At 42.4% G+C, this 72,089-nt stretch overlaps 2 protein-coding genes across 2 annotated transcripts; one reads left to right on the forward strand and one right to left on the reverse strand.

The window, feature by feature from the left end:
- Positions 1-25,865: 25,865 nt before the first annotated feature.
- Positions 25,866-32,397, forward strand: LOC308259158 (neuronal acetylcholine receptor subunit alpha-10-like; the record flags this gene model as incomplete). The annotated part of the gene is made up of 4 exons (XM_080689951.1): positions 25,866-25,887; positions 30,678-30,823; positions 31,218-31,356; positions 31,949-32,397. The coding sequence occupies 4 exons, from the start codon at positions 25,866-25,868 to the stop codon at positions 32,395-32,397; spliced, it is 756 nt and encodes a 251-aa protein (XP_080546077.1).
- Positions 32,398-32,552: 155 nt separating this feature from the next.
- On the reverse strand, positions 32,553-52,275 carry LOC308259163 (GPI-linked NAD(P)(+)--arginine ADP-ribosyltransferase 1-like; the record flags this gene model as incomplete). Its single annotated transcript, XM_080689966.1, is given in 6 exon segments — positions 32,553-32,619; positions 33,417-33,474; positions 34,863-35,280; positions 35,284-35,607; positions 35,874-35,978; positions 52,078-52,275. Coding segments are annotated over 6 exon segments (1,170 nt in total).
- Between the last annotated feature and the right edge of the window lie 19,814 nt (positions 52,276-72,089).

Here is a 72,089-nt window from a genome sequence, read left to right on the forward strand (position 1 = left end):
GAAGTATTGGGAAGAGGTTTTAAAATTTATTAATGTATCAGTATTGGGAAAGAAGTCCAATTTTAAAAATATATCTTTTATACTAAGAAAGCCAGAGCTAGCTAGCAGGGACTTGTAATTTACATTTTAAAAGAGAAAGAAGGCTGGAGCCAGAGATGGGAGGAAATCCCAGATCCTGGAGAAACAAGTTCACACATCTGGGGGGATGGAACAAAAGGTGGCTGGAGATGGGGCTGCCCCCCCTTCTGGGGCAGATCCTCCTGGAGACAGTAGAACCAGGACTGGAGATAAGGGGTAGCATTATTTCCAGATCAAAGGACCTGCCCCAGACTTGGTCGGGATAAAACACTTAGTAAACTGGAGTTCTATGGCATTTTCATTCGAATTGCCCCCCTGTGCCCCACTCCGGCACAGGGCTGTAACTATCTCTATATTTCTATCTTTTTAATAAACTTCTTTAAATCTTTAGCAGCTGTCCAAGCGACGAATACTTATTCTTAGCTTAGGACAAGAGTCCACGGTTTTTCTGTTTGTCTGTTTGTGTGGTGGTGGTGGGGGGATTATTTCTCCCCACACACACACCACGCACATTTCACCAGCAACAAAATTGACATAGGAGTCCTTAGCAAGTCATAATATCTGCGTGTCTCTGTTTCTGTTAGTTTCAGTTTCTATTTTAGTCTCTGGATCTGTCCTTGTAAATCTCTGTGTACCCCATTATTTCCCACCTGCTTTTTCACCTACTTGTCTCCTTCAGGCCAAGCGTCTGTCTTCAGGTTTCGCCAGAGAGAAGTACACTAGGAATAGGTTTTCTTCCAAAGCCTGTTCGGCTGCTGCTGCTGCTGCACAGTGCAGAGGACTGAACTTATCTCCAAAGCAGGGGACTTCCCATTTCTCCTTCCTGTTGGGGGAGGTTTTCTCTTATTCATTTATTTCAGTAACAGACAAAGTCCATTATGTAAATCAGTGACCAAGAATTTTAGATTCTTTTTTTTTTTTTTTTTTTTTTTGGTGGTATGGGGTTCCTGGAAACACTTCTACTTCTGGGCTACATTCCCAGACCTATTTTTATACTTTTGTATTTGGAAACAGGGTTTCTTAAGCCAGCGCGGCTGGCTTCGAACCTGCGTGATCCTCCTGTCTCTGCCTCCCAAGCGCGAGGATTAGAAGTGTGCGCCACCATGCCCAGCAAATTTTAGATTCTTAAATAAGAAAATTTGCATATCTTATTTAGTTGGTTTGCTCAGGGTTTTAGAAAATAGTAATGGCTAGTTCAATGAATTGACACAAGAAAAACAGAATATGAGGTCACCACCTGTCGGTGTGTACCAATACAATCTTTCTCTCTTAGGTGAGAGGATACTTATTTTACAATACACAAGAATTGTATTTAGATGTGGTGGCTGATCCCTGTAATATCTGTTCTTAGCATTCTCAGAGAGGGGGATCACAAGTTCAAGAACAGCCACAGCCACATAGTGAGACTCTCAGCAACCTACTAAAACTTTCTTTCAAAAACAAAAAATAAAAAGGGTTGGGAGTATAGCTCAAAATTAGAATGACCCTGGGTTAAATCCCTAGTAACACACACACACACACACACACACACACACAAAATTAGAATGACCCTGGGTTAAATCCCTAGTAACACACACACACACACACACACACACACACAGTGTGAGCCAGAGGTAAGTTTAAGGTCCTAAGAGTTACTACTGAGGGAAATCTAAATATATTTCTTTAACATATTTTTATCCTTATTCACAGAAACGATAGCTCTCTGAGATTTTCTCTATGAATGTCACCATCTTAAAATTGTTCTATAGCTATCTCTTTGTAAAGAGAAATAAATGTCTCTCTATGTTGGTAAAGCAAACAGTGGATGCAGGTAAAATTTTTCTATCAGGTATCCCCTTTTTTACCTAAGAAATATTTTCCCCCACAGGAAGAAGAGATGGGGATCTGACACCGGGGCCAGAGGTTACCCTCGTTGGCTGCTCCCCAGATAGGTGACCCTGGCTCCAATGCATTTCCTCCCTGAGCCTTCCACAGCCTGTGCCACTTTCTTTTCCCCAGAATTCAGGGCCCTTAGCCTGAATGATTCCAGTGCTTATGCACATTAGTGAGTTTCTATGTATTTTCTCCCTATTAGCAAATATATGCTCATTTCATTTTATAGAATAGCAGGAGAGAGGCTCTCTCTAGCTGTGATATTCTAAATGTTTATCCTCTAAGATTTTGTCTATGAATGTCACCACCTTGAAATTGTTGGGGCTCAGGATAAAGACAAACCCTAAGACAGGGATGTAGAGGAAGAGGCTGTCTGACATTTCCTTATCTGCATTAACACCAGACAGCATAAGATAATACAATTGAATTCCATCTTCTCCCTAAAGTTCCAGTAGTTACCCCAGAAAAGAGGCCTAGGTAATGCATTAGCTCCCCTCATGAGATTCTGTCCCTGGAGCTCCTTAAATTTGATCTTCCATGACAATAGAGTATCAGGGAGAAAAGAATTCATCCTACACATGTGTTTGAGACCAATTGTTAGATGATATTAGCCTACATCATCTCCTATTATCCTTAGGACTATTATTGAGACAGATAATAAATAACACAGCCATGAACACACACTGTCACAGAGACCATTCTTTCACCTAATAATAATTTTTAAGCTCTTAAAATCATCTTAATGGCTCACCCTCCCCCAACAGTAGGATATCCTTATGCTGGTAAAGCACTTTCTTTCACAATTTGGCTGTGTAATGCAGGCTTGGGAGACTTTTAGTTTCATTTCCCAGCCTGGTCTCAATTCCCAGAAATGCTTGATTTTTATACGAGAGGGGAGGGGAACATTTGGTTAATTACAAAATGATCTTTGTAAACTCTTGTCTTTAGGCACTGTTGATCTTTTTTTCCTCTTTCTTACTTTAAGTGTCATTTGTTAGATTTTAGGAGAGTAGTAAATAAAGACTCATGAACTCAAAAGTAACTCAGCTAGGTACTCTACCTTTGCACAGAAGGGTGAATGCATACCACATTAATTGGGGAAAACAGATTTCTTTCTAAAAACAGTAACAAAACAAGAATGTCCATTATCACCACTCCTTCTCAATATAGTACTTGAGCCTCTAGCCAGAGCAATAATATAAGAGAAGGAAATCAAAGGAGTACAAGTAGAAAAAGAAAACTAAAACTATCTCTATTTGAAGATGGCATGATATCATACTTAGAAGATCCAACAAACTCAACCAAAAGGCTCATAGAACTGATCAACAATTTCAGCAGTGTGTGTACAAAATCAATCTTTAAAAATCAAAAGCTTTCCTGTATGCCAATCCCTAAATCTACTGGAAAAGAAATCCAGAAAAATCTTCCGCTTATGACATCACACACACACACACACACACACACACACCCCTTAGGAATAAACATAACCAAGGTATAAGACCTCTACAAGGAAAATTTCGAAGCATTGAAAAAAGAAATGAAGAAGACCATAGGAAGGTCTTCCATGCTCTTAGATCGAATAAATATCATCAAATTGGCCTTTTGACCAAAGGAATGAAGAGCTGATGCTAGCAAGTCTAAGAAACTCATCTCAAGACCATGCAGAATTGAATTATGTTTTTTGATAAATACCTGGAACTTTAAAAGAAAGAATTTTTTCCCCTTGGATTTGAGAAAACCAGCTTTTTAACCATTTGAACTCTCAATCCAAGCTTTCCTAATTTTCTAGCAAATTAAAAAATTTGTTTTTTTTTTACTTCTTCCTGAAGCCTTTTCCCAAGTATTTAATTGGGCAAATTGTGCTAAGTATTAAGTTTTTGGTTAAATTACTTCTAAGGAATTGTCCATAAATAAACAGTTCCCTTGCTAATCTAGAAGAAAATAAATGAATTTATATGGTGTTGTTTATAGAATAACTTGGGCACTTTCTATATATTGTTTCTGTACAAAGCCCCTGGATTTTATTTTTCTAATCAGTAAAGTTCTTCACTACCTACTTAAAATGTCTCTTGAAATCTGGGTATGGTGACATATGCTTGTAATCCCAGAACATAGGAGGCTGAGACAGGATGATCTCAGATTTGTGGCCAGCCTCAGCAATTTAGGAAGGTCTTTACAACTGAGTGATACTCTTTTTCAAAATAAAATAAGGTGGAGGGGGGAAATGGCAACTGAGAGACGCAGCATATCTCACCGGCTGAAATAAATTAAGTTCAACTACTGAGAAGGCAACGTCATAATAAAAAAAATAAATATAGCTTATGACCCAAAACAGACCCAAGGATTATGATGGGAGAAATCCAGTAACTGAACTGTGAGACCCACTGCAACACTGTAAAAAAGCCCGAGCGAGTGATGGTCCTGTAATCCCAAGCATTTGGGAGGCTGACACAGGAGGATTGCAGTTAAAGAGATAGCCTCAACTACTTAGTGAGACCCTCTGCAACTCAGTGAGACCCTGTTTCAAAATAAAGAATAAAAAATAGGGTTGAGGGTGTAGCTCAGTAGAATGCCCCTGGGTTCCATCCCCAGTACTGAAAAAAAAAAAAAAGGAAACCAGGCATGTGACACCACTCCTGGCTCCCCAGTTTCTTTCTATGCTGTTGTACTGTAGGTTCAAAGTGCCCTCTTAGAAGTTTTATTTGCCCTTCTAATTACAAAGAAATAAATAACCTAGCATTTTGGAAGATGACAATAGCTATGTATAATAAGTTGTAAATACTAGAGAGTATTAGTGGGACTGTTTTCCCACCTTGACACAGCAGGAGCATGAGTCCCAAAAGAATCCATTTGGCTTGCTTCATGTAAGAAAAGACAGATCAAGTGGAGGAATTAACAGGTAACGGAGTAGAAAGTAGCTTGAAGTACCTCGAGCTTGACTGAGTGACTTGCAAGCACAGAGTTGAGGAGTTGCAGCTCCGGGGCAAATCATGAGATGCTTTAGGCTCTTCTTCCCTTTCCTAGGTTGTATTAGATTTTAATTAGCCTTTTAGTGTCTGTCTCCCAGCCTACACATAATTATTATTTGGATTTGGAGCTGCTCTTTTAAAAATGTTGGATTAACAATATTAGGAACTCATCCTAAAATGGCATGCCCAGACATTTTCATAAGTTTTCTTCTAGGAATATTTTTGATGAAGAATTCATCTAGCTTTGATGGAGAGATGATGAAATGAATGCCTTTTCTGCCTTGGAGCCCTGATTTCCCTGGTCCTTCCCCTCCAGCTGAGCTACCTGATGGATATCTACTACTTCTTGGGCTTTGGTTTCCTCCATTTGCTCAGTAACTGTATGTCTTGAAATTTTCTTTCTCTCTCTTTGCAGTCCATCTTTCACAAGGAACTCTGCAAAAAGTATGTATAAGTCATTTACTTTCTTGTTTGTAAAAAAATTTTTTTTGCAATGTTGGGAATGGAACCCAGGTGTGTTTTACCTCTGAGCTACACCTTCAGCCCTATTTTTTATCCTTTATTTTGAAACAAGGTCTCACTGAGTTGCAAAGGGCCTGAGTGTTTGAGGCTGTCTGCAATCCTACCATCTCAGCCTCTCAAGTACTGGGATTACAAGTGTGCCACCATGCCTGGCTTCCCCAATCTTGTTTTTATGATCATAATACCAAGACTTTCTGGAAGGGATCAGTGTTCTGTAATTTTCTAGACTCAATCCCTCCCCTCCTGAAGGTGCAAAGTATCCTAAAATAAATACATGCTTAACCAGAGTCAGGGTGGGGCGTGTCAGTCACATGGCCTTGTGAAGTATAGTTTAAGCCCTTGTATATACCACATTCAGCTATTTATAAAATTTTGAAAACTTCATTTGTTTATGATACAATAAATCTATTCAGTCCTGGCATTCAACACACCTAGTAATGTGGCAAAAATCAACTTCTATAGTTTTTCTAATAATTATTCTTTTTCTTTCCTTAACAATCTCATTTAGTTCCTTCCCTTAGAAGCTGCACTCTGCCATCTTCCCTCCATGTCCCCCATGGCATAATGCTTTCTGACCCCCGAATTTTACATTAAAAGAGTCCTTCTTCATCTTCTTCCCTTGGTCCTCTATATGCCTGAATCAGTTAAAGTTTATTTTTCCTAGTGAAGCCCTCTATCAATCTTCCAGATCACTTAAGTAGCTCTCTTCTGTGCTTGTAATAGCAGAGAATAATATCACATCCGTCATACTAATAATGTTAACTTTATCATAGATTTTGCTCTTGGAAAGAGCTATGGTTAAGGAAATCTATCTATCCTTTCTGTTCTAAGAAAGGAATTACTGCAAAGAGGCAGTGTTCCCCATAAGATTTAAATGATATTCATGTCCTTGTTTTTTCTTATAACAGGTCAGACAGAGAACTTTTTCATTATTTGCCTAATAAAAGGTTTGCTGAGTTGTTTATTCTTACTAATCTGCAGAAACAAAATTTCTGTTGACCAAACATTAAGTTTCTCCTTCCTCTGGGCTCTTGAGCTGTACCCTTCCCTCCACCTGGTACAGCATTGACTTCCTCCTTGACCCCACCTTTGAATCTGCTGACCTTGGGAAAGACATTCCCAATTATCATCATCGCCTATGTAACTCTTTCCAGGCTTTTGACGCTTTCCTAGAAGTTAAACCTCTTCTGCCTGGATTTAGGGAAGCTAGCAACTCTAATGGTTAGATTATTATCCCTGTTGTAATAGTCTTTTCCCCTTGTTACAATAAACTTTTCAAATAAAATCTCATTTTCCCTATGTCTGGATCCATTTTTACTTGATAATCCAAATGACCAAATTATTTCTTGAATGTTTAGATTACATACCTCATCTTCTCCAAGATTTGTGGCTGTTTATTTCTAAACAATGAAAATTCCAAATTTGCTTTTATTTCTTTTAGCATATTTTAATCTCTCTCATTTTCTAACTGTCCCTATCAACTTTTCTATCAACTGTTTCTATCAACTGTTTCTATCAACTGTTTCTATCAACTTTTGTTTCCATCGTAGCCTCTTGGTGTGTCCTTGTATTTATTTACCCTGTTCCCCATCTGTTTTTTCACCTACTTGTCTTACTGAGGCCACGTTCCTTTCTTCAGGTTTCTGTAGAGAAACATGTATTGAGAGCAGGTTCCTTCTCCAAGGCTGGTCAGCTGCTAACTTGCAAATTCAGCTCAGACTTCGGCTTCTTGTGTGCGAGAAAGGATTGAATTTATTTTCTAAGCAGAAAGTGAAAAACTTGTTTTACTTTCATGAAAAGTTCTAAAGGTCTACATTTAAGTGTCATTATGATTCCTACAAGTAAATATTAACACGATTGTGACATAGATTCCTTAGCAAGAGCCTCCATAAATCTAGCTGATCAGAGTAAAACAATCTAAAATTCAGGCACTAAAGATTGCTTAACAGTATTTGAGTTGTTCAAAGTATTTGTTTAGGGCATGGTGGTGATTACAGAACATAGTTTCCTGTAAAATGGCCTGATTTAAAGAAGTATTCATTTTATTACTTAGTCTTATAATAGGACACATAGTATCCTAGAAGTCCACTAGAGGAAACATAAAGATTAGAACTGATTAACTAAGTTCACCATCAACCATGTAGTGTGCCAGCAAACCAACTCTTAGCTGTTCCCATTAAAAATATGTTCCCCTTCCCTGAGAATATCTTAAGTGTTTGGTGATAGTACCTAGAGAAATAGCATTAGCAGCTCCCTTTTAAATTAAGCTTCCTCTTAGGGTGAAGCTATCAGGGGGAAAGTGAGTGCAACATTCTGTTTGGTCAGCACTACACACAAGCCCCAACATGGCCAAAGAGGACTATAAAGCTGCTTAATGTTTCATTGAGTTTTTGTTGAACACAAATGTTCCCATCCACCATTCCAGAGACCTGCATCTACCCATGTGAACCCTGGAGGTTTGATTGTCTATGAAATCTAAAATTGTCTCCAGTTTACTTCAAACTCCATACAATCTGTACCCCACCAGTGGCGATTGCGAACCCCCAGGTACTCTTCCTCAGTGGATACTCACATATATTCATCTATTTTGACATTGGTAGTCATTTCAGTTCATGCATACCTTGGCCTCTAATTATGATGTATTACAGAAACTTTTATGGAAAGCAATTCAGAAAGCAGAAGTGATCCCGGACAAATGTATGATTCATATGAGTGAGGAAAAGAAACAGGTTGTGAAAATTTACCGTAGACCCAAATTAGGCCTCAAGGGCTGGAAAGAGTGACACTAAGTGGCATTTGAGCAGAGGTCAGTTAATTTTTTTCACTCTATGTAGCTTCTGAACAAAGTCTAGTTCCTTTATAGCATGCTGTGAAGGTGTACAACCATATTTAGCAGAAAAGGACATTTCCAGATTTAATCAAGTGGCATTATACAAGCAGTTATTTGCACCCACATAAGTAGTGCCCAGGTCTTGAGTATAGAATGCCTGGACTCACACTCATTTGTACTCTATTCTGCTCCATTACTTTTTTCTGGTTTTATGCCAATATCATGCTGTATCAATTACTACTGCTTTGTAGTTAATTTTGAAGTCACGCAGCATAATTCCTCCTTCTTTGTTCTTTTTAAGCAAAATGGATTTGTCTATTTTGAGTTTTTGTAGATTTGTACAAATTTTTATAGAATTTTTTGCTTATATAAATCATTTGGATGGTAAGGAAATTTCTACAACAATGATTCTCCTAATCTATGTACAAGAGAGGGCTTTCCCCTTTTTTGTCTTCTTTAATTTCTTTCATCAATGTTTTGTAATTTTCCATGTTGAGTTCTTTCTAGTCTTTGGTTTAATTAGTTCCTATTTTGTAGCTATTGGGCTCTTTCTTTATTTCTATTTCAGATAATTTACTATTTACTTGTAGTACATTGACTTTGGATTAAAAAACTGCCAAATTCATTTATCACTTCTAGTACTTTTTTAATCTTTCTTTCTTTCTTCCTTTTTTTTTTTTTTTCCCTTGGTGGTACTGGGGTTCCTGGAAACCCTTCTACTTCCGGGCTACACTCTCAGACCTATTTTATATATATATATATATTTTATTTTGAAACAGGGTCTTTTAAGCCAGCGAGGCTGGGTTCGAACCATCATGGTCCTCCTGTCTCCGCCTCCCAAGCGCGGGGATTACAAGCGTGCGCCACCATGCCTGGCTTTAATCTTTCTAATAGTCCTCTTGGTAGTGATTTCTATGTATAACATCATGTCATCTGGCAACAGTGAAAATTTGTCTTCTTTTCCAATGCGAATGTTCTTTATTTTTTTCTCTTGTCTAAAGGCTCTGACTGGGATTTCCAGTACTATATTGAATAAAAGTGATGAATGTGGACATCATGGTTTTATTCCAGATCTTAGGGCAATTTCAACTTTTTCCCAGTCATTATAAATATTAGATGTTGGCTTGTTATTATATATTGAGGTCTATTCTTTGCATAGACCTTTTTAAGTGTTTTTTTTTAATCATAAAAGAATGTTAAACTTTATTAAATGACTCCCTTGTCAATTGAGATGACCATATGGTTTATATCCTTTGTTCTGTTGATATGGTGCATTATGTTTATTGATTTGCATGTATTGAACGATTCTTAATCCCTGGGATAAATCTTACTTGATCATGGTGAAAAATACTTTGATATTTTCTTATATTCTGGTTTACTAGTATTTTAGTGTCTAAAATACTAGTAGTTTCTTTTATTGTTGTATCCTTATCTGGATTTGGTGTCAGTATAATGCTGGCAATACAGAATATTCTTAAAAAACTACTATTAAATTATTATAAATATATAATTATAAATTATTAACTATAGTGTTGGGGTTTCATTAAGTGTTTGGTAGAACTGAGCAGTGAAATTTCTACTATTATGAATGCAATCTTGTTACTTGTTATTGGTGTGTTTAGGTATTCTGCTTCTTTGATTCATTCTTGGTAAGGTGTATATGTTTAGGAATTCAGCCATTTCACTCAGATTATCAAATTTTGAGCAGACAGTTGTTTATTATAATCTCTAATGATCTTTTGCATTACTGTGGTGTTTTCAATTTTTCATCTCCAATTACATTTAATTAAGTGTGGTAGTCTTCTCACTACTTTTCATTGTCCAGCTAAGGGCTTGTCTGTCTTACCTTTCTGTGCAATGATCACTCTTTTCCATGATAGTTTGTAGTAGTTTTTCTTGATTTAATTTATTTCTGCTGTGTTCTTTATCATTTATTTTTCCCTAATTTTGTGTTTTTTCAAATGAGATGTTAGTTTGCTTATCTGAGACCTTTTAATCTTCTCTCTCTCTCTCTCTCTCTCTCTCTCTCTCTCTCTCTCTCTCTTTCTTTATATAGGGTTTTGCTGTTTCCTCCATGCTGGCACTGAATGTGTGATCCTCCACCTTGAGCCTTTCCAGTAATTGGGATCACAGGTATACAAAACCTCACCTAGTTTAAAAAAAATATTTTTTTGTGTGTGTGTGTGTGTGTGTGTGTGTGTGTGTGTGTGTGTGTGTGTTGGCATTGTTTGCTACAACTATACCTCTTAGTATTGCTTTTGCTATAAGTTTTTGTGCGCATTAATTCTTTTTCATTTGTTTCAGGAAAATTTTAAGGTAGAAATGAATGAAGACATTAGATCATACATAAAGAAAATCTAAATGTACCTATCAGAGGTAAATTATATTCTAGTTCAAGTGAACCTAACAGAACATTCTGCCTAACAGCAATCAAATACACATTTTTCTCATCAGCGCATGAAACTTCTCCAAAATATATTATATGATTGGCCACAGAACAAATCTTAATAAATATAACAAAATGGAAACCATACAAAGGCGACCACAGTGCAAATAAATCTAGAAATTAATAACAATATAAACTTTGGAAACTATGCAAATGCATGAAAATTAAAAATCTTATTTTTAATAACCAATGGATCAAGGAAGAGATTGTTCTGGGTTTCTTTTTTAGTGCATTAATGATTAAAACATAGAAAAAAGCTATTGATTTTTTAAGGTTGTTTTTATATCCCACTACTTTGCTGAATTTGTCAATCACCTCTGGCAGACTTTTGGTTGAGTTTTTTTTTTTTTTGTCTTCTAAATATAGGATCATGTCATCTACAAATAGAGGTAATTTTACTTCTTTTCCTTTTTGAATTGTTTTGATATGTTTCTCTTGTCTTACTTTTCATTTCAGTGTTCTTTCTTTACGACCTAGAGTCTATAACTGTTCTAGACAGAGCACAGGTTTTAATGTCAGGAATGTCCACATTTTTGAAATAAATATGAGAGAATTGGCAAAAATGAAGCTTACAATCAGTTCTGCTCACAGGATTTATGAAGCATATAAAAGGATAAGAGAATTGCAATTGGAATAGGTATATTTGATTTAGTTTGTCCATCTAGCACCACTTAGGTTACACATGGGAACTGTGTCCATGGTGGTGAAGATGGCTTCTGGTCAGAGCCAGTCCCTAGAGCTTTGAGAGTCGTAGGTTATAGTGAAGATATAGCCAAGTTGAAGAACTACATCACTCCTGAAAATTGCAGAGAAATGGCATCTATAGATCCCTATAACAAAGATAGAAATCTCTGAAGAACATAGTCTGCAAGTTCCTGAGGAACACAAGAAGAGCCTGTGAAAGATGGAGGCAAACAAGGCCAAGACCATAACTGTACCAGCAGAGATTATCAAGGATCTTGTAAATCCCAAGGAGGTTGAATCTGATATCCCCAAGAGTACCAGCTCCAAGTTCAATTGACTTGTCTACGTCGCCCACCCTAAGCTTAGGAAGCTTGCTGGCCAGCATTGAAAAAGTCTCAAACTCTACTGGCCAAAGGCTCAAACTCTCACCCAGATCCACATGACATCCCATATGGAGCTCTAGTTTCAGGTTAGGCTCCGCCTCAGTCTCCTAAAGGCAACAGGACCTCAGGAGGACTCCATAGTAAAGGCTTCTGTCTGTGCAATCTCTGGACCCCCTTGCTCATCATATTGGTGTATTTCTGTACTATTTGTACAAATAACTTGAGGCACGCACACACACACACACACACACACACAATTTGGTTAGTATAATTCAGGTGCTCTTCAGGGGAACGGGGTCACTGAGGAAGAGTGGGCAGGCAACTGTCTTTAAGATGAGTGAGGGCTACAGCTTGCTCAGGCATGTAGCACCAACGTATAGTTGTTTCATCATAGCTTACACAGAACAAATAACAGAGCACAAGCAGTGAAGCATAAGCCAAGAAATAATCAGTTCAAGCTTGAAATATCTTTAAACTTTCTGGTTACATTTCTAAGTAACTAAACAGAGCATGGGAACATAGCCTTTCACATGTCTCCTAAGCAGATAATCTTTCCTTATCCATCCTTGAGGAGGTTCTGCCTGTACTTAGAGCTGTTTGCAGCTCTTTTCTGTTCTGACTTGATCTGTGTGCAGATCATGCCAGGCCTCTTGGTAGAACATCCTCATTCTTCTTTGGTCATGCGGGGACATGGCCTCAACCCACAGTATAAAGTGCATTCAAAAAGCATATCCAAGTGTACTTTGTATTCAAGTGCTAAGTAACAACTGGCTTCAGACATTTCCTGAAACAACTTCCAGATAGAGGAAAGACAGTAATTCTGCCATACAATAAACCATAGCATTCAGGTTGAAATGGCTCTAAGTTTTGCTACCCCATATTTCTCTGATCTTTTCCTGTCAATTGCAACATATATAGTTTTATATCAACCCACTTGCATTTGTATTATTGGTGCTAGATATTAGATATTTTCTTTTTATGATCAATTTATGTCTAGTTAGGACCAATCTATGGGCTGTCACCTACCACTGCCTGGGATTACTTTGAAACTTTTTTTATGTAAAACATTTTAGAACATGAGATAGTGATGAGTTTGGGATGGAGTTTAGAAATGAGGAGAACTAAGTCTTTTATTTTAGTGACCAAATTGTCTTTCCTTGTGACATCTCTTTCACATCTCTCTCTCATCTCTTCCCCCCAGCCTCTCAGACTAGTCATATGAACAAGAAAGAAGAAAACATTGTAATTATACCCTCTCTAAAAACAAGGATGAATGTCAGGTTTGCACAAACCAACCTTCATTTTCTCTGAAGCAGTTCACTCCCTTTTACTCTTATCTGTGCCTGAACACTGACCATATTTTTATCTCTGAACCTTCAGACCTAGAGTGTGAAGATAACTGCTGTACTTTAATCTTCCTTACTCTAGAATCCATTTACTTGTTCCTTTTTGTTTGTCTCTCCAAAGGACACATTCACACCAATATCACAAGTAGATATATAACTACTTTTAAAGATTTCAGAAAAAAAACTATTGATAGAGAGACTCTAGATAATGAGTAGAAACCTCAGGGGAACCAGGGAGGAGATATAGGGTAGGGGTAGAGAAAAACTTAGGTTCATTAATATAAATACTACCATAGACTCTGTGTATACATGTGAATATATACCAATGTCAATCTGGGTACTTCGTTTTGGGAGAAAGAAAAATGAAGAGGGAAAGCATCTAAAGCTTGTACATGTATGTCATTATCAACATGATTTACATTATGATGTGAGGTTATAATGCACCAATAAAAGCACAAAAAATTTTATTGAATACAGGAAATAGATGAATAATAAACTGGATGTTGCCTAAGCAAACCATATTTTGAAGGAAGCAAGATGGGGTAATCAGATGTGCAAGTAAATAGTACAGTAAAAATGGCAAGTAGGAGAGTGGAGGAATGTACTCTATAATCAACTGAGGAAAGAGTAACCAACTTTACTTATCTAGTCCTTCCAAGGCCAGTTCAAAGGCACCCTTCCTATAAACCATCCTTTAATGATTGATTGTCTGTATTCTCTCTCTACTTTGACCAGTTTTATCATTTTATAACTTACACGTTGCTAGACACATTATATTGCCCTTTATCACTGGATCTTGAACTTCTTGAGAGTAAGATCCAAGTCTATTATATGTTTTATATTATATGTTTTGCAAGTCTATTATATGTTTTGTATGTAGTTTCCCTTACTTTTTAAATTAATTTTTTTGTGGTGCTGGGGATTGAACCCAGGGGCATCCTACCCCCAAGCTACACCCCAGCCCTATTTTTCATTCTTTATTTTGAAGTAGGGTTTCACTAAGTTGTGGAAGGCCTCACTAAGTAGCTGAGGCTGGTGGCATACCTGCAATCCTCCTGTCTCAGCTTCCCAAGTACTAGGATTACAAGTGTGTGTCACCACGCATGGCTTGTAGTTTCCCTCCCTACGGTGCCTTTTTCTACTTTTGGTATCTTTGAGGAAGGAGATTTTTTAAATTAAACTGGTTGCCTTCCTGCTTTTCTCTTTCTTCTCCAAAATAGTTTTGAGATAAGCATTTGTGAATGTAAAATATGATAAAGAACATTTAGAAAGAAGAAATCATGGTGCTAAGAGCAGGAGGTGGAATCTAAATTCCATTTAATGTCCCAATTTGTATCAGCACAAGACACATAAAAATACACACAGACTGGATGGGTTATAACAGAAACTTATTTCATTGTTTTGAAAGTTAGAAGCCTGAGATGAAGCTGCTGGCTGGTTTGGTTTCTGGTGAGCATTTTTCTCCTGACTTATAGACAGCTGTCCTCCTGGACTTTCTTCTGTGTGTGTGTGTGTGTGTGTGTGTGTGTGTGTGTGTGTGTGCACGTACACACACACACACACACACACACACACACACACACTTCTGTCTTTCCTTTACAAAAACACCAGACTTAATGGAAAGGGTGTCACACTTATATCTTCATACAACTCTAATTCTTAAAAGTTCAAACTCCAAATAGTCACATTGTGGCATTAGGATGTCTTCACATATGAATTTAGAAGGAGGGTAAAACTTAGTCCATACCACTAACCAGGAACATATGACTTGGGGATAATGGGAAGGATATGTTGAGCTTCTAAAAATTTTATAAGAAACCGTGTAAGCTCCTTCAGAGAGACAGATATTTTATAGGTGTGTTTAAAGTATATAGCATGTAGAATTTTACTGAGTGACACAATTAACCTTTTTTAAAATTTACCGAATATATGGAAATATTCATTACAGAATTTCTTATTCTATCAGGAAGTTGTCATTTTAGGAAGCTAAGCAGTTTTGATACGGGAAGATCTATTACTTCTGCACAAAGTCTTGAGATATAAAAGTACACATTTTACTCATATTACAAAATAGATTGTGAAGATGTAGGGCTAAAAAATTTATTCATTCCATTTCTGATAAATGGTTATGTAATGCTTTTATTCTAGAAGAAAACTAAGAACATTATTTTTTTTTCCTTTTTAGTACTGGGGATTAACCTACAGGAATTCTATCTCTGAGCTACATCCTCAAACCTTTTTATTTTTGAAACAGGTCCTCACTAGGTTTATGAGAGTCTTACTAAGTTTCTGAGGCTGGTCTTGAACCTGTGATCTTCCTTTCTCAGACTCCCAAATACTGGGATTACAAGCAGGCACCATCTTGCCCAACTTTAGGGGAAAACTAAGAACATCAATTCAAAATACTAATGCTTTTTTTTAAAAAAAAAGTATATACTAAGAGTTCTGGGAAGATGCTGACCGAGAAAACCAGCATTTACAAGTCCTGCTAACACTCAATCTCTATTGCCACAAAATCAGCGCTTTTCATAGCCAGAAAACACTATCAGCAGAGAAATAAAAAAATGTAAACACAAGGGACAGAAAAAGAAGACTAGAAGAACAACCAGAGACCAGAAAAGCAACCAGGCTGCATCGTGGCGGTGGATGCCGTGCCGGCGCCATCTTGCCTCACAGCACCAGACTCCAGAGAGAAAAGATAAACAAGGAGCTGCTGTGGATCATTCGGGTATAATTCAACAGTTCTTTCAGTGCAAAGAACGTCTAAAACTCCCAGTGGCCAAGCTCATCATTCCTTCCAGGGACTCAGAATGGAGCTCAAAACCAGAAAATAAATATGCCAGCCTCATGGCCGAGGGCGTGGCAGCAGCACCTTATTGCCAGCAGTGGTGGCAAGTTCACCATACCCACAACAGCTCCAGAACAGCATGCACAATAACTGTAAGTGAAATTGTTGCCCCTAAAAAAGAAATCCCAGCACTACACCCCCAGGGACTTGTGCAGCTTTGATAATCTCCCCGGGTCTGAGATTTTGTAGTCCAACCCAGTCAAGGAGTAGCAGTGGCAGAATTACAACACCCTAGTCACAGCTTCCTTGGGAAAATGCCCAGCCAGTCACCCCCATGGTCTCACACAGCCTCGATTAACTCCCTGGGTCTGAGACTTTGCAATAATACCTAGTAAAGGAGTAATGGCAGCTGAGATTACCATAAATGCGAGACCCAGAGCACCCTAAGTAAAGTCGTGGTGACCCAGGGAAGAACCCAGAGAAGGCACAAACTTCTGAAATCATGGGAAAGAGGAACAAAAATAGAGCAATGAACACCCACAACCCCATAGTAATAGAGCCTGATAACAAAGAAATTCATGGATCTCCAGAAGAACAAATATGGAATATAACTGTAGAAATAATACAGGCACTTCGAAAAGAATTTAGAGAGAGTTTAAAAGAAATAAAGGATGCAATCATTGAAATAAAGGCATCAATTCAAACTATAAACAATCGATTAGACCATATGGAGAATAGAATCTCGCTCCTAGAAGATGATCACTCCAAAAACGAATGCATAATTTATAACTTAAAAAAAATCAGACAGCAGGAATCTGACATTGAAGAAATATGGGCCCATTTTAAGAGAGCTAACCTAAGAATAAGTGGAATAGAGGAGGGAAAAGAAAGTGAAACCAAAGGGATCAATAATCTCTTCAAGGAAGTAATAGCAGAAAATTTTCCAAACATAGAGCAAGAGGTCAATACAGGTCCAGGAAACTTACAGAACTCCCTTTAGACAGGATTGGAGAAGAGGATCCCCACGCCACATAACTGTCAAAATGAGCAATGTAGAAGCCAAGGAGAGAATCTTAAAGCAACAAAAACAAAAGGCCAAGTGACATTCAGAGGCAAACCAATTAGAATCACTCCAGACTTCCCAAACCAAGTCATGAAAGCCAGAAGGGCTTGGAGTAACATATTCCAAACTCTGAAAGAAAACAACTTCCAGCCAAAAATTTCCTACCCAGCAAAACTATCTATCAAATTAGATGGGGAAAGAAGAAGCTTCCATGACAAACAGAAACTGAAGGAATTTATGTCTTCAAAACCAGCGCTAGAGAAAATACTCAAAGAGATTAACTACAAAGAAGAAATAGGTAATACATACCAGAACCAGACAAGCAAGATTTTCCATCCAGCAGACAACTAAGCAAAGAAGAATACACAGTATTTCAAACAGAAATAAAATCTTAACATGTTAGGAATTAAAGGTTATCTCTAAATAATCATACAATGTAAATGGCCTCAGTTCCCCAATACAAAGACATAAAGTGGCAAAATGGCTCGAAAACCAGAATCCATCTATCTGCTGCTTACAAGAAACACACCTTACAAGTAGAGATAGGAACAAACTCAAGGTAAAGGGCTGGAGCAAGGTAATTCATGTTAAGTAGCCATCCTAACAAATGTGAAGTAGTATTTCACTATAGCTTTTATTTGTATTTCCTTAATGATTAGTTATATTATGATAATGATGAGTGATATTCATGTGTTTATTGGTCATATAAAAATCTTTGGAGATTCATTATTTTAGTCTTTTACCTATTTTTAAATTGTATTGTTTGCTTTTATTGTTGCTAATTTTTAGGATTTCTAGTTGGAATATTAATATACCTTCAGATATAGCATTTGGAAATATTTTATCCCATTCTATCAGTAGCTTTTAATTCTGTTTACACTGTCTTTGGATGTACAATATTTTTATGAAGTTTGTTTGTTTATTCTTTTGTTGCCTGTGCCTTTGGAATCATATCCAAGAAATCACTGCCTATTTCAATGTTGTGAAGTGTTATGACCCAGGTTTTCTTCTAAAAGTTTATAGTCTTAAGATTTATATTTAGGTCTTTTATCTATTTTGAGTTAATATTTGTATATGGTATTAGGTAAGGGTCCAATTTTATTCTTTTTCATGTAATTATTATTTTTCAAGATTATTTAGTGAAAAGATTATTATTTCCTTCACCAAATGTTCTTGGAAACCTTGTCAAAAATAATTTGACCATATTCGGAAGTATTTATTTCTAGGCTTTTTATTTTCCTCCACTGGTTTATATATCTGCCTTTATAGCAGTACTATACTGTTTCGATTATTGTAGCTTCCTAAGGCTTGAAATCAGAAAATGTACATCTTCTAGCTGTGTTCTTTTTTGAGATCGTTTTGGGGTATTTAGAGTTCATACTTTATGTTAGGATAGATTTTTTTCTGGAAAAAAAAACAAAAACAAAAACAAAAAACTGTATGATAGTTTCACCTTAAAAAGTATCCTCTGGTAAGAAAGAAAACAAGAAAGAAATATTTAAATGTTATCTCTAAGTGATCAAAAATATTTAAATGTTATCTCTAAGTGATCAAAAGTTTGATATCAGATAAATGAATCTGTTATGTGAGATTATCATTGTTAATTTTGGATAAATTGCTATAATATTAAAAATAAAAAGGAAACAAAACAAAAATAAAATAAAAAGTTAATAAAAAATAAAAGTATATACTATGCATTCAAGATCACAAAAACAAAAATAATGTAATTATCACATCATTTGTCACAGAATCTGAAGGGCAGAAGTTAATATTATCAGTATAACATTATAGATGTCATCATTTTCTGTAGGATAACTATTTCTCTTCCTTCCTTCCTTTAATAGAATCTTGCAATATAGTCCAGGATAAAAACAAACTCACAATCTCCCAGGTCCAGCCTCCTGTGTGGCTGAGATTACAGGCATCTGCCATCTAATTTGTCTTGATAATTATTCTTTCTATAATAGTTTAATAACAGCACATACTGTGTGTCAAACCTTGTTTAAGACAATACTCAGTTTAATTAATTCAGTATTGACTCAAGTTTAAAAGTCTCTTATTGAGGTGAGTCAGAGTCATAGTTACCTTCCTTTTTCTTTGTTTTCCCTGCAATCTCTCAGGTCTTCATCAATAAAGATTCCTTGCTTGTGAGCAGTCTGAGAGCAGTCTCTGATAGCAGTGTCAGAGAGCTCTAGCCAATGTCTGATTGTGGTTGTGAGTTCCTCTGTAAATTCTGTCTCATTTCTATTTCTGATGCCAATTCTCACTCTTGTGCAAGAATTATTGGTCATGGATTTTTCTTTGTTATCAAGCAAGCAGATCAAAGGTCGTGATAACTAGCATAGGTCATTGCCAAGGTTTTGGTTTTCTTTGCTGTCATCAGCAGCTGACATGAGAATCACAATGAGGTAAAAGATCTACCTCGTACAGGAAGCTGAGCTGCTGCTCGTGAGCCTTTGCATCTCCATGAAGATTGGTGGAGGCCACACAGTTGTCAAATCTGTCCTTCTCCCCACACCCAGGTCAGAACCAGCAGATTTCCACCATGCCTCCCATCAGGAGACAGTCCTTGCTGCTTCCTCTGCAGTCAGTGCTGGTGAAAAAACACCTCATGTTTACTTCTACTGAGCAGACAGTATGATGATCTGGGATTTGGAAGCAGACAGACCATTTCCAACTCTAATGAAGGTCACAGTGTGGGTAGCAACACAAGTGCAGATTCTTGTGTTTTTCCCTTATGGTGATTTCCTTCCTTGCTCCAACTTCTAAAGTGTCTGAGGGACCAGAGAGAGAATTCAGTTTAAGAACTGCAGTGATTAGGCACCAGAAGCAAGAGGGAAAATTGACAGATAATTTTTTTTTCAAAATGTATTGTTTAGCAAGTTCATCTGCAAAGTGAAAAATTGCTATCTGAATGTGAGTCCTAGGCTTATGGATTAAATAACTAGTGAGAATGTCACTATCTCTGTGTGCATCAAAAGCCTCATTTCTCTACTGAGAAGCACTAGGATGGAACTGGTGTTCTATGTTCCCATCATCACTAAAAATAAGGAGTCCCAGCTTATAGTCCAACATCAGTTGGTTCTGCAGTAAAGTCTTTATTTGGCTGACAGCCTGCGAGGGTGGGGGAAACAGGGATGGGACAAATGGATGAGCCAGACCAGTAGGGAGTCCTTCAGGCAGGTCCATCCCCTATGCCTACCCAGCCCCAGCAGGTGACATATCTTAAATCCTCACCCTCATGATTCCCATTGGGAAGGGATAGCCTGTGCTCCAGCTCATGCTGTCCAAGCTGTTCCCTGAGCTACTGATTCCTCAGTGGGCCCCTCCTCTCATGGCCTCTAACTGGGCATTCACAACCCAGCGCCAGGTTATTTATAGGCAATCCCAGAGAAGAAATTGAGTACTGGGGCATCAGGTATTCTGAGGGTTTTGCCTAGTTAACTCCAAGCCCCGCCCACACTAAGCCCAGACCCGCCCCACCCAACTTGGACTGCAGCCAGGACCCTGACCTCTCTAGCAGCAGGAGTTAAGAGCCCTGGAGCCCATCGAGGCCGGGGCTCCATCGCTCCTCTCACAGGCATCTGGACCTAGTTCTCCTAAGACGCCCCAGGAATGGTGCTGCTGTTGGCGGCACTGCTGATCAGCCTCTGCTGCTGGGACCTCCACGCCCTCTGGCAGGTAACTCCCTTGGCCTGGAACCTTCCCTTGCCACCAAGAGGGAAGTTTGGGACTGCCCCTGAGGGGCTGGGCTGCAGGATGCCTCCTCCAGTCTCTCCCACAGACTCTTCCCTGGGATCCTCTGCCTTCAATTTTCTTCTTTTAGGAACTTCCAACCTTACAGGGAGCCCCAGTTCCCATTCCCTCTCCAAGAATCCCTGTCCACCTGCACACCTCCCTGTGAGGTCCTCCCTTCTTTCCTGCTACCCCTCCCTAGGAATTCCCTCCACCTTCCTCCACCACACTTCCCTTTCCCACCGTGGGCTCAGCGTCCCCAAAGCCCCTTCCCCCATCACGCGCCAAGTGTGGGACAAAGGCTTCTAAAGCAGGAGAGGACTCAGAAACCCAGAGCTGACAGAGATTTGGTGAGGTGCCTGAGCACCTGCAAGGGCTTCGGGAAGATGAGAGGGAGGAGTCTGAGGAGGTGGGGACAGGGTGAGGTACTGGACCTTGGTCGATCACCAGCATACCTACAGTCTTGAGCCAGGAAGTTCCTGGAGCCATCTAGCCCCCTCTCCCTTCCAGTGCACACCTTTCTAATAATGACAAAATGACCCCTTTTAGGCTGAGCACAAGTGACCTTTATGCTATCCTCACAACAACCCTGTGAGGCTGACAGCTCCTCAATTCATAGGTAGAGAATCTGACCCCAGAAAGGCTGCGACTGCCCAGGATCCCACAGCTGGCAGGTGGTGTTGGGACCCTTGTCTGACTCACTTTAGTGACACTGCCTCGGGCCCTTGGCAAACTGCACACACCAGATATTTGCGTTGTCCCCAAACTGACCCGCACCAGGACCCCTGTGCAGTGATCTGATCTGACACTCCCCTGTGGCTCCTTCTGTCCCTAGGCCTGTGCTCTTCCCATCCTGCCCCTGGGCCTGGCTCCAGACACCTTTGACGATGCCTATGTGGGCTGCAGGGAGGAGATGGAGGAGAAGGCAGCCTCCCTGCTGAAGGAGGAGATGGCCCGCCATGCCCTGCTAAGGGAGTCCTGGGAGGCTGCGCGGGGGGCCTGGGAGCAGCGGAGTCGGGGGCTCGCTCTGCCCTGGGGCTTCCAAGCCCAGCATGGCATAGCCGTCATGGTCTACACCAACTCATCCAACACCTTGTACTGGGAGCTGAACCAGGCCGTGCGGACAGGCGGTGGCTCCCGGGACCACTACATGAGGCTCTTCCCCTTCAAGGCCCTGCATTTCTACCTGACCCGGGCCCTGCAGCTGCTGAAGGGGGCTGGCTGCAGCGGGGCACCTGGGGAGGTGGTGTTCCGAGGCGTGGGCAGCCTCCACTTGGAACCCAGCAGGCTGGGGGACTCTGTTCGCTTGGGCCAGTTTGCCTCCTGCTCCCTGGATGAGGCGGTGGCCCGCAGCTTTGGTAACGCCACCTTCTTCTCTCTAAGGACTTGCTTTGGGGCCCCTATCCAGGCCCTGTCTGTCTTCCCTGAGGAGCGAGAGGTGCTCATTCCTCCCCACGAAGTCTTCCTGGTCACAGGCTTCTCCCAGGATGGAGCCCACAGCCTGGTGACCCTCAAGAGCTATAATCAGACCTGCAGCCACTTCAACTGCGCCTATTTGGGTGGTGAGCTGTGCACGGGGTTGCAGGACCGGCAGGCTGGGGGAATAGGCCCGATGTTACACAGTCCCAGAGCCCGCAGGAGGCCCACTCTGTGTCACTGCAGTGAACTTTGGAACCCGGAAGTCAGCTGGAGTTGCTGACTTCTGAGATTCAGGGTCGGCGGGGTCCTGTGCACAGTTAGAGATCTGTGAATATTCTCAGATGATCCACTGCGTTCTCAAGTGTTCCATCTGGGGCTGTGTGTAGTTTAGTAGTAGAGCACTTGCTAGTAAGTGTGAGGCATTGGGTTGATTCCTAGCAACACACACTCACACACACACACACACACACACACACACACACACACACACACACACAGTCTAATAGACCATAGGAGGATGTCACACAGAGGAAATAGACAGGAATAGTGCTTTAGCTCTCAGGAGGCCTCTGGCTAATGGGTTGGTTGACAGGACACAGTGCTGAGCAGGGACAGAATGGACTGACTGGGTGTGGGTGGGAGGAGGGATGAGGAGGCAATCTGAAAATATTTCCTTGGGGAGGGAGGACAAAGGGAAGTCAAGAGTTTCCCTTTAGAACCAGGCGTGGCAGTACACACCAGTAATCCCAGTACTTGGGAGACTGAGATAGGAGAATTACAGGTTCAAAGCCAGCCTCAGCAACTTAGTAAGATCCCATTAAAAAAAAAAATAGCTTTGGCTACTTAGTGAGGCCCTTTGCAATTTAGTGAGACCCTGTTTCAAAAATAAAAGAATAAAAAATAGGGATGGGGGTGTAGCTCAGAGGTAGAATTCCCCTGGGTTCCATCAGGGGTACTGCACAAATAAAATAAAATAAAATAAAAAGTGTTGGGTAGCTTGAATGTTGCAGGCTCCTGAGTTCAATCCCTAGTATCAAAAAAAGAGAAAAAATTTTTAAAAGTCTGCCTTTGACAAAGAGCCCGATGGGCTGAAGGGAGAACAGTTCTGCCAGGGCCCGGTGGGAAGGAGGCTTGGGGGGTGCGAGTCAGCCTCACGCGCGGTCTGTTGCAGGGGAGAAGAGGCCCGGCTGTGTGTCTGGAGCAGGTGAGTGGCCTCCTGCCTCCTCTGCTGCTTCAGCTCCTCCTGGCCCCCACTGACCCCTTCACTTTCTTTCCTTCTTTTTCCAACAGGGCAGCCAGAGCCACGCCCCCAGGGGGCCTTTTCTCTGCTTTCCTGGAAGACCCCACTCTTGGCTCCTGTAAGGTTCAGCCCTCTGGAGCGGGGCCCTGAAAGCCCAACACCTGCCACGTAGGAATCCTGGAAGCTGGTGACCTTCCTATGAAGAAAGGGGGCTTCCAAGGGCCCCAAGAAGCAAGAGCACGGTCCCCGCCCCAGCCCTGGCCCCGGCAGCCATCTCCCCAACGAGAGTGTGGAGAGACCTGAGGCCACAGCAGGTTGAGGGAGCCCCTCTGTGTGGCGGGGACTTCCTGGGCAATCAAGGGAGGACTGTGATGGCCACTAAATAAAAGGTATTGACTCCCGGAGCCATGGAGGTTTGTGATTGGTTCACTCTGTAAGTCTGGACCATCTGCCTCGCCAGCTCAGGGACTGAGGGACTCAAAATCTTAACTTCCCGATCCCCATGGGTCCCCTGTCACATGCTGTAACTTGCACACCCAGAAGCTTTACCAGGCAGAGGAGCCTCGTGACACAGGAAGGAGGGAGGAACAGGTGGGTCCTCAGCCCTGTTTGTCTGAGGAGGAATTCGAGTCCACGGAAGGACACAGCTTGCTCAAGGTTGGACAGTTAGAATCCAAGCCAAACCTCCTGCCTCCCAGGCCTCCTGCCTCCTGGTATAGAACTCTCTCCACTGAATTGGTGAGGAGGCCTAATGCAGGATCTAAGCTCAGGATACTGGAACCCCAGCGCAGTCATTTCTCTGACCTCTTTACACCTCACCCATTACCCCAAGAGGAGGAACCTGGCCTGATGCACTGGGTCCTTCAAGGGAGGAGAGCTGCAAGTAGAAAGGAACCTCTGGAACACAGGCATTTGCAGAGCTGGGAGCATAGGCCCTACCCACAAGCACAGGTTCCACCCACAGGCCCCAGCTCCTCACACCTAAGCCCTGGTCTTCCTGCATCCTGATCCCTGGTCCCTGGACTCTCCAGCCTGCTCCCATGGGCCTGCACCAAGCTCGGTGCCACTTTACAGAATTTGAATAATTTAGGTCCCAAAAGCCTGAGGTGTCAGGTTCAGTTGCTCTCTTCCCAAGGGCACAGGCATTCCAACCCTTGGATTAAGCTAATAAACAGGGCAGAGTTAGAGGGCCGCTGTTCTGGGGCTGCCAGTCCCAGCCCCTGTTTTGAGAGGTTGCCAGGCTCACCTAGAGCCCAGGCACAGAGGTGAAGCTGGGGAGCAGAGGACGGCACTCACGAGGCTGAAGAGAAGGTAGAGAAGGGGTGTAAGAGGAAGACCCGAGACACCCAGAAGGTTCCAAAGAAGATGACGGGAGGCAGTGAGAGGGAGGTGCAGGGGCTTAGAAGGGTCCAGAGGCTGAGACCAGAAGGCGAACGAGGAACGAGCAGCAGAGGAAACAGTGGACATCGCAGGGCAGGTAGGAGCAGGAAGGGTGGCCACCAAAAGGGCCCCAGACCCGGAGTAGAGGCAGACTCACCAGAGACCTCAGTCTTCCTCACCTCCAGGCTTGGTCTGTGTCACCGTGCCTGATGCTGTGCTAGGCCTGGACTAGCACCCGGCCCACTTCTGGCAGCTGGACGATCATGGGGCCCCCAAGCAGCCGCTTGTGCCCGGGCCTCCTGCTCCTGCTCCAGCTCCTGCTCCAGCTCCCTGCAGGTAGGAAGCCGGTGGGCCGCCCTGGCCGTCTCTGCTGTGATTCCCGTGCTCCCACACTGCTCCCCACATGGTCTGTCTCTCTTCAGTGGATGTGTGGGGACAAGCTCTCCATCTGGGGAGTGTGGAGAAGAGGGGTGCTGAGGGAGAGAGACTTGCCTGACTGGGGTGGGAAGCTTCCAGAGGTGGAGCTGGAAAAGTCAGGCCAATCATGAAGGGCCTTGGGTGCCAGGCCAAAGCTGTGTCCTGCAGCCATAGGGAGCCCTGAAAGGTCTGAGCAGGTACCGGCCTGGTCAGATTTGCAAGTTCAAAAGCTTGATGTACTGTAAATGTGGAGGGTGGCCGGCAAGGGTGGGCTGGAGGCAGGGGGCAGTGTGGAGGCCACTGGTGCTCTGGTTCAAGCCAGGGAGGAAGGCTGAGCTAGGAGGAGAGGGTGGATTCAGGATGTGTCAACAGGATTAGGAGACTGAGTGGATACAAGGGGAGGAGGAAGAATAAAGGAAAGAAGATTCACAGGTTTTCCTGAGGGTCCTAGGGTGCCATTTGCTGAGATAGAGAACACAGGATAATAAGGAGGTTTCAGAGGTGGGAGTGTAGCTTAGTGATAGGGCACATCCTGGGCTTGATAGGACACATGCATCAGGCCTGGGCTTGATTACCAGCACACACACAAAAAAAGCAAGTTTCAGGGTGGGCAGGAGGTAGTTTATATTTTGGACCTGTAGAGTTAAAGAGGTTCTGGAGAGGACAGGAGAACCATAGTGTTGCGGGAATATGTTGCACGGGGGCGGGGGAGGTGCGTGGTGTGTGTGTGGGGAGAAGTAATACCCCCCCCACCACCACACAGACAGACAAACAGAAAAACCGTGGATTCTTGTCCTAAGCTAAGAATAAGTATTCATCGCTTGGACAGCTGCTGAAGATTTAAAGAAGTTTATTAGAAAGATAGAAATACAGAAAATAGAAATACAGCCCCATGCTAAGATGGCATGAGGGGATGACTCGAATTAGTACACCAAAGGGCATACACGTGGACTCGGCCTTTTATACCCATGACCTCCATCTTGTTTGCGTGACTCTGTGAACTTCCCTGTAAGGTACCTCCCCTAGCAAGGTGTGGTGAGGTGTCTCCTTTCATAAAGGGCAAGGTCAAACCCTGCCCCAATCCCCCTAGATCATGTAGATCTGTCTTTAGAAAGAGGAAGCCCTAGCTCTCCTCTATTGACTTGTTAAGTACTTTGAGCTAGGTTGATTTACACTGGAATAGCTGCCTGTTTTTAGGCCAAAACCAAGTCCTTTCTTTATCCATGTCTGCCTCCATTTTGACACAACTATTTTGAAATATACCATTTATTTTCTTTTGAAATATATTAATAATCAGAGCTTTCCCAAATCTTCCTAGGTCATTCCCCATACTGGCACACATAGGTTCAAGACCAGCCTCAGCAATTTAGTGAGACCCTGTTTCAAAATGTAATAAAATAAGGCTGGGTGTGGTTCAGAGGTAGAATGCCCATGGGTTTAACTCTCAGTACCACAAGAAGAAAAAAAAAAGAAAGAAAAAAGAAAGAAAGAAAAGAAGTCAGGCATGGTACATACCTATAATCTCAGCACTTGAGAAGCCAAGATAGGAGGATTGCACATTTAAAGCCAGGCTCATCAATGTAGCAGGACCCTCAGCAAGTAAGCTAGACCTTGTATGACATTAAAAATAAATAAATAAATAAATAAATAAATAAATAAACAAATAAAAAGGGATACAGGTATAGCTCAGGTAGAATTCCCCTAGGTTCAATCCCAATACTCAAAATAAGTCCGGAACCGAGGGCAAAAACAACAATAAAAACAACAACAACGAAAACAAAAACAACAATAAAAAATGAGGAAGGACAAGATTCTTAGGTTGTTTAAGTCAAGGTCCAAGAAAATTGTTTGCCATAAAAACCTAGAGTAGAGCCAGGCATGGTGATACACATTTGTAATCCCAGTACTTGGGAAGCTGAGATAGGAGGCTCACAGGTTCAAGATCAGTCTCGGCTACTTAGTGAGGCCCTCCACAACTTAGTGAGATCTGTTTCAAAGTAAAGAAAAAAAAAATAGGGGTAGGGTGTATGTTGGAAGTAGAATGCCCCTGGGTTCAATCTCCAGTACCACAAAAATAAAAAATAAAAATATCCTAGAGTAGGCTGAGAATAGTGGTGTGCACCTGTAATCTCAGGACTTGGAGGCTGAGACAGGAGGATCTGAAGTTCAAGGCCAGCCTGGGCAACTTATGAGACCCTGTCTCAAATTTGAAAAAAAAATTGTGTGTGTCTGAGATTCCATCTAACCCCAGTCAGAGTGGCAAGCATAAAGAAATCAAACAACAACAAATGCTGGTGAGGATGTGGGGAAAGAGGAACTCTTTTACACTGTTGGCGGGAATGCAAACTAGTTCAACCACTATGGAGATCTGTGTGGAGATTCCTAAGAAAGGTGGGAATAGATCCACCATATGATCCAGCTCTACCACTCCTGGGTATCTTTCCAAAGGGGTTGAATTCAGAGAAACACAGCAACATATGCATACCTATGTTCATAGCAGCACAATTTGTAATAGCCAAAATATGGAACCAACCCAGACCACCATCAACAGATGAATGGGTAGCAAAACTGTGGGAAATACACACAATGGAATTCTATTCAGCCATAAAGAAGAACAAAATTATATCATTTGCAAGAAGATGGTGTAGGAATGCAGGAAGAAAAGTCTTCCCCAACCTGAGGTTTTAGTTAAGGAAACCCTTGCCAATATTAGAGTTAAGGGAATATTATATAAGGTTAGGATAAGAAGGTAGCAGTTTGTGTAAGCAATGAATTGAATAAATGGGCAAACTTCTTACTTCTGTTATAACCTGCTTAAGACCCTGGCTGAGGTACCAGAGATAAGTGTCAAAAGATAGCCGTTTGTCCAAGCAGAGGAGATAGCCATTTGTTTCAGACAGGGGTGATAAGGAAGGAATGTTGGAAGCCATAAAAGTTATCTGATGGGAAACATTTGCCAGCTAGGGGCTGCTCCTGAAGCAGGGGCGCACATCCCCCCATAGGGAAGACAAAGGAGACCCTTGGCGGGCAATGACGTAGGGAGGCAGCTCTGTGAAACCATTTGCTGTAATTCAAATGAATGTGTGATTGCTTTAAACTTAGTGGTTGTACCTGTTTACCAGTTTAATTGATTGGATGTATCTTTTGCGGGCTTCTCTTTGGCGGGCTCTGGTGTGTGTGCCCACCCCCTACTCCGGCTATAAAGTTAGAGGGAACCAGAGGCTAGGGGCCGCCGGACCACGACTGACTCCTCCTCCCCACGGGTGAGTGCCGTCGATTCGGGAAGGCCCCTTGCCGGTGAGGAACATGCTGCAGCAATAAACCCTGCTTGGAATTACATCCCTTGTGTATTCTCCGTTATTTGGGAAGGTGGGCAATCTCGAACTCTTCAATGGAAAGCCCTGGAAAACATTATGTTAAGTGAGATCAGCCAAGCACAGAAGGAGAAGGTACATATGTTTCCTCTAATATGCCCAAACTAGGAAACACAGAGGATACCAGTGGGATTCCAGATAATGGAGGGGAAATACCAGCAAAGTTTGAATGGAAAGATAGGAGAGGAGGAAGGCTGATCTTGATTAATGAGGGTCTACATCTGAATATGTGTAAAATTATGAATAAGACATGGTTAACCTAGACAACCATTGGTGGGAGGGGGGAAGGGAAAACGGGGGTGGGGGAGAGGGCACCAAATATAGTTTAAATGTATACTATTTATGTTCAATAAAAAATTGTTAAAAAAAATAAAAAGTAAAAATAAATTTAAAAAAATTGTGTGTGTGTGTGTGTGTGTGTGTGTGTGTGTGTGTGTGTGTGTGTGTCCTGGAGTATAGCTCAGTGGCAGGACACTTACCTAGCATGCAATATGTACCAGTACTGGGAAATGGCTTCAAAATGTACTAATGTGCCAGTATTGGTAAAGGGCTTTAAAAATGTATGAATGTACCGGTATTGGGAAATGATTTCAAAATGTATCAATAATGTAGGTATTAGAAAGCCAGAAGCTTCAGGGAAAAGGGCTGCAGAGTTTCAGTGCCAAGGGGGATTAGCAAGAGAATAGCGGAAGCCCAGGGTCTTTTACGTTTCTAAGAGAAGCAAACTCCCCTGAGGATGGGGAAGATGGTTCTTGAGGAAGCCCAGGGTCTTTTTACATTTTAAAGATAAATGAACTTCCCAAAGATGTGGGAGGATGCTATGAGCCTCCAAGAGATCCCAGACTCTGATAATCTACTGACACATTTTGGGGTGTAACAAAAGACATGGGGTCTGTGCTGGAGACAGGGCAGGTCTACAGGAAGGAATCACCACATCCAAAGACCTGTCCTGGAGAAAGGGTGGATCTAGTCTGGTCAGAAGACTTGGTAACCCTGGGTCCAGAAGCCTCCAGTGACTTCAAGTCACCCCCTATATTGCCTCTGGTATAGGGCTTTATTTACTCAGTCCTATCTTTCTGTCTTTGTAATAATAAAATTGTTTAAAGCTTCCATCAATAGTTCTGGCTAGTGTTTTTTTAATACATAGCTCAGAACAAGAACATGCGGCTATACATCTCACCGTAACAGTTTCGGAAGCCCATCAGGGCCCCCGGAACAGGTTCCCCACCGTTACACAATAGGTCTTTGGGATCACCCCCAGCAGCCTTCCAAAAAACACATACAAAGAAATCCTAAGTCAGGCCTGGTGGCATGTGGTTGTGTCCCAGTACTTGTGAGACTGAGACAGGTGGATCAAAGGTTTGAGGCCAGCCTGGGCTACTTAGACCCTGTTTCAAAATAAAATAGGGATGGGGGTGTAACTCAGTGGTAGGACCCTGGGTTCTATCCCCTGTATCAAAAAGAAAAATAAATAAATAAATCAATAAATAAATAAACAGATAAATAAAAGGAAAGAAAAGATGGAAGGAAAAAAACAAATACTAGTGTGTTTTTGGAAGAGAGAATACTGGGCACGGTGCACACACCTGTAGTCCCAGCTACTCAGGAGGCCAAGGCAGGAGGGTCACTGGAGCCCAGGAATTTGAGAACATGAGCAATACAGCGAGAGCCCTTCTGAAAGCAAACCAGCAAAGCAGCTGCAGAGGAGGGAACATGGCCTATATCAGAATATTTGGGGAAACCAACTTTCATGCAGATGGAGGAAAGGAAAGGTTCCAGAAACTGGAGGACGGGGTGATAGGCTTCACAATGCCTGGGTGAAAATTTGGACTCCTGGGGCCTATCTGGGTCCTTCCAGACTCTGGAGCAGAGAAGGCCGAATCCGGGACCTAAGGAAGGGACGGGTGGGGAAGAAGGCCGTATTGCCCAGGACACAGGCTGCGGCTTTCCCTCATTCATCCCTGGAGGCAGGCCAGGGAGGACCTAGAGCCACAGCGAGAGGGCAGAGGACACACATCAGGAGGCCGTTCCCCTGCTGGAGCAGGTGACAGGGCTCCAGCCGGGGTGGAGGATGGGGCAGAGGCCCCCCGACCAGTCATGGACGACAGCCCTGCTGGCTGCTCCTGAGCGTGCTTGGGAGCCGAGGGCAGGCTGGCTCACAAGCTGTTCCGGGACCTCTTCACCAACTACACCAGCGCCCTGAGACCCGTGGCGGACACAGACCAGGCTCTGAACGTGACGCTGGATGTGACGCTGTCCCAGATCATCGACATGGTGCGTTGTGTGGTGGGACATGTGGAGTGTGACCTGGAGCCCTGTCAAGGGAGGAAGGGGGAGAGACCGGGATTATTCTCTCCACAGTTCTTTTGCTTAAGTGTTTTATTAATGACAGCGACAGGCAGTAAGTACTGGGTGCCCACTGTGTGCCCCAAACTTTGCACACTTGAACTCATTGAATCCCTGCTAAGCAAGAATCCCTATGATTGCTGAGGAAAGTGTGGCCCAGACACGAGAAGCAGCAGCCGGGTGAGAGGGCACAGTCAGGCCCGGGAGGGGACTAGAGCGTATGGGCAAGTCCCATTCGTGGGTGCTGAGCAGAGCCCTGCAGGTGAGTGTGCAAAAATGGGGCAGGGTGTGCACATACAGCCGTCTACTCCCTGCCCCACAGGATGAACGGAACCAGGTGCTGACCCTGTACTTGCAGGAATGGACAGATCCCTACCTACGATGGGACCCTGAAGTCTATGGTGGCCTGGGTGCCATTCACATCCCCAGCAGTCTTGTGTGGTGGCCAGACAGGGTGCAGGGTAGGGCTGCGCATGCTTGGCCACCAGGGACAGAGTTTGTTTTTTGGAGAGGGAGCCCGCTTAGGAGGGAGAGAGGGGAGGGAGAGGAGAGGGCAGCTGGGGAGCAGGCCCTCACCTTGAGGTTGAAGGGAAAGGAGGCTTCCCTGGAGAACAGCCCTCGCGCTGGGGGCAGGGAAGTAGATCTTCCCTGAGGCCTTAATGGAAGAAGAGCTTCGCCTCCAGGGTCCTCAGGATAGGCCAGCTGTAGAGTGCCTGCTCATGCCGGGCTCTCTCCAATGCATGAGATCTTTAATGCCTCAGGAAAGCATCCCCGCAAACCTACAAGGTGGGTCCCTTGTATCCCAGGTGCACAACAGGACAGGCATCTTGCCCTGGTCATGCTGACAACCATTTGAGCCTCCAGCAGGGAGGATACCAGACAGGGAACAGGTACCCCAAGAGGACGCACTGGGAGGGAAGAGGGAGGAGGAGAACGGGGGTCTCCCCTCAGTGTCCCTTGGGCTAGAGGAGTCCGAGAGCTCAGTGGTGGGGTTCTTTGATCTGGGGGGAGGCAGCTGAGGGCCTCAGAATTCCCAAGTTCTTGCTCTAGCAGGGAAGTACTACATGGCCACTATGACCATGGTCATGTTCTCCACGGCACTCACCATCCTCATCATGAACCTGCATTACTGTGGTCCCAGTGCCCGCCCAGTGCCCGCCTGGGCTCGGGCCCTCCTGCTGGGACACCTGGCCAGGGGCCTGTGTGTGCAAGATCGAGGACAGCCCTGTGGGCAGTCCAGGCCACGGGAGTCAGCCCCCAGCCCCCAGCCCTCCGCTGGGCCCCCAGCAGGCCCGTGCCAGGAGCCCCGGTGTCTGTGCCGGCAGGAGGCCCTACTGCACCACGTCGCCACCATCACCAGCACCTTCCGCAGCCACCGGGCCGCCCAGCGCCGCCATGAGGACTGGAAGCGCCTGGCCCGGGTGATGGACCGCTTCTTCCTGGGCACCTTCTTCTCCATGGCCCTGGTTATGAGCCTCCTGGTGCTGGTGCAGGCCCTGTGAGGGCCGGGACTGGGTCCCTGGGAGCTGCTACACCACAGCACCCACAGGCAGGGCTGCAGGGCCGGCCGGCTGCTGGTTCTCACAGGCCCAGCCTGTCCCTGCTCACCGCTGTGCAGAGCCCCGGAAGCCCCCTCTGCAGGACCAGCACTACTCATTCACAGTTCCCGAGGAGCCTTGTGGCCCCCGTGTCCTGAGCAAGAGGGTCCAGAGGCCACCACTTCCCTAAACACAAAGAGGAGGAACTCTAAGAAGGAGCAGGATCAAGGTCCAGGCCAACTGACTGTCCCTGCTCAGAGCTACACCTCAGAGTGGGAGAGAGCAGGTCACTGGGTGAGAACCAGCTGCCAGCCAGGCACCGCGGCACATCCTGTAATCCCAGTACTTGGGACGCAGAGACAGGAGGATCTCTGGTTGAGGTCAGCATCAGCATCTTAGTGAGACCTTGCTTCAAAATAAAAAACAGAAAGGGCTGAGGGTGTGGCTTGGGGGTAGAATAAATGCCCCTGGCTCAATCCCCAGTACTTAGAGAAGAAGAGCAGAGAACAGGAGCAGCTGCTGCATTCCCTGTCTTCCTAAGCAGCTGCTGTTCCCAGACCTGGTCTTGCCTGACCCTGCCAGGGGCCTGGGGAGCAGGAGGCTGCGCAGACATTTACATCATAGACAAGTGCCTTGCACCTCCTTGTGTCCTGCTTCCCCTTGGGCCCACGCTGGTGTAGACAGGGATGGGGGTTCAGGTTTGTCTCTAGAGACAGGAGCCTCAGGACTCAAGGAGCAGCACAGAAATTGCATCTTCGCTGAGGAAAAAATGCCTGGGAGTGACAGGGAGCCTGGGAGAGAGAGGACCTAAAACGCTCTGCCTGGGTCCTGCTCTCTGGCCTCCGTTCCCACTCACTGCCCTGAGGAGAGCTGGGAAGTGTCCAGGGGAGGGGCCGTGCAAGGACCTGCCCATCACAGGGCTCCTTGTGGGTTTTCATGGACCATCTCTGCTGCAGACTCAGTCCCTGTCTAGGGAAGCTCACAGTGTGACGTGGGAAGCTTCTCGGGACCCATTGAGCAAGGAGTCAGGGCTTCTAACCCCTGAGTGGCAGAGATCAGAGAAGGTTTCATGAAGGAGTAAGTGGGGGCTTTCCAGGAGGTCTTGGGGGGCACTGGGGAGCACTGGCCAGGCCCCTGGCTAAGTGCTCTCCTCCCTATCAGCATCCGATGATTCAGTTTGGCTTCTGTCTGCCTGTCCTGAGTCTCCCACCTGGGGAAGGTTAATTCCCCAAATTTTCTACTGTGTCTCCACTGGCAGCTGTTGGGTGGGTCCTATAACCAAATCCCAGTGTCTCTGCCCATTTGCCGAATCAAATAATTGGGACAAGACTTTAGGAAGAAGGAAAATAAATTTATTGATTCTCTAGCAAAGCAGACAAAGCCTGTGAACTTAAGAGCTCAAAATCAAACTGGATTCTCCCCAAGCAAAGGAATTAAGTCCCCTTTAACAGTTAGCTTTTAACAGAATTGACAGGGTTCGTGTCTAAGTGGTCCTTAAGTTGGTTCCTTAAGTTGGTTCCTGGCACCAGATGTCCAGTCTTCACTCCCTTAGTCAGTAAACTGTTAAGAGACTGTTACTTGTACACAAGGGGAGGAGAAGAACAAGAGGAAAAATGTCAGCTTTGAAACAGGCCATCTGTTAGTTGCAAGGGTTGGAAGCTGGCTGTCATTCCAGTCCCAGAGTTTCCTACAGATGAGTTTGCCAGGGATCTTGGTCACAGGTGGTGCACAGAGGGGACCGATGTCCTCAGGTGGCCGAGGCGGCAGGGCAGCAGGAGAGGCTGTGCAGTGTGTGCTGGTCAGAGGAGGTCCACGCTCCCAGTGAGGGGCCCCACCACAAGGAAGCCGAGCAACATCGGGAGGGACCAGTCTGTGGAAAGGGAGCCCTGGCCTGAGGCTATTAAAAAAACAGGAGAGAGAGAGAGAGAGAGAGAGAGAGAGATTTAGGAGCAGAGTGTGACCAGGTGAGCTTCCCCCTCAAACAGCCCAAGACCGGGGACCTCTCTTCAGTCTTCCCACAGGCAAATGGCCAGCTTTGGCGTAGACACCTTCAAAAGCTTAAGTGTTTCATTAGATGGAACCATGGAGGAGCTGGTGTACATGACTGGTCCCCTCACTGCCTGTTTACTTCTTTTATTTTACTTTGCAGTAATGGAGATTGAATCCAGGACACTTTACCCTGAGACCTTTTTATTTTTTAGTTTGAGACAAGGTCTCTCTACATTGCTTGGCTAGTCTTAAACCTGCAATCCTCCTGTCTCAACCTCCTGACTAGGTGGGATTACAGGTGTGAGCCAGTAGGAGCAGTTTATTTTAATATTCCTGTATGTATCCCTTGGACATTGGATGGGGCTTGGGTTTGCCAAAGTCCCTTCTAAGGGGGAGAAGTCCCTCTGTGTGCAGGGCGCTGAGCCGCGCACGCTCCTCACCTCTGATATACTCGCAGTTGTATCTGCTATGGTTGCCCAGGGCCCGGAGGGTGAATTTGATGTGGCTCTGAGCTGGTCTCGTGGCACTGACCACCTGGAAGGTCTCAAAGGGGGGGATCAGCACTTCCTCCTCATGAGAGAAACAGGAGTAATTCCGGATGGGAGCCCCGAGGCAGGTCCAGATGTCAAAGAAGGTGTTCTCTCCAAAAGTTTCGGCTATGTTCTTCTTCAGGGATGAAGAGGCAAACCAGCCCAGCCTTACAGGGTCCTCAGGCCTCGCCAGCCATGAGCGCAGGACTTTCTCCCCTCGGTAAACCTGGTAGCACCGGGGTGACCCCTGACCCTTGCCGAGCACCTGCAGGGCCTCTGTAAGCAGGAAATGGAATGTTTTGAAGGAGAAATTTTGGAGGTAGTAGTCTCAGTTACTGCCCGCCTCATGCACAGCTGTATTGAACTCTGAGTACAGAGGGCTTTCTTCAGTGTAGGCCAGCAGGGCCACTGCATGCTCATCTCGGAAGCCTGCGGGTAGGCTTCGTCTCTGGGTTGGGCAATTGTACCACTCTTTGCTTGCCTTAGCCCAGCCATCTGCATATACTTGGTTGGTCTGGAACTCTGTGTGGTTGAGAGCTGGAAGGGCAGCCTTCATGGCTGCCACACAGCCAACGTACTGATCATCAAAGGAGTCCAGGGCCATGTCCAGGGTTCCTTTTTCAGTTTCTCCAAGTGCGATGGGGTAACTCTGGACCTGACAGGGAGGGAGCAGCAAGGAACCAGAGGGTGGGCCCCTTGGGGAATAGAGCACTGACATCCAGCTCTCCCCTCCAGGGAGAGGTACACCCAGGGCCCCAAAGGCACTTGGAGGGCAGGGGGCTTGGGAACTGCTGGCTTAGCCTCCCCCACCAGCATCTAGGCTGTCCCCTTGGGCAGAGCCATTCCCCAGGGAAGCAGTGGTATTCCCTCCTCCCTCTGGCCCTCCCTGCTGGGAGGATGGGACTTGGAGCATGACCACACCTGCAGTGTGCCCATGAGGCCCACAGACACAAGGAACAGCGACACTGTGGCAGGAGTCTGCATGGTGGAGGTGACCCGCGACACTTGCTGTCTCTTTCCCCTTCTCTGGAAATTGTAGCGTTAATCCCTACACATTAAAAAAACATTAATAGTAATCGCAGTACTTGGGAGGCTGAGACAGGAGGGTTGTGGGTTCAAAGACAGCTTTAGCAAGTAGTGAGACTCATCTACCTAGCAAGACCCTGTTTCAAAATAAAAAATATAAGAGGGCTGGTGGTGTAGATCAGAGGTAGAATGTCCCTGGGTTCAATCCACAGTACCTAAAATAAATATATGAATAAAATAAAATAAAAATAGAAAACATTAGTGACAGCTGGAGTGTGTCCTCTCAGTGCATGGCTCAGACCATTATAAGATACAACTGGAGCTGGGTGTGGGTGCACGCCTGCAATCTTAGTACTTGGGAGGCTGAGACTGGAGGACCACAGGTTCAAGGCCAGCCTCATCAACTTAGGCTCCCTTTATTTAGGGTGACTCTGTTTCCAAATAAACAATAAAAAAGCTGAGGGTGTGACTTGGAGGTAAAATGTCAGAGGGTTCAACCCCTAGTATCATAGAAAAGAATAAAAGAGGGAGGGAGGGAGGGAGAGGCACTGGTGCTGGAGGAAGAACTCTGAGGACTTAGAGTGAATGACATGTTTTCTAGTCTAGTCGAGCTTGCCAAGTGGGAAGTTGGGAAGACTATGGCAGGTAGTGAAGGGACCTGACTGCCCCAGGAAGAGGTCCTGGCCTCACCTCACCAGGGACCAGCACAGGGACAGTTCCAGGTGAGGTCAGTGGGTGGGGCGGGGCATACTCCAGGGACAGACTGGAGCAGGGCCTGGGGACCTCTGCTGTCTCTGCAGTCCTGTCCTGCCCTGAGCCCTCTTGTCCCAAGCCTCAGCTGCTTCCAGGGAGGGACAGAGAGAGACCCTGGGTGCCCGGGGGGTGGGTGCATACAGAGGGCACCTACTTCCCAGGGACTCGAAGGGCAGCCCAGCCTCCTGCACACTGAGCGTCTCTAAGAGGAGGGTGTACTGCATTGGGTCAGGATGGGGCAGACCGTATACCACCACCTCCCTCCTCCTCCTCCTCCTCCTCCTCCTCCTCCTCCTCCTCCTCCTCTTTCTTAGTTCTGTATATTTTATAAAGCAATGCATGCTCACTATAGGGGAAGTGAGTATATGACTCACAAAGTCTAATCTTCTTTTTTCTTTCTCTGCAAGTCCCAGCTCTCACACATACCTGCCAGTGGAGAGGAGCCACCAGGGATAATGGTGTCTTTCAGGACCTCTCTCAGAGAATATACAAATAATATTATATTTTAATATACAAGCCAAATGTAGTGGCATATGCTATAATCCCAGTACTTGGGATGCTGAGAGGAGAATGGCAAGTTTGAGTCCAGACTAGGCAATTTAGCAAGATCTTGTTCCAAAATAAAAGTGATCCCAGAGGCATGCTCATATCATATATATACCCTTTTCCCTCTCCAAGAAATAATATATGGTGAACTTCCTTCTGTAGCAGCACATGGTATCTACTTTGTTCATTATAATGGCAACATAATATACTTCATGGTATAGTTAAAACACATGATGGACACATAAATGTTTTCCTAATTTTAAAACATTATACATAATCTGAAGTGAACATTCATGTATACTTTACTGCATGTGTGCATTCTACTTGTGTGTGTGTGTGTGTGTGTGTGTGTGTGTGTGTGTGTGTGTGTGGTACTGGGATCCAGCTTTGGGGCAGTCCACCTCTAACCTACACCCCCAGCCCTTTTTCTGTTTTGTTTGGAAACAGGTTGCTGAGAGCCTGGCTGTATTGCTGAGGCTCGCCCTGTACTGGCAATGCTCATGTGTCAGTGTCCAAATACTGAGATTATAAGCAGGCACCACCACTCCCAGTTTGTGTGCATATTTTTATAGGAAAGATTTCTAAAAGCAGAGAGAAACTTAAAGGATATGAGTATTTTTTATTTTGATAGACATTGCCAAACTGCCATTCCAAAAGGTACCAGTTTGCTCCCCAATGATAAGACAAGTGCCCTTGTTTTCACATCTTGGATTCTTTCATTTTTCATACTGGAGGGATTTAACTCAGGGGCATTCTATCTCTGAGATAAACTCACAGATCTTATTCTTTTGAAACAGGCTCTTGCTAAATTGTTGAAGCTCCTGCTGAGTTGCTGAGGCTGGTCTTGAACTTGTGCTCATCCTGTCTCAACCTCCCAAGCAATATGATTGCAGACGTGTGCCACCATGCCTGGTTTATTCATCTATTTTAATTTTCATTTAACTGGTTTGGAAATATGTACATATTCATGTTACCATCATCACAATCAAAGTAGTAAAGGTGCCTATCACCTCAAAAAAGATTTTTGTGTCCCCTTTTTAAATTTTTATTTTATTCTAATGCTGGGCACAGTATGGGCCCCTTCTGGATGCTCCTTCCATAACTCACCCCCCAAGCCTGCCCTGCTCAGGTGTGCACCCGCCTCCTTGCAACCTCCCTGCCTCCTTGTGTATGTGTGTATGTGGGTACAATGGCATGGAGCCCAGGCAGGGGTGCTCTGACACTGAGCTATAGCCTCAGCCATATTTATATATTTCTATAAGTATTTTGAGGCAGGTTTTTGTCAAGTTGCTAAGGCTAGCATTTAATTTCTGCTTCTCCTGCCTCAGCCCCCAGAGCTGCTGGAATTATAGGTATGCCCTACTGCGCCCAGCTCCCCACCTCCTCTGTCTCCCCATTAGAGCACTCACCATGGAGCAGGAGAAGCAGTTTCTAAAGCACACCTCTTGTTATCTTCCTTACCTGCTTAAAAACTTTTTATGCCAAAACTGACTGAAAGAAATATCTCAAAATACAGATTAAAAGCTTGGCGCAGTGGCACACCCTTGTAATCCTAGGACTTTGGAGGCTAAGACAGAAGGATTGCAGATTCACCATCAGCCTCAGCAACCTAGTGAGGCCCTCCACAACTGAGAGCCTGTTTCAAAATAAAAATTAAAATAGAGCTGGGGTGTACCTTAGAGGCAGAATGCCCCTGGGTTCAACCCCAATACCCCAATAATAGTAGTAGTAATAACAATAATAATAATAATAATAATGATAATAAAGTAATAAAATGAAACATCCCCCAAACCACAGGGTAGAATCCAGCATCTTCATCCTGGCTTTTGGGCCCCTCTGTGACCTGCCTTCTGGGACCTGTCCGCCCCTTGCCCCACAGCCTCTGCTTGGCGTCCTTGATACAGTGTGGACAGCTGGCTATTTCTCCTCTACTTGGGACTCCCTTCTCCTGCCCTCCTCCTCAAGGAGTGGCTCAGGGCTTACTCCTTCAGGAAGTCCTCTGACTCTGCTGGGCTTCATAGCACCCTGCACTGCCTTCTGTCCCTGTCCTAATCACACCAGGATGCCTTATGTGACGTCTCCCCTCCCAGCCCATGAGTACTAGCAGACAGGAACAAGACATAACCCATTCCGTGTCCCCAGGCTCAGCCCAAGGCCAGGCAAGGCCTCCAGAAGGATCGCTGGAAGTCTGAGAAGCTTTCTGGATACCGCTGAGAAGATGGACCACTGCAAGGTGGGAGGCGGCTGACCCTGGTGACTAGTGTCAGGCCAGAGGGGAGGGGAGGACAGGTTCCTCCTTTATACTCTCAATACCCCACCCCACACCTCCCCACGCAGCTGCTCAGAAATGTGACACCCCCCATCCATTTCTAGATGTCACTCAAGGCTCAGAAACTCTCCCTGTACTCTGCTCCTGAGAGAGGGGATCCCTGAAGCCTGAAGGAAGGTGGGCTGAGAAGGGAGGTCCCTGTAGGATAGCTGTCTCCTCACTGGAGCCAGTTCCACACTCTAGATAAGGGGAAGAAGGAGGGGTGGCTATAGCCCCCCTAGGCTCAGGGGATCCTCTTGGAGTTTGTTGCTCTCTCATGAATATCCTGGCTTACCCAACATACAACGAAAGATTGGGAGTAAGGAGGCTGGGGTCTAGGTCCTAGCACCAGCTCTGACTTGCCATGTGTTCTGGGATAACTGGCAGCTTCAAGTTCCCTTAAGGCCCCTGTTTCATGACTGTGTGTCTCCAAAAATGGCCTAACTGCCTGCCTGATATGCACAACTGCATATCACCCAGTTTCCGAAACAGGTGTCACCCAGTTCCAAGAACTTTGATATAGACCATTGCTTAAGAAACAACAACCCACCTGCACAGAAAGCCCCCAACTCCCCGCTCTCCCCCATCCTCATAAACAAAACAAAACGAAAACAGCTCCATAAAAAGTTTCAACCTGCCTACCCTAGGTGCATGCTTCACTGGCCCCACCTTTGGACTGGTGAACCTAGCCCGGGAGTGTAGAATAAAGCACCTTTTGCTTTTTGACTTGGCCTGCTTGCCTCTTCCTCTCCATCACAACCTTACAGTATGCATCAAGAAATATCCATCCACAAAGATATTCACAGTGGCCCAATTCATAAAAGGAAAAAAACTGAAAACAACCCAAATGTTCAGACACAGCCAAATGAGCAAATAGATTGTGGAATATTTATAAAATAGAATATAGTGATGCGATGAAAAATATTCACAGCTACACATTACAAAATGATTTACTCTCCAAATATTAAGTTGCTTGAAAGAAGGACATTACAAAGGCAGAAAGAAGGGATAGGTTGATAAAGCCCTACACCAAAAACTGTTATGGTGCCAAAAGCTATAATGGTGGGAGAGGTAGCTACGGGTTCTTGTTCTTAGCTATCTTAGAAAATAGCCCAAACTCTTTTTTTGCTGTAAGCTTTATTATTATAAAGACAGAAAGATAGGACAGAGTTAATAAAGCCCTATACCAGATGGAGTAACTTGAAAATAAGTTACTGAAATTTTGGGATAAAGAACAGTTTTTATAAAGATACATTATCCTTTTTCTCAACCAATAATCTTCTGACCCGTCTAGATCTGCCCCTTCTCTGGGGCAAGTCTTTTGATGTGGGGATTCACTATCTTATATCCTTTCTGACCAAAAGTCTTTTTCCTATAGGTGTCATCTCAAATCTTTAAGACCCCAAAAGGTGTTACTTCGATAAGGATTATGGAAGTCAGGTAAAGAAGGGTAAAGAAGTGAAAAAAAAAATCACAATATTCCCAACATCTCAGAGTCTCAGGACCCAAAGAGTGTTATCCTTGACGTCTCTCTTTACTCCTCACAATCAGTCATCACTTATTTATAATTTTATAACTATTTACATACAGTTGTTGACGTCCTTTATAGGAATAAGAATTTATTTCCTCTTTGTCATTGGAGCAGAAGTGAAAGTTCTATGAGAAACCCTTGATCCTAGAATACAGCAGCATAGAGAAGAAGCCAGGAGTTCAAGAAAGAAGAGACACCAAATAAAGCATTATGTGAGGCTCTTCTCATTTGGGGAGTTCTTTCTTTCTCTCTTTCTTTCTTTCTTTCTTTCTTTCTTTCTTTCTTTCTTTCTTTCTTTCTTTCTTTCTTTCTTTCTTCTTTCTTTTGCTTTCTTGTGGTACTAGGGATCAAACTCAGAGGCATTCTACCTCCAGTTACACCCCTGGTACTATAACAGAGTGAGATGGAGAGTGCGGGTTCTTGTTCTTAGCTAATGTAGAAAAAATAGCCAGAACTATACTCCTACAAGCTTAAGCAATTTTTATTATTACAAAGGCAGAAAGAAGAGACAGAATTATAATAGCACTACATCAGAGAGACCATGCAGTGGAGGGCCTTGAAAATAAGACACTGAAATTTTCGAACATAGAACAGTTTTTATAGATTCATTATTTCCCATCTTTCTTAACCAATAGTCTTTCTATCTGCTCTTGACCCGATTAGGTGTGGGCCTGCCCATTATCTCCAGTGCAAGCCTTTTGATATAATTATGAGGATTCACTCTCTCTCTTCTTGTTTGACCAAAAGCATTTTTCCTGCCCTCATGCAGATGTGGGCCCACCCATTATCTCTGATGCAAGCCCAAGCCTTTGTTATGACCAAGATGTGTTACTTGGTTAATAGTCAGGGGTCACATGGTATCTGTGTAAGGCCTTAACAAGAGCCAGGCCAACATTGTTTAATGCTCATTTTTCAGAGAGTTAACAAAAGAAATGACAAAAGGAAATAACTCTGGAAATAACAAAGGAAACAACTCTGTGTGCAAAATATACATAGAAAGTCAGATGTCTTTTTGGCAAGGAAAGTCATAAGACATGAGATGTATTGTCTTTTACAGAAAAAGAAGTAATTTATGTATTAAGAGACTGAATTTTGTTCCAAAGTGAGAAAAAAAAGAGAAAGAAAAAAAAATCTTACAGGTATTTTTAAAAGGCTATAAAAGAGTGGAATAAAAAAATTGTTGTATTAGATAAATTTACAGGGTTCTCTTAAAATATTTTTAGTTAAAGATACTAAAATTGTATTTAAAAGAACATTCTGGTCAAACAGAATGAGAGAGAGTGAACTCTCATAATCATTGAATATTAAAATATTCAATGTTCAAAATTTGTATGGTATTTGTAGAAATCTGATATATTACAGTTTAAATGTACATCTGCTTTTTAATATATGATGGAGTTACATCTTAATAAACTCATTATAATTCTACCCTATGGTAAATGTAGCAAGCATAGACCAACATCCTCCAGCAGGAGCCCCACTCCAGACAAAGTTGCATTTTTGTCAGACAATAACAATGGGCCTCCCCCTATCCTCAGTGGCTTTCGCCTTTAGAAACCCCTGGTAGTTCATCTCTTGGTGGCAGTTCTGGACTGAGTGCTGGACTGCATCCCTAGCCTGGCTAGTCTGTTTTTTCCGCGATTAAATATACTCATCTTCCAAGTTCACTTGGTGCTCTTTCTCCATTCCTGCGACATCGGCCTGGGCACAACATCTGCCCCCTTTGACAAAGGCCTGTACTATCTTCCCACGTCCTTGGGGAATTTTAGCCTATCTGCTAGAAGTTATTTATTATGTAAACTTGTCTTTGAAATATGAAGGCCCTGGGCTACAACTCTTTTGTAGTTGGTAGTCACTTTTGGTAAGGGAAATTCTACATTATAACAAGCTGCTCCCCCTGCCCCTGAGTGCCTGCACAGCACCCAGGCCCTGACCACATTTTACATTTTGAAATTAATACCAAAGCAATTTTTCAATACTAGCACATTCACCATCAGTACTTTTTTATTTTTATTTTTATTATTTTTATTTTTGAAACAGGCTCTCACTGGTTTCCTGAGAGTCTCATTACATTGCTGAGGCTGTCTTCAAACCTATGATCCTTCCATCTCAGCCTCTCAAGTACTGGGGTTACAGGTATGTGCCATCATGACTGGCTAGGAACCTCATTTTCTAATTTTAGAAAATGTAGAATCTATCTGGTCAGAACTCATCTTCATACATTTTTACCTTCAAATTTAAGGTTACATCATGCATTCTTGTGCCCTTCCCTCTATTCCCTGGAAGAATTAAGGATGTGCTATCACAAAATAAGCTAAATAGGCACATGAAATAGACCAGTCACTGGAGGAAGAGTGAATTCAAAAAGGACCGCCTGATCTGTCTTTTCCTACATAAAACAAGCCATGTGGATTCTCTCGGGAGGCATGGCCCTGCCATGCCAAGGTGGGAATGATATGGTAGAACAGAAGAAATAAAATTTTAGGTAGAAAGGAGACTCATTGGGAAGGGATGGAAGATAGGGTTTTAAAATCTGAAGCCTTCAGTTTACAGAGGTTGGTTATTCTTAAGAAGGCAATTTTAAGTTAAAAAAGGATGGCTCAGGAAATTTCTGAGGTGATTAAAAGCTGAGAGCTTCACTCTTTGCCAAAGTTCCTTTCCCCTCCAGGGAAATTCTCAAAAGTCACACTTTTTGTTAACAGAGCCCCACACTACACTGCTCCTGTCCCAAAGGATTACCACTTATTGTGAACTGGAAAGCTTCAAAGAAGGAGCCTGCCATCTCACATGCTCCTGGCCATCCCCTCTCTAGTAGGCCCTATAAGAAAGCAGAGCTCTGAGAAGCTCTGGGCAGTTTGGCCATTTGGGGCCATTTGTGACTATTCTGGGGACATTCTAGGCCATTTGGGTCCATTTGGGGTAGCTTGTAGACACTCTGAACAATGTTTTGAGATCTTGGTCTCTCTCCCTATGGTTCTCTTTCTTGAGGTGGCCTGCATTTCCCCTGAACACGTATCCTTACTTTGCTTATATGAAAACCTCTGCCATTTTATCTGACTGGTATGTGTTGAAATTCTTTTTCCCATAGAAGCCAAAACCCTCAGAAGTTATCATGCTGTTCATGACAGGAAAACAGTCCTAAACACCAGAAACTATTTTTCTGGCTGTAACTAATATGGTAATAAAACTCTTGGCCCTTGTTTTCCACTAACCTTTACACTCTCCTCACACATCTCTTGGTGGCATCCTGGAATATGCTACATTAGTCCAGAGATTCATTTGTCCTGGCATTCCTCCACAAACTTATTGTTCCTTTAAAAAGAGTAAGAAAAAGCATCTCTCTTTGATCATTTGTTTGGACTTCACACTCTTTTTATATTTTCTTTCTTGCTAAATTTATCATGGTAGTAATAAAATTAGCATATTTGGCTCAGATATTTGCTGATGAAATATACTGAGGAATGTATCCCATCCATTCCACATTACTTAGTCTCATTTCTGATATCTTCTTCTAAAATTCTTGAGAAGCCTAAGATTCATTTTCAACTTAGCAAGTCATGATGCTTCTGTAACATTTTCATCCTCATTCTCCTAGGGAACCTTCTTTGTTGACTATCCTTCCTTTCTGGGACCCATTATGACAATGGGCTCCTGGAAAAGAGAAGGAAAAGATTAAGGAAATCCATCTAACCTTTCTGTTCTGAGAAAAGTCTTAGTGCAAAGACTCAACTCTTCCTCGCAAGATTTAAAAAAAATTTTTTTTGTGGTACTGGTGATGGAATCCAGGGATATTATACTTTCAAGCTACACCTCCAGCCCTATTTTTTTATTCTTTATTTGAAATAAGTGTAACAGTGCTGGAATTGTTCCAGGGACACTGTTGGGCTCCTGAAACTGTTCCAGTGAGAGATATGTAGCTGCGGGTTCTTGTTCTGAACTAGGTATGGAAAACTCTAGTCTGAACTCTGCAAGCTTAAGCCACTTTATTATTACAAAGATGGAAAGATAGAACAAAGTTTAATAAAGCCCTATACCAGAGATAGTACAGGGGGGTGACTTGAAAAGAAGTCACCCAAGGGCTCTGGAGCCAGAATCCAGACTAGATCTGCCCTTTCTCTGGAGCAGGTTTTTTAATGTGGGGTTTCCTTCCTGTAGACCTGCACTGTCTGATTATGGGAGTCTGGAATCTCTTAGAGGCTTATGGCACCTCCTACCTCCTTTTGTTTATCTTTAAAATGTAAATGACCCTGGGCTTCTGGGCTTCTTTTATTTTCTGGCTAATTACTCTTGGTGCCTGGGAATCTGCAGCCCTTTCCTTGAAGCTTCTAGCTTCCTAATACCGACAATTTTTTTCACATACATTTTGAAAATATTTTCCAATATTGGCACATTCATACATTTTGAAGCTTTTTCCCAGTACTGGTACAATAAGATCTGACTAACTTGCAGAGGGCCTCACTCAGTAGCTGAGGCTGGCCACAAACCTGCTATCCTCCTGTCTCAGCCTCCCAATTACTGGGATTACAAGCATGCACCACCATGCCAAGCTCCCCACAAGATTTAAAACAGATACATGGCTTTTTTTTTAACTTAGTGACAGGCCAGACACAGAATTTTAAATTTTTATTCTTTGTCTTATAAAAGATTAACTGAATTGTTTATGCTCACTGATTTCCATAAACAAAATGCTTCAACCAAACATTAGTTAAGTTTCCTCTTCTTCCCCACTCTTGAACTTTACACCTCCTTCCATCTGGACCAGCACAGACATCCTCCTTGACCCCTTTATGAATCTGCTGACCTCAGGGAAAGCAGTTCCCAATGATCACACACCCCTATGGGACTCCCTCCAGGCCTCTTGACTATTCTGCATGAAGCAAGATTTCTTTCTGCCTGGCTTTAGACCTGCTAGTAGCTCTTATGATTAGATATTCTCCCTGTTGAAATTGTCCTTTTCCCTTGTTGCAATAATTTTTTCAATTAAAACCTCTTTTCTCCTAAATCTGGACTTGTTTTTAGTATGATAATCCAAATCACCAAATTGTTTTTGAGTATTTATATTACATAGTTCATCTTTTTAAGCTTTGTAGCTTTTTCTTCTAAACAATTACAATTCCAAATTATGTTTGTGTTCTTAGCAAGTCTTAATCTTTCTATGTATCTGACTGTTCCAAATGTCTATTACCATTAACCTCTCTTTCTGTCTTAGTCTCTGTGTTTATCCTTGTATTTATTTACCTCATTTCCCACTTTCTTTTTTGTTATGGTGAAACATTTACGGTGGTACAACATTACAAAGGCAGAAAGAAGGGACAGAGTTAAAGCCCTATATCAGACAGAGTATAGGAGGGTGACTTGTAAATAAGTTATGGAGTTTTGGATACAGAACAGTTTTTATCACTATTTTATCCTGTATCCTTGCTTAACCAATCATCTTTTGGCCCGACCAGATCTACCCCTTCTCCAAACAAGTCTTTTGATTTGGGGGTTCACTATCTTACATCCTGTCTAACCAAAAGTCTTTTTCCTATAGGTGTAAACTCAACTTTTTAAGACCCCAAAAGTTGTTACTTCAATAAGAAATTATCAAAGTCAGGTATCTCTTGAAGGCTTGTGGCCCCTTTTCCCACATCCTAGTCTGTCTGCTAGATGTTATATATGTAAACTTGTCTTTAAAATGCAAAGGCCTGCCGGGGGTGGTGGAGCACGCTTGTAATCCCCTTGCTTGGGAGGCGGAGACAGGAGGATCGCGCAGGTTCGAAGCCAGCCGTGCTGGCGTAAGAGACCCTGTTTCCAAAAATAAAAAAATAGGTCTGGGAGTGTAGCCTGGAGGAAGAAGGGCTTCCAGGAACCCCAGTACCACCAAATAAAAATAAAAATAAAATAAAATAAAATAAAATGCAAAGGCCCTGGGCTCCCTCTATTTTCTTGCTAATCACCCTTGGTGCAGGGAACTCTGCAGGGTGCCTTCCCTGTCTGAGTGCCTGCCTGCACCCAAGCTCTGGCTTCCTAATACCAAAGCTATTTTCAAATACATTTTTGAAGCCCTTTCCCAATACCGGCACATTAATACCAAAGCTATTTTTTTTAAAAAACGTTTTGAAGCCCTTTCTCAAAACAGACACATTTTTCACCTACTTGTCTTCTTGAGGCCACGCTCCTGCCTTCAGGTTGCTCTACAGAAACATGCAGGGAGAGTTGGTTTCTTCTCCAAGGCTGAGTGGCTGTGGGCTCACAGCTTCTGCCCAGAGCTCAGTTTTGGCTCTCTGTTTGAGAGAAGGGACTGAATTTATTCACTGAGCAGGAAGTGAAAAACTTGTTTCACTTTCATGAAAAATCTAAAGGTCTATTTTTATGTGTCCTTGTTATTCCTGTTGGCAATTATTAATATAATTGTGACATGGAGTTTTTAACAAGAGCCCCTATAGCCTAGCTGATCAAACTCAGGCAATCCAAAATCTAGGCACTAAAGATTAATTTAAAATCTTAAGTCTTTAAATTGATTAAAAATCCAGTTGTTCAAAGTCTTTGTTTAGGGCATGGTAGTGATTATGGTGCATAGTTCCCCTATAAAATGTCCTGATTTAAAGAGATATCCATTTTATTAGTTAGTCTCATAACACAGCTCATAGTATCCTTGAGACCTACTATAAGAAACATAAAGATTAGTGTTACGGATTGGGAGAATATGGTTTTGGAGAAACTGTCCCCGGGGACCCCCGTTAGAGTCCCGGACACAATTCCCCTCAAACCACAACAAAACCAAAAAAACCCAAGTACAGAAAAACCGTGGGTTCTTGTCCTGAGCTAAGTGATAAGTATACATAGCTTGGACACTTGCTGGAGATTTAAAGAAGTTTATTCAAAAGATAGAAATACAGAAGACAGTTAAAGCCCCATGTCTTTCATAAATGGCATGGGGGGGGTGATTCGAGTGAATACACCAAAGGGATCACACGTGGACCTGACCTTTTTTATACCCATGACCTCCATCTTGTTCATGTATTTCTTTTTTCTTTTTTTTTTTGGTGGTACTGGGGGTGGAACCCAGAGGCTTTCTACCTTTGGGCTATACTCACAGACCTTTTTTTTTTAATATTTTATTGGAAACAGGGTCTCACTAAATTGCTGAAAGCCTCACTAAGTAGCTGAGGCTGGCTTCGAACCCATGCGATCCTCCTGTCTCAGCCTCCCAGGCGTGGGGATTATAAGCACGCCCAGCTTGTTCATGTAATTCTGACTTAGTAAGGTACCTCCCCCAGTCAGGTGTGGCAAGGTGTCTCCTTTCATGAAGGGTGAAGGTCAACCCCCTGTTCCATCCTCCCTAGATTATCATGTAGATCTGTCTTTAGAAAGAGTAAGCCGTAGCTCAACTGTCCTATTGACTTGCCAATTACCTTTAGCTAGGTTAATTTACATTGGTATTGCCTTTTTCTTTTGGCAGAAACCAAGTCCTTTCTTTACCCAGGTCTGCTGCCATTTTGACACAACTATTTTTGAAATATATCTATTAATAACCAGAGGTTTCTCAAATCTTCCTAGGCCATTCCCAATACTGGTACAATTAGAATTGTTAGATGACCTAAGTTCACTATCACCCATGTAGTGTGCCTGCAAACCAACTCACGAACATGTCATATGCTCCACTTCTCTGAGGGAAATTTCTTAAGTGTTTGGTGATAATGTTGTAGGGTCTGGATATTGTGCAAAAGAGACCACTGACTCAGAAGATGTAAAGTCAGAGATTTTATTCCATGGGGAGAAACACTGATGCACCAGTGCTATACTCGGGTCTGAACCTTCTGAATGCAGCCTTGAATTACCAAGGAGTACAAGTTTTATAGCCCAAAATGGCAGACCATCTGGAATGTTTACAAAGGCTCACTGGTGTTGGTGTGGCTTTGCACAAAACTTACACCCACAAAAAAAGCTTCAGCATGACAGGATGCAGACCCAGATAAGGTTATCTTACCCAAACCCATAAGATTATTACCCATCCGTGTCTTTCCCCAAACTCTATAATCATTAGCCCATGTCTTATGTTCCCCAAACCCTAAAATCATTAAGTCATGCCTTGTCTTCCAGGAGCCAGATTCACTTATGGGTCCCCCCCCCCTCCCGGGGCTGCAGAGGAGAGGAAAAAACTGCCAGTATTGTTACGGTTTTAGAGAATATGGCGTGGGGAAACTGTTCCCCGGGGACCCCTGCTAGGGTCCCAGACACACTTTCCCCCAACCCATAACAAAACCCAAAATGACAAAAAACAGAAAAAACCTGTGGGTTCTTGTCCTAAGCTAAGAATAAATATGCATAGCTTGGACAGATGCTGAAGATTTAAAGAAGTTTATTAAAAAGATAGAAATACAGAAAATAGGTACAGCTCCATATCAGATTGGCATGGAGGGGTGACTCGAATGAATACACCAAAGGGATCACACGTGGACTCGACCTTTTTATACCCATGACCTCCATCTTGTTTACGTAATTCTGACATAGTGAACGTTCCTGTAAGGTACCTCCCTTACCCTGTAAGGTACCTCCTCCAAAAAGGTGTGGCAAGGTGTCTCCTTTCATGAAGGTCAACCCCTCCTACCATCTTAGCTAGCTTATCCAATCATTGTAGATCTGGCCTAGTTCTGCGCTCATATTGACTTGCTAATTACATTTAACTAAGTCAATCTAAGTTTCAATAGCTGTTTGCTTTCTGACCAAAGCCAAGCCTTTCTCTCTCCAGGTCTGCCACCATTTTGACACAATTATTTTTGAAATATATTAATAATCATAGCTTTCTCAAATCTTCCTAGGCCATTCCCAATACTGGTACAAGTATATCTCTTTATACATACAGACTTGAACCAATTCTGTGTCCTATATCAATATTATCTAAGAAAATAGCTTTATTGATCTCCTTTTAAATTATATAAATTTCTAAGTAAGTGCAGTATTGTTTCATTCAGTACCACACAGAAGCCTCAACATGGCCAAAGAGGAATCTAAAGCCACTTTGTACCAGTACTGTGAATGGCCTAGGAAGATTTGAGAAAGCTATGATTATTAATATATTTCAAAAATTGGGTGAGGGGCAAATCTGTGCAAGGACTTGGTTTCTGCCTAAAAGCAGGCAACTATTCCAATGTAAATTAACCTAGCTAGGGCGACCCTCACCAGGCTCCTTGGCTGGGTGGGTCTGCTTGCTAGGCTGGCTGGGTCAGGGCCCGCCTGAGGGAAAGGCCGACCTCACCCAAATCTCCTCATTCTAGTCCCTTCCCCACCCTGTGGTGCTGGGATCCAGAGTGTCTAGGAGGGAAAGCAGCACCTTTGAGGTGGTGACTGCTGCTAAGCATGAGATGCTATAGGCTCTTCTTGTCATTTCTAGCTTGTATTAAATTTTAGCTTAGCTGGACATGGAAGCTCATGCTTGTAATGCCAGTACTTGGGAGGCTGAGACAGGAGGATCATGCCAGTTTGAAGCCAGCCTCAGCTACTAAATGAGGCTCTCAGCAACTTAGTGAGACCCTGAGTATAGCCTGAAGGTAGAAGGCCTGGGTTCCATCCCTAGTACCAAAGGAAAAAAAAAATTAGCTTGCTTCTTAGTCTTCGACTCATATCCTAGATATTTTTATTTCTTTGTAGAAGAGTTGCTCTTTGGACATTTTGGATTAACTTTCTAAATTTTTTTAATCTAATTCTATTAGAAAGTTATGAATTTCCACCTCTAGGTGTTTGCTGAAATCTTCTTCTAGGAAGTCTTTAGATGTAACTGTGTTCCCTCTTGGCTACCAATTACCTGTTGGGCATTAGTTAGCCCTATTTACTCAAAAATATAGAGGGATATTTCTGGAATCTTCTCTCTCTCTCTCTCTCTCTCTCTCTCTCTCTCTCTCTCTCTCTTGCAGTCCATCTTTACATTGCACCCTGAAAATCACATTTAAATCATTTAATCGTTTGCGGGGCATGGTGGCGCACGCTTGTAATCACCGCGCTTGGGAGACGGAGACAGGAGGATCGCATTGTTTGAAGCCAGCCACTGCGCGAGGGCTTAAGAGACCCTGTTTCCAAAAATAAAAAAAAGTATAAAATAGGTCTGGGAGTGTAGCCCGAAGGTAGAAGAGTTTCCAGGAACCCCAGTAACACACACACACACACACACACACACACACACACACACACACACTAAATAAAAAGAAGACAGGTATAACTACTTTTTAGTATAAAGCTATACTCTGCTGATAAGTAGCATTGTTATTTCCACTAACATAACTTTTGCTGTTCTTATTTCTACTAGTGTAACTTTAGCTGCTACTATTGAAAGGCTCCATTTAGAAGAAAAATCATAAGCCCCTAGCAGCTAGCTAATAGTTAAAACAGCCAGCTAATAGTTAAAAAGAAAAAGTATATTTTACTGCAGCTTACAGCTTAGGAATGTAAGATATGCAATAAGCCCACCCCATCTTATCTATACTGTCTGGGCCAGAGCGCCTTGACCCGGGAGCTTACTGACTGCACCTGGTATTGTATCTAACACTTGACTACAGAATGTACTTTTCAAATGATTCTGTAATTTTCTGTAAATGCATGCAATTTAGCCCAAACCCCCCCTAACTAGTGGTCTTTTCCCTATAAATACCCTCAGTTTCAGTGGCTCGGGGTCGAACTCCTATACGAGTCGGCCCCAGTGCACTGGCTCCTTAATAAACCTTTTTTGCTCATTGCATCAAGGACGTAGTCTCTCGTGGTACTTGACGTCGCTTATCCCGAGGTTGATTGAGGGTCTCCCCTCGGCGGGGGTCTTACATTTGGTGCATTGGCCGGGAAGCGCGACCACCCAAGTTCCACGAGACACCCCTTGGAGGTAAAACTTTTACCTGTTTGTCTCTGTTTGTCTTGTCTGTCTCCTGTTGCCGGCTGTGTTAATTTCTGTGATTTTTGGTTTGGTTTCTGGTAAAGTGGTGAGCAGCTGCCTTCTGGTGTTTCTGGTAGTTGGCAGCCGTCTGCGCCAGCGGTGCTCGCTGGCGCAGAACTCCTTGTCCGATCAATGGTGGGTTCGGGTCCCACACACAAGGAGGGTTACGACAGACGTGTCCGTGATAACCGACTGCCACCCTGGGAGACGTCCCAGGAAGTCGGGGGACCTCCGAGGACGCTCGGAAACGTCCCATCTGGGTCTGAGGATCGTGGGTTAGAGTCCCACTCTCAGCCATCTGGGTGCCAAGCGATTGTGGGTTCTAGTCCCACATGAAGGGTGCCGTCTAGGGTTTGGAAGGGCCACTTGCCAGAGGTGGTCAATTGTGTCTGGTCTTAGGAGTCTCTCGGAGAGAGGAGGGGCTCCATTTTGTGTGCTAATTGTGTTTCTTTTTCTGGTTTTGGGAGTTTTTTGGTGAGAGGTGAGGCTTTATTCTGAGTTTGGTTAAGGGCCAATTGTGTCTCTTTGTCTGGTTTGTTTAAGTGATATTTTTTGTGTGTTTAATCTTGACTGTTATGGCCATTGTGTTTTTTTATTAAAATGTGTGTACCAGCTGGGTTGTAAATAATTCTTTTCAGCCTAGTAATAGTATTATCAATAAGAGTAATTAATAATTTGTTAAATATTTGTTGTATAAACAGCTTTAATTTAGTAGGTTACAAAAAGCTTTAGTGTTAAAAAGTTGGTGTGCGTGTGGATTTGTTTGGTTTGTTTTCTCGTTTTCTCTTTTTTGTGTTTAATTTTGGCAATGAGGCAAGGAACCCCGGCTGTCCTTGGGGAAAGGTAAATATGATGTTCTGTGTTCTGTTTGAGATGGCATATTTTTGGTATGGTAAAAGTTTTATGATACTGTTTTGTCTTCTATGGTGCTTATAATGTTTTGCTTAAAGTGATAGTGTTGAAATAGTTACCCCATGGTAATAGAATGTAATGTTTGTTATTAGTTGTATGGTGGTTATAATATGCTGTTGAAGAAAGAAAAAAAAATGATGATGTGGGTAGGAGAAAGCTTCCGGCCTCTGTTCTGCATTAGATTGCATAGAAAAAGATTTTTCAGTACTGTGCATTTATTTTGTATGTTTAATTTGCTTTTTAATCAGACCTTGGACGGTGAACTGGAGGGAGGCTGAGCAAACTGCCCTGGGGGCGGCCGCTGGAAGATTTCTTCCAGCCCCAGAGAGAAGTTGTCAGCATCCCACTCCTCACTCGTCCAACGAAAAAGGGGGAAAGAACGGGTCGAAGCGAGTCCATCAGCCTTTCTCGCTAGTAGAATTGAAAGAAATTAAAAAGAACTTGGGAAGTTATACTACTGACCCTGACCATTACATCAAGGCATTCAAGTTACTCAGTTCGTTGTATGATCTTACTTAGAGAGATGTTAGATTACTTCTTGAACATACTAACTTCTATAGAAAGGGAGAGAATATATAAAGAGGCTAGAGCACTGGGAAATGAATATTTTGTGGCCTCCACAAGTGGTAAATTGGATGATAGATGGAATATTCCTATAGGGGAAACAGGCAGTGCCACTCGTAGACCCCAGATCCTTGCTAGAAAAAAATAAATTGCAAAATGCAAAAGTTCTTGAGCCTAGCCATGATAAAGTCAGGCATTCCAGGTGCAGCTTCAGCAGCCTGGGATCCGCAGGGTCTTAGTGCTGCCAGATTAGTTTCCAATTGGTTTTGCCTGCAAGCCTGGAGAAAAAAATTCACATGTAATTCATTAATAAGGATTAAATATAAGGCTATAACACCACCTCAAAAGAATAGATGCTGACATCATTAGTTAATTCTTTACCCAGTAGAGGGGAAGGCCATCCTCAGACAAACTAATACTTCAGGTGCCAATTTGGTCTGACAGAAACTTAAAAAGGGAAAGATAGATGAACAAAAGCCATTTAAGGATTCTGGCTGCTCGCAAAAGCCTAGGCTCAAGTCTATTTAAGGTGAAAAAGCAAGCGCAACTCTGGAGGAAATGCTCTCAACCAGGAGGCCATAAAGGCCCTCTGAGGCCTGGCTCACAGTGCAAAGGGGAACCATTAAATGGCTGAGCGCCCCCAGTTCCAGAGGGAATCGGGGTCCTCAGACCTATGTTTTCAGTGAGTCCTCCCAATTACCACCACCTGAGTAAAAGAGCCTTAGGCGATCACACAGTGAAATCTCGGAGGCCAGATCGGAGGCAGTGTCCTTCTTTCCCAGCCCAAGGACCAAAAGCTTAGCCAGGGTGGGGATTCTTTTCAGGCCAGCCCTGAGCCATCTGTTTACTCAGCCTGCAGAGGTGTTTAGAATGACCTTCCTTTCTACGTTCTTAGCCACACTAGAAAATTCAGCTCCTCTGATAACAAAATTTTTTTCTTTTGCTGGTTGCACTAAAGTTATTACTCAAAGATATTTTTATCTCAATTAGTCTTAGCTAAAATGGTTACTTCAAAAAATTTGTCCAATTAAACTCCTGTGAGAGGTGATTAAATAGAGTTATTTTCTTTGAAAAAAAAATCAATGTTTTAAAACACTAGGGATGTTTTTTATGATGTCATAAATTTCTGTGGTAATTTACAACAGTTTTTAAGGTGTGTGGTCAAATAAAATATACAGTGTTTTTAATATTGCTCCTTTTGCAAAATTAAGGTTTTAAAATGCTATTGATATTTATCTAATGTCTTAATTTTCCTTGTAATCTATAGTTCAATTAAGTTAAAAAATGCTAAAGGCAATGCTTTAAGATGCTCTTAACTTCATGAGGTTTAAAATAACACTTAAGTCTTTTAAATGGTTTTTTGATTGCTGGTATGTGAACAACATTAAATGGTATGCTCCTTTTTGGGTTTGTTGATAGATAACAACAAAAGGATAAACGTAGAAAGTCTATGGATATATTTCTTTATATGTTGGTTAATACAGAGAAAGAAGGTTTTGTGAAACTAAGAAAGCATATTATAAGGTTTGTCCTAAGGCTGTCCCTAAGGGAAGCAAAGGACCAGATAAAAAATTAAAGGGTTAAAGCAAAATATAAAGCATGGATAAAATTTGTTTGGTTGCAAGTTTTATCCCAAAATTGTCCCAAATGGAAAAAGTAAAAAACAGGATAAAACAAAAAGGTTAAAGCACGTTGCAAAAAGTGTGTAATAAGTTGCAAAACAATGTTTGTAATATATTTGCATATGTAATAGAAATAGATTATTAAAAAAGAAATAGGTTTCTAACAAGCCTACCACTTGTGTATTCCCAAAGAGAACATTGGGGAGAGATAATTCTTTAAAACTGGCTTCAAAATTATTTATCAGAGAGCAGTTATGGAAATCAATTTGCTTTTCTTTCCTTGTCATGTTGCTTTGTGGCCCTGTTTGCTAACTATTTTGTGAGTGTTATCTCCTGCATCAGATGGTGTTACAGACAAAACCTGACAGACATCTATCAAAGCCCTTTGGACTGCCATAGAGACATACTCACCCATCTGACTCCCTCACCACCCACCTGCATGCCTGTACCCTAAAGCCGGGCCCCCAACTTCGTCCCTGTTCAGCTCGAAGCAGTTTATGACTGAGTCAGCATCCTTATTCCTTTGCTAAGGGGTACAGGTATGTGGTAAAAATAAGAAAAAATTAATAAAAATTGGGCTCATGATTGTTAGCAACAATTATAAAAATCAAAATGTATTTTCTGTGTTTACCTTTGTCCTAACAGGTGTCAGGAAGTTACTAGACAGAGAGGAAAATGTACCAGTATTGAAAAAAGGCATCAAAATGTATTAATGTGGCAGTATTGAAAATATAGTCAGAGCCTAGGTGTTGTGGATACCAATACAAATAACACAGGGTACATGCCCACTTTGGAATTTGGAGCATGTACTGTCCACATGTGTCCTTAAAGAATTTTGGGTCATTTTTTATCTGTCTGCTAAAAATTGTTTATGAAAATTTCAAAATACAGAGATATATAGTCCTACAAGGTATAAAGGCTTTGAATTAAAATTCCTTTGTATAATTGATAATTAATATTGGATTAATACAGCTTGCTTTTTATAACAATTTATATAATAATTTTTCTAAATACAGGTATTTGTGTTTTAACACTTGGTGTTAACTAAATTGAGGGTTAGCTTTGGCTAACCAAGGTCAATGTTAATTATAACTCTAGCCTGATGGCTCAGAAACAAAGAAAAATATTTTTTGTCTGGCCTGCATATGAAGGCTTATTCTTGCTACTGACTCAATCCCCAGCAGCTTTTTGTTCTTAAAGGAAAAACTTTGTTAAATGTTTACTAAATGAGTAAATCAAACAATAATAAGAAGATACCTTGGTTCATATAGCTTAAATTGTTAAAAGTCTAAGGTCGTTACTGAAAGATTAACATACTTTGTTTTCTTCAGGCTGAGACAACTACCATCATATTGTCTTCCTGGTAATAGATATTTAAATCATAATGTCATTCTATATCTAGAGTTATCTAAATGTGCTAAAAAATTTCAAAAATCAGAAGTTAAAGGTTAAAAATATGTGAATTTTATATTTGTATGTGAACTAACCAATAAGATTTTGTCTTTTAATTCAGAGATTTAGCCTTAAGACCTGGGTTAAAAATCTGTTTATCCTGATTAAGTAAATGTTTTATTATTGATAATAACATATTTATTTTCATTGTTAATGTTGTCATTTAAAAGATAGAGCTATCTGATTTTTATCAATACTGTTAGCTCACATAGACTTATAGTTACCAATGTAGCCCAATATAAAATTAGGTCAATGAACTACTAGAGTGAGGCCAGTATAAATTTAAAATCTGGCTATTATGTTTAATATAACAAAAATGAGATGCATATCCTACTGTGTCTCTGGGATGAAGGCTCCCATTAATCAGCTTTTAAGTTTGACCTTTGGAGTGTCTCAACAACAGAAATAGGGTAAACAAAGTTAAGCATCAGAATGGACAGATGCAGACACAGACACAAGCCCATTTAACAGCCCTGCATTGGGTAATAAGTCTTTGCCCCCTCAGAGATACCAAAGGCTTCTTATACAGAGAGGGAAGGAGCTAAAGGCCTTATACCTGCCAGCATGGCAAAGGTGCCTGGGTGTCGTGTTGAAGACTGGCCAAAGAGTCTGTCGGCACCTGGGGGAAAAAGCATGTTGTCCTCACTTCTGAAGGGAAGTTAGGCCGGTTGTGCTCTCAAAGGCTGAAAACTAAGGATGCCCAAGGCTCGGCAAGGCCCCTCTGATCAGCCCTCTGACCAGCTGGAGGAAGTCTGGGTAGTTCTTGAGGTGACAGGCAAAATATTAAATTTCTTTAGATACAGTTCTTAGTCCTCTGCTCGCTCTGTCTCTCTTAGAGTTTTATTTAGTAGAAACTTATTTTGTACCTGGCGTTGATAACACTCCAAGGCCAAAGAAATTTATGATATCTTAAGCTTATAAGATAATTTAACCTAGATTTATATGCTAGCTGGTCTGATCCTGCTGATTTGCCTCTAACCCTAATATGAAGTGAGTGACCAAAAAAAAAAAAAAAAAAAAAAAACAGCCTCATGAGTAAAGAAACTCAGTGATCAGGTTATATTATTCAAGGTTGTTCAAAACATTGCTATTCTAGCCAGTTCTGATTAAAATTTAAGCATCAAGAAAACTAACTCTTTGGGATACAGGCTACTGTAAAACTTATATTGGTGATGTTACAGCATATTATTTAAACCCTTAAGATACAGACTCTGACTGAGAAATGCCAGCCTTATGCCTAGGTCCTTACAGGTTCTCCAAATGGTCAAAGAGCAAACCCACTACCTGGTGTGAAGCAGATCAACCCAACACCCCAGTTGCACAGCCAGGTGACCTGGTCTGAGTAGCACCCTGGCTGCAGTGAAGATAAAAGAAAACGCCACTGAATTCACCGCTCTCGAGTCAAGCAATAACTGGAGCAGATAACGAGGACATTTGAACCATAGACAGAACTGTTGATGGGATTGGACTTTGAAAGCACTTTCCCCCCCGTGCGAGAAGCACAGACCAAAGGAATGGAACTTAGACGACATCTTACCAACTCATTGAAGCTGCACCTCATTAGAAAGTCCTGTGATGGCAACAATGACTGCTTATCTACACCTTCTCCTACTAGGAGAAATGCTGTTTTTATGCTAACCATTCTGGGGTATTTCAGAAATCTATGGCAAGATTTAGAAAGCGGCTAGAAGATAAATAGTGGGAACGAGACCTGCAAAATGGATGGTTTAAAGGACAGTTCAATAAGGTCTCCTTGGATGATTGCATTAGTATCTGCTTTTATGGAGCCACTTTTGTTATTACTGCTTTTGCTTACCATAGGACCTTGTATAATAAATAGATTAATTGCCTTTGTTAAGGAACGAGTTAATACTGTTCAGGTTTTAATGCTACACCAGCAGTACCAAAGAGTTAAACCCGAAGTCCTTGAATATGTAGACTCAGAGACTTAGTTCTAAGATTAGAACTATTTCCTAAAAGGAGTGGGGAATGAAAGGCTCCATTTAGAAGAAAAATCATAAGCCCCTAGCAGCTAGCTAATAGTTAAAACAGCCAGCTAATAGTTAAAAAGAAAAAGTATATTTTACTGCAGCTTACAGCTTAGGAATGTAAGATATGCGATAAGCCCACCCCATCTTATCTATACTGTCTGGGCCAGAGCGCCTTGACCCGGGAGCTTACTGACTGCACCTGGTATTGTATCTAACACTTGACTACAGAATGTACTTTTCAAATGATTCTGTAATTTTCTGTAAACGCATGCAATTTAGCCCAAACCCCCCCTAACTAGTGGTCTTTTCCCTATAAATACCCTCAGTTTCAGTGGCTCGGGGTCGAACTCCTATACGAGTCGGCCCCAGTGCACTGGCTCCTTAATAAACCTTTTTTGCTCATTGCATCAAGGACTTAGTCTCTCGTGGTACTTGACGTCGCTTATCCCGAGGTTGATTGAGGGTCTCCCCTCGGCGGGGGTCTTACACTATGATGACCGAACATGAAAAAAGTACCATATTCAGGCAGGCATATCATTTCTCATCATCCTCACACCACTGTGAGATGCCAACACTTCAGAGATGAAGGAAATGAAGCAGAGATGGTTTGATTCATCTGAGATACATTTAAAATGCACCAATAAAACATTTTAAAGAATCCATGCATGATAGGGCATACTTGTAATCGCAATACTTGGGCAGTTGAGACAGGAAACTCACAGGTTCACAGCCAGCCTCTAAAACTTAGCAAGACCCTTAGCAACTTAGTGGAAACCTGCTTCAAGATAAAAAATGAAAGCCAGGCATGGTGACACACGCTTGTAATCTCAGCATTCAGGAGGATGAGACCAGAAGACCGCAGTTGGTAGACAGTCTCAGCTACTAAACAAGGCCCTTCGCAACTCAGTGAGACCCTGTTTCAAAAACTAACAATACTAAAAAGTAAGGTTGGGGGTGTAGCTCGAAAGTATAATACCCCTGGGTCCCATCCCCAGTACTGAAAAAAAAAAAAAAAGATAAAAAATGAAAAGGGCTTGGAGTATAGCTTGGAGGAAGAATGGCCCTGTGTTCAATCCTCAGTACAATAATTATTTTTTAAAAGAAAAGATAAGGAATAAGGAACTTAGGAGAAGCAGTATAACATAATAACTGAGTGCTTACTCTCTTATGTGTCACTTATCTGCAAGCTTTATATATAGCAATTCATTTATTCTTCCCTCAAATAGCATGAGAAACCCATTATAACTGTGTTAGGCATCAGAGCACACAGAGGTTAAATTACATGCCACATCTGTCACAGGCACTGTTTCTGCAATGATATAGCATGAGTAATCATTGTAACTGTCCTAGTGATAATATCACTCTGTCCTCCATGGCCTTATTCACTCATGCACACAGCAATGGCATAAATGGTTAAATAGCTTGTTCAGCCATCACCAAGGGGTTGGAAAGAAGAGAATTGCAATTCTGAGGAGAGGAAAAATGAAAAATTTATGGTTCATATTCCCTTCTCAATGGACCTAAGAAAAAGTGCCCCCAATATTAAGGGGCTCAATTTTTAGACATAACCCCAACTCTCTAGACTTTCTTATATTTATATTCTCTGTCTCTGATAAAATTAGAACTCCATAAAACTTCTTTGTGAAATTTCTCATTTTTTTGAAGCAACTCAGATTTTTATTTTTTATTTTATTTTAACTGGAAGTAACTGGATATAACCACGGGGTACAAAGTGTTGCTTTGATACATGAGCAAAATGGTCGAATAAATGTATTTATTAACTCATATCATTATCATTTTTGGAATGAGAGCATTGAAATTTACTTCTTAACAATTTTGAATGGTACAACACATTACAACTATAGTCACCCAAACCTGCCCCAATCCCACAGGCCCGTGACTTCTGTTCCATTCTACTTGGGATCTCTGTCTTAACTGACTAAACCTCTCTAGAGCTACAATTTTGTTATCCTCAATTCTTGTTTCTCTGTTTCACAATATAGTGACTGACTCATTCTACTGCTCATGAGAACATTAGCCCTAATAAACTTATATCTCTGTTCACCTCCAGTGTTGTGCCCTACACCTGGACCCAATGTCTGCTCATTGTGATAATGGGATCATCTCACCCCTACTCACTTCATTTTCATATCTCCAGTGATGCCAAATCCACTGGCACTGACATTCCCTCTACACTTAAGCGACATTTGTTAACTTTTATTAGTATCACAAAAAACCCATTCTTAGTCATTTTCTTTCCATCTTGATTTATTTCTCAATTGTTTTACTATTTATTTATTTACTGTGGTACTGGGGACTGAATCTATGGGTGTTCTACCTCAGGGCCACACTCCAGCTCCTTTTATGTTTATTTTTTCAAAAAAGGTCCTGCTAAATTGCCATGGCTGGCATTGAACTTCCGATTTTCCTTTCTCAGCCTCCCAAACACTGGGATTACAGGCATGATCTTCTATGTTTGGCTTTTTTTCTAAGTTTTGCGTTCTCCCAAACAGACTTTGCCTTTCATTTAATAATAATGCTCCTTGAATACTACATTACTGAAGATTTTTTCATGTCTATAAAATAATTTTGGCTTTAAATTTAGAAGTAACATGATATACTTCTTACTTGATGTTATTTATGGATCCATTAAACAAATGTAAAGAATATTTACCAAATGTTATTTGAAAGCTGAGCCATTTCCAAGGATGTACTGATAGGAGGGGAAAAACAGGATCCATACTGTGCTGTACTCTCTTTCCGTAACCACTTTTACTTGATCCTATTAGGAGAGCCTCTCATCTCTTACCAAGTTATTAATAAAGCAGAGAGGGACAACCGTATATTTCAAGAATACCCATGTCATTGTAATTTTTGTGTTCCAAGACTTCTGGAAACCCAAAACTGTGAATATTCCTAAAGTCATCTGAGGGACAAAAGAGATAGACTCACAGTTCCAGACTTTCTTCTCTGAAGGTACAAGATGTTTAACTACTATTTCTTGGACTTTCAGTTTTCTCAACCTGAGGAAATGTAGAGACTGTATCCCTCTAGTGTCAGTGGGTATCCTTATGTCCAATATGAAAAAATTTCTTGCTTTGCAACATGATTTTATTAGATCATCAGCTTTGAAAAGCCAACATAATGTGTTTGCAGAAGGTTGTATATGTGCATTGTGTAGGCACTGTGACTTTTTTGTTGAGATACGGAAGCTCGGAACATTTTTGTTTTCCACCTGATATTCTGCCCCAATTGCAATACAAAGAAGCAAGAGCTGTGTGTCCAGCTGCTGTGTTCTTTGTAGGTGATTAAAAAAGCAGCCAAGTACCGAGTTGACCTCATATGTATTCTTCCTTTGAACTTCTTCCACTGTTTCTGGGGTTGAGATTTTTACATTCACTTCCATGAGGTCATTCCGCTTTGTGTTTAAGATTTCAATGAACTTCAGTAATTGGGAGATGTTGGGTCATTCTTGAGTGGCTCATTCTTTGATATAATAGACATGAAGCTCCAGAAAACTGTACAACTGAGGTTTCATAAATGCAGTCTTACAAATCAAAATGGTTTTTTTTTTTTTTACAAAAGTTGTAAAAACTCTGTAGATCCCTATCAATGAGGCATGTGTTAATCCATGTATCATCAGCTTTTCTTTTTACTCAAGATCTTCATGAAATCTAACAGTATTTGAAGCTGCTCTTTGGGATCAGATACCTCTCAAGATTTTGCATCCTCCATGAAAATCCTAGCTTTCTTACCTCCTGAATCTGGGCAGTGAGGTCATTCAAAGCAGTGGATTGTGCTTGAAAAGATGTAAATAAAGAGCGAGAACTCCTTGGGGAGACACAGTAGCTGCTCTCTCTTCTACCTCAGGTCCCTGTGGTGGCAGGTTTTGTAAATTCCCTGCATGGCCAGCCCTCCAGATCCCCATCTCACCAGGTCTCTGTCTGGGAGGTTTTGCCTGTGGGCCAGTGTCTTCTCCATTAGGCTGAGCTGTCTCTGCATGCCTCCCATGACTTCCCTTAGGGGCTTTTCAGGCACTGGTCAGTACTTTTCTGGGATCACCATGGTTTGCCTCAGCTCTGCTTCCTTTCTCCTCACTGCCTCTTCCTGTCTGTGCCTGCCTTCTGACTGCAAGGCCCTCAGCTCCTGCAGTGTCTGTTCTGCCTGCTTCTGCATATTTCTCAGTGTCACCAGCATTGTGTCCTGTAACTCTGGAAAACTTTTTGTGTGTGACAAGTCGATCAAATTCTCCAGGACCCTTTTCTCCCATGGATGTGGTGCCTAGTATTTCAGCTTCTAGGAGTCTTTTCATTGTAAATATTTTAAGGCTGGGCATTGGCCACATCCAAATATTCCTGAAGCTTGGGCAACCAGCAATCAACTTCTAGTCCCACTTCTCTCAGCATCTCTTGGAAATCTTTCCTCCTCTGGACTCTGAGCAGAGACTCATCACTTGCGTTCTCTGCTGTGGACATGGCTGTGTGAGAAGCAGACAATTAGCCTGTTTCCTGACCTAATGAGCCACAGAGTCAAATGGATGAATATACCAATGATAGACATCTCCAAAGCATTTTTTCCATCTTTAGTTGTTTCAAGATTCATTTTTGTCAAAACCTTCATTTTGGTGTGCAAGACATCATAGTTCATGTTCCGAAAACAGACTGCTATTTTAGTTGCTATGATGAATTGCAAATTAAAAACCTAAGTTTGAGCTAGGTATGTTGATACATGCTTGTAATCCCAGTTCATGGGAGGCTGAGACAGGAGGACAGGAAGTTCAAGGTCACTTCCATAACTTAGTGAGACCTTTTTACAAAGTAAAATATAAAAGAGGCTGGGGTTGTAGCTCACATTTAGAATGTCTGTATGTTACATCCAAAGTTTCATAAAAAATCTCCCTCAAAAAAGGTAAAAAAAAGAAAGAAGACTATGTCAACTTTTGCTTTAGAGACTCGATCTGCATGGAATATAATGCAGAGGGATGGACTTTGAAAATAAAAAAGTCACAAAGTCCAATGTCTTCTCTGAGACTCAAAGTGTGCTCTTGGCTGTGAGTCACTATAAAAGGAAATAAAAATAATAAAAAAGCAAGTTACATGAATCCAATGTAAAATGGCACAGAGTACACATTTCCATTTGAAAAGGGAGGAACAGGACCTGTACAATGGCACAGAGTACACATTTCCATCCTAAAAGGTCAGAACAAGAACATAGAAGCAATGGAACTATAACAGGATCACAATACTGCAGAAAAGCATTTAATTCAGTGCCTGCATTTCTGGCATCTGGGGCAATTGGTGGCAACTGCAGTTTCCAAGGGACATGGTATCCCCACCCTGTACACTGATTGAAGGTAGAAGAATATGTACCCACTCATACAGCCTGGCTCCATGGCTTGCAGCTTGCAAACTTCCCTCCAATTCATTCAATCTTTTTGGAATTTCTAAATCGCAGAGATTTTTCTTGCAATGACCTTTGTTTCACCCTCACAGATACACAAATTGCCATATTTGGGGCTGCTTACAGAGATTTTTAATTTGCTACATATTGCCTGGCTTCCATGAGATCTTCTAAATTTTAAACATATATTAAGAATAATGGTTCAAAGGGTAAGGTAGGTTATTGTGGTTTTTGTTTTCTGATCCTAAGGATTTAACCTGGGGTGTTCGACCTTTGAGCAAAACCAAGAATACTTTTTACTTTGAAACAGTGTTTTGCAAGGTTAATGCACTGATTTTTTTTTTTTCCCGGTACTGGGGATGGAACCCAGAGGCCAATCTACCTCCGAGCTATGCCATGCCCCCAGCACTATATATTTTTTTTTCTTCATTTTGAAACAGGGTCTCACTCAGTTGTAAAGGGCCTCATTAAGTAGTAGCTGAGGCTGTTTGCGAACCACAATCCTCCTGTCTCAGCTTCCCAAATGCTGTGCTTACAAGCGTGTGCTACCATGCCTGGCTTAATGCATTGATCTTAAATGTGTTATTCTTTCATTGTCTCAAGTTCTGGGACACTAGCATGCCTGGAACTGAAACATAAAGTATGCATTTTACAGGTATGTACCAGCATGGATGGCACTAAAGTATAATGTATGTATTGAAAATGAATTTTATCCATAAGTGAGGTGTACACATATGATTCCAGGACTTGGGAGATTGAAATAGAAAGATTATGTTTTGAAAGCTAGCCTTAGAGATTTACCAAGGCCCTCATCAGCTTAGTGAGACCATATTTAACAATAAAAATAAAGAGGGTAGGGGTGGTATTTGGGTGTATAATGTTCTACGTTCAATACTTACTACCCCCATAAAAAGAAAACAGAAATAATAGCTTATAGCATGAACAAAGTATTTTTAAAATATTTTTTTATTTACCTTATGTTCATATTTTAGTAATTTTTTAAACCAGAAAAAATTGAGAGGAATGGAGTCCCCTTATAAGAAATGTCCAACTCTTGAAGTGTTAATTGATTAATTTTGACATATTTCATTCAAAAAGTTGAATATTTAAGGCTGCACTTATAAGGAGGATGTGTTTTAGGATTTTTTAGGTACTGTAGATTTTTTGTTAAAAAGTGGACTCTACTGAGGTCATTGAATATTATTATTATTTTAAATGATCCAGCCAAGTCTTCCTTGTGATTTTGGCCCAAACATCAGGTTTTTACTTTTATTTTCAATTTTTAAATAATTTTTTCTTCTGGTTTTAATCTGAAAGTATGATACAAACCATTTTCAATATGGCTGGGTGGATGAATCTGGGGTGATGTTCCATGTGGTATAATCCCCTCCTGCCTGACTATAGTTCTTATATGGAATTTCCCAGTCATCTCTTAATACAAACAAGCAATCATCTGCTATTAAACTACAAGAGCAATGTACTAACAATAATTATTAAAGTATCCTCTTCTTTTGGAGAGATGAGATGTGTTTCTCCAGGTTAGCTCTGTTTCCACTGAAGGCAGGGCAGGTGGCTTATGTGTCTCTAGCTGTTTTAGGGGCTATTTTCCATCATATGGTGGTAGATACAGCAGGAGTGATCCTGTGTCAGATAAAATCAGCAAAAGATGTGAAGGAGGCTTCACCTTGGGAGATCTTAAAACTCTTGAAGAAATCATCTTTCTTATTTTTTAGGTAGTTTACAGGATCATTAACTCTTTGGAATTCCGTGTGCATTTCCTTAAAATGCTTTAATGCACGTTGAAATAAATGCAAAGCTAATTCTATCTTGTATTCACTCGTAAATCTATATCTGTTGTTATTGTGTGCGGATGTCACTTCCTCTTCTATTATCCTCAGGATTTCATAGAAATCATTTTGATCATAATCACGCTGTTGACTCTGAATATTGCTCAGAGTCTTGTCAAATTTTTTAAAAATGCGTTCATTAGTCTCTCTAGCAGACAGTTTTTCTTCCGGCTGTAAATCTACTTCAGTTCGAAAAATAAAATGTATGTGCTTTGTCACATGTTTTCTATCACTGAATACAAAGACATTTTTAGAATTCCCCTTTAGAGTTTTTGTTATGGCCTTCTCCTTTTTAAAATATTCCAAAAAGATGCTTTCAGCATCCTTATGTATGTTAGGCTCTGAACCTTGAGGGTGAGTTGCAGATACGTCATGGATAAACTTTTCCCAAATTTGATTGAATTTCTCATATAATTCTTCCTCACTCAGTTTTTCATCATTTATTGTTAAAGCTAAGTTTTGGCTCATCTTGAATACTTCATTCTCATGAGCTCTCTTTTCCTTATCCAGACTTTTTCCCCCTATTTTTAGATGAATTAATTCATAGACCTTTCTTCTAGTATCTAAAATAAATGTGTCTTTAAGTATTAGTAGCTTTGCTTTAAACTTATTTTTCCATTGAACCAGTATTTCACTGTCTGGGTCTTCATTAAAATATTTTTCCAACTCTTGTTTGATGTTTTCATACTTCTCTCTAATGGAAGCTTCAGTTGTGCTTACTTTGAGTGTCGGAGTCTTTCCATTCTGAATCTGGTTGATCAGCTGGTTCTGCAAGTCCAGTACGTGATGCCTCAGCTCCCAGGTCCATTGGTTGTACTTGGTTTCCAGTTTGTTCATGGCCATGACCTCTTGGGTACTCTTAAAACTGAAAATAAAGTTCTCCCTCAACAGTGCCTCCCGACATTGGATCTGGGCAGTGAGGCCGGTCAGAGAAGTATAGTTGTCTGTCAGGCATTTAGCTACCCGAAGGGGATCCTTAAAAGCACCTCTGTGGCTGGAGAGAATTATGTCCCAAACGGGCACCAGCTGAAGTCCCCTGTCAATGATGCACCAGGTTTGATTGCTGGCAACCAGGCCAGCTTTCCACTGGACAAGGTCATCTGCTTCTGGTGGGCCACCTGTATGAGCCACAGATAAGTGGACTTTGGTTTGGAGATTTTGGGATGTTTCTCTCTGAGAGGTTGCTTGTGAATGTGAGTCGGATACATTCACTCCCGCAGCAAGTTTCACTCCAAAGCCACTGTAGCTGCCACTCACATAAATGTCCAGGGCTTCTGCTGCCTGCTGCCTCACGTCAGCCAGCTGCTCACTTTGGAAGCCCTCTGAGGTGGCCTTCCACCAGAAGATTCCACCCAGGTGTAGAAGACCTTGGTTAACATGAGAGCCAAACCTGTGGAAAAAGTTCTCAGTCCTCTGCCTCAGCAAGAAGGCCCTGTCTAGGTCTGCAGTCTGATCCAGCAGCTCTTCGATGCATTTCAGTTCCTGGAGAGCAGCCTCAGTGACCTGGAGTTGATCAGTGGGAAAGTAGCAGGAGGCCAGAGGGATGTAGCTGAACTTGGTTGTACAGAAATAAGTGCGCTCAGAACTTGCTTGCTGGGTTTTCTTAGATTCTGAATGTTTCTGAATATTCATTCCAGTTTCAAAACTAAGTCCCCAACCTCCTCCTTTGCCTGAGGCAGTTGCACTGAAGCCCAGCTTCTCCATAGACTGGGTGAACATGTATTGTGCTTGAGAAGATGTAAATTCTTTTGTTTCCATCCGTGTGCCCTGCTCCGGACCAGAGAGTGAAAACTCCTTGGGAACACAGAGCAGCTCTTCTCTCCTCTTCAACAGGTCATCTTGATGGCAGGTTTTGTAAATTCCCTGCAAGACCAGCCCTCCAGATGCCCATCTGACCAGGTCTCTGTCTGGGAGGTTTTGCCTGTGGGCCAGTGTCTGCTCCGTGAGGCTGAGCTGTCTCTGCATGCTTTCCATGAGCTCCCTTAGGGGTTTTGTAGACATTGTACAGTGCTCTTCTGGGATGTCTGTGGCTTGCCTCAGCTCTGCTTCCTTTCTCCTCATGGCCTCTTCCTGTCCGTGCCTGTCTTCTGATAGTGAGCCTCTCAGCTCCTGCAGTGCCTGTTCTGCCTGCTTCTGCTGATTCTTAATGCTGAGTCCTGGTGACCCCTGCAGCTCAGGAAAACTATTTGAATGTGATAGGTCAAGCAGTTTCTTCAGGGCCTTTTTCTCCCAGGGATATTTTGCCTGGGACTTCAGATTCTGGAGATCTTTTTCTTGTAAGTATTGTAAGGTCTGGGCATTGGACACACCCAGGTCTTCCTGCAGTTTAGGCAGCCAGTACTCCACAGCCAGTCCCACTTCTCTCAGCATATCCGGGAGATCTTGTCTTCTTTTTCCTCTAAGCAGAGTTTCATCATGGGTGTTGTCAGCTGTGGCCATGGCTGTGTGAAAAACAGACATAATGAAGAACAAAATTATGTCACTTGAAGGAAAATGAATGGGACTAGTGAATATTATGCTAAATAACATTAATCAGTCTCAAAAAATGAACGGATGTATTTTTTTTTCATATATCGAAGCGAGACAGAAATTGGGGAATCAAATGGACTTCTGCTAAAAGACGAAGAACTCAATAGCACAATGGTCAATATGTAGGGTTTAGACATGGAGGTGGGGTAGAAAGAGACTTGAAGAAAATTCTCCAAGCTATTCTAAAATATAAATACCTATTCTGAATATTTTTGTTTTTTCAAATAATTCAATAAAAGAAACTATGCAGGAGGAATTACAATACCTGACTTTCAAGTATACTAAAAAGCCACAGTAATGAAACAGCATGGTACTGACATTAAAACAGATACACAGACCAATGGAACAGAACAAGACTCAGAAACAAATCCACAGACTTTTAGCCAAATAATTTTTGACAAAAGGGCCCAAAACATACACTGGATAAATGATAGCCTGTTCAAAAAACGGTGTTGGCAAAACTGGCTAACCATATACATAAAAGTGGAAATAAACTCCATTTTCTCACCCTGCATAAGAGTCAATTAAAGATAAATTAAAGACTTGGAAATTAGACCAGAGGCCTTGAGGCTCCTTGAAGAGGGCATAGGTCAAACAGTGCAACACATAGGCGCAGGTAAAAATCTTTCTCAACAAGACCCCAAAGGCACAAGAAACTAAAAGGCAGATCAATAAGAGACTGCATGAAACTGAAGAGCTTCTGTACAGCAAAGGAAACTATCAAGAACCTCAATAGAGAGCAAACAGAAGATTTTTTGCCATCTATTCCTTCAATAGAGGACTAATATATAGAATAATATATAGAATATTCAGAGAACTCAAGAAAGTCAGCTCCAAGAAAACTAATAACCCAATTAAAAATGGGCAAGCGAGCTGGGTGTGGTGGCGCATGCTTGTAATCCCAGTGCTTGGGAGGCGGAGACAGGAGGATTGCGTAGGTTCGAAGCTAGCCTTGCTGGCTTAAGAGACCCTGTTTCCAAATAAAAAAGTATAAAATAGGTCTGGGAGTGCAGCCCAGCCCAGAGATAGAAGGGCTTCCAGGAACCCCAGTACCACCAGATAAAGTTAGCTTGAAGATTCTGAGAAGGCCCAGACCCCCAACCCTGCTCTGTGCTCCAATATTAAAGAGATCACATGAACTCCTTACTTCCCCACCATTTGTCCACTTTATTTTTCTCACCATTTTATAAAGTTTCCTGTAAAAGAAGAGCCATCACCCCCACCCCTCATCTGCAGACAGCTAGATTCTCTCTTCACGACCTTTCTGGCTCTTGCTCTTCCAGGCTGTCTCCTCTCCTCCACCAGTTTAGATATCTTCTTTTAGGGGATGGTTCTTTGGATGTGTATTTCTGTTTCCCCCTAACTTGTCTGTAGCTCTACTCTTGCCTTGAAAATTCCTTTTTCACTTTTCATCCATGCCACTCTATAATGGTTTCTTATAAGGGAAAAATTTATAGCTCCCAGTTTACCTTAAGGCTCTCTGTGAATAGGGTAATTGATGATTCTTTCCGGGGCTGTATTTTGGGGAGTCTTAAGGCTTCTGGGTACTGTCTAAATAACAGAGCCATCTCAGAGTATGAGAGCCCTTTTCCTTTCACTGGATCTCTGCTCCCTAAGGTAGAGAGAGACCTCACTTCATTCCTAGCTCCACTGATTGGGGATTGCTGTCATGAGATGAATGAAAGAGAGGGACTTCAGAATTGCCCTTCAATTACAAAACTAATTTGAAAGCTTTGAGCTGCATGTTTTTCCCCTTCTGTGGTTCGTCTGTGTTATCAAGACGCTTTTGATATTAAACATTGCTTGGAATTTTGTTGTTTTAGTAGATTCTTTCAGGAATGAAAACATCTGTAAATTAACTTTTAGACTTCCTTGATTCTGAAACCAAAAGAAAAATTGGGTCTCTTTAAAGCCCAAGCTGCTGAAGAAGAATGAGGATGTCAATGGAGTAAGATCCTAAGGTAAACTTGCCTCTAACTGGCCTTGGGGACTCAGAGCTGGGCAGCAAACCCCACCCCAGACCACCTTCATGGGAAGTGGGAACGCAAGAGAAACTCAAGTATATTTGCAAGGATGGTTTTAAACTCAAGGCTGAAAAAAGAAAAATAAAACAAATCCCCGAGTAAGTGGAAGCAGGAGAACAATAGTCTGCACCTCTGACCGGCAGGAACTTTGGAAACCCCCCAAATTCTCATATCCTGCAACCTGAGATGCACTCCACAGACAGCAAAGGCAGCAGACACAGAATCGCACAGACCAGCAAGGGCACAGGAAAGAAAAAGGTGACCAAACCTATCACCCAGTTTCTCCCTACTTCCCCACACCCACCACATGCCCAGCAGCAGAGAGTTCATGATCAACAGGGAGGTGAGTGCAGGCCCCACATCATGGTTTACTGAAGAGAGACCATAAAAAGAGAGAGTAGGAATACACACAGACTTTGGCTGCATGCCACACACAGAATCCTGAGGAAAGCACCAGGCTTAGAAGGCACAGAAACCCAGCCTTTCTGTGGAGAGTGTTGACTCCCTGTTCTCCCTTCAAGATGGATCCTGGGGAGGGAGACATTGGGATGGGTCTCTGAAGGCTAAGGGTGCAGGCTGACATTTTGTTTTGTTTTGTTTTTTTCAGTTTTCTGAGCACATAGAATGCTTAAAACATTCCTGGGAATATATAGTAATAAGTAAACCTGAAAGAGCTGAAAATATCTGCATAGACCTAAGAGGGCTGCGCAGGCCAAGTGTAAGGCTTTTTTTTTTGTTGTTGTTGTTGTTGTTGCTATTGTTTTTTTTTAAATTTTGTTTTATTTTGCTGTATTTATTTATTTTTTTGTTTTCTTGTTTATATTTTGCTGTGTGCTTGTTTGTAGGTCTCCCCCTATTGCATTTTTCTCTTCTTCCTCCCTCCTTTCTTTTCTCCTTTTTTTTTTTTTTTTTTTTTTTTTGCAGTGCTAGGGATTGAGCCTAAGAGCTTTGTGAATGCTAGTTGAGTGCCCTGCCACTAAATCTCACCCAACCCCTGGACTAGAAGAGCCTCTTTCCAGCAGCCAGCAGTCAGGAACCACCCATCCCTTCCTCTACCCTCCACTTTGCCTTATTAACAACGCAGAAAAACAACAACAACAACAACAAAAAAAACCCCACCAGCATGTAGGGGAGCAGCAGGCTTAATTCAGAGCTCTAGAGCAACACTAACATTTCTTCTAAGCAAACCTCAATCAAAGAAGAAAGAAACACCCACCAAAGGACTATTTAAAGTCACAATGTGATTCAGCTCTTCTCCAATAAGAAAGTTTTACTCATTCTCTATTAAATAGTTCTTAAGGTCCCCCTCCTTCTTTTCTTTTTCTTTATTTTTATGAAAATATATTTATGTCTTTTCTGTCAAAGGAATATTTTAAACTTAAGCCACCATTTTGCAATCTAGTGGAAGTTTACATTCCTTTGCAAAAGTAGCATCTCTTAAGAGATTGCAGGATGCCGGGCGTGGTGGCGCACGCTTGTAATCCCCGTGCTTGGGAGGCAGAGACAGGAGGATCGCGCAGGTTCGAAGCCAGCCATGCTGGCATAAGAGACCCTGTTTCAAAAGTATAAAAAAAATATAGGTCTGGGAGTGTAGCACGGAGGTAGAAGGGCTTCCAGGAACCCCAGTACCACCAAACAAACAAACAAACAAAAAAGAGATTGCAGGTGCTGAGCGCCCCCCCCCCCCCAATAGCTGACCAGGAAGAAGGTGAAGCTGTAACTCCCACCA

The sequence above is a fragment of the Muscardinus avellanarius genome (genome assembly GCF_963383645.1).
Source record: "Muscardinus avellanarius genome assembly, chromosome: 1".
NCBI classification, from domain to species: domain Eukaryota; kingdom Metazoa; phylum Chordata; class Mammalia; order Rodentia; family Gliridae; genus Muscardinus; species Muscardinus avellanarius.